This window comes from Procambarus clarkii, chromosome 58 (assembly GCF_040958095.1).
Source record: "Procambarus clarkii isolate CNS0578487 chromosome 58, FALCON_Pclarkii_2.0, whole genome shotgun sequence".
NCBI classification, from domain to species: domain Eukaryota; kingdom Metazoa; phylum Arthropoda; class Malacostraca; order Decapoda; family Cambaridae; genus Procambarus; species Procambarus clarkii.
This window is the reverse complement of record NC_091207.1, coordinates 23,860,834-23,912,143: the sequence shown is the minus strand read 5'-3', so window position 1 is coordinate 23,912,143 and position 51,310 is coordinate 23,860,834. Positions and strand designations below refer to the sequence as shown.

At 38.8% G+C, this 51,310-nt stretch overlaps 1 protein-coding gene and 1 pseudogene across 6 annotated transcripts; both read right to left on the bottom strand.

Annotated features, from left to right (window-relative positions):
* Positions 1–436: 436 nt before the first annotated feature.
* On the bottom strand, positions 437–33,081 carry LOC123767987 (pyruvate kinase). Of its 6 annotated transcripts, XR_011223203.1 has the most exons (12): positions 28,334–28,489; positions 24,444–24,570; positions 23,226–23,449; positions 22,706–22,892; positions 21,749–21,958; positions 20,570–20,751; positions 19,766–20,011; positions 18,385–18,607; positions 18,172–18,183; positions 8,612–8,768; positions 5,594–5,666; positions 437–571 (listed from the first exon to the last, which is right to left on the bottom strand). XR_011223203.1 is itself a non-coding variant. In XM_069306691.1 (11 exons), exons 2-11 carry the CDS (start codon positions 24,568–24,570, stop codon positions 559–561), a joined length of 1,581 nt encoding a protein of 526 aa, XP_069162792.1. In that variant the 5' UTR covers positions 32,847–33,062; the 3' UTR covers positions 437–558. The 6 variants fall into 6 exon arrangements, 4 of the variants coding, with proteins under 4 accessions (XP_069162792.1, XP_069162790.1, XP_069162793.1 ...); XR_011223204.1 differs by lacking the exons at positions 18,172–18,183; positions 28,334–28,489 and adding an exon at positions 32,847–33,067; XM_069306691.1 differs by lacking the exons at positions 5,594–5,666; positions 28,334–28,489 and adding an exon at positions 32,847–33,062.
* On the bottom strand, positions 6,043–6,161 carry LOC123768059 (5S ribosomal RNA; annotated as a pseudogene).
* Positions 33,082–51,310: the final 18,229 nt, after the last annotated feature.

Here is a 51,310-nt window from a genome sequence, read left to right as displayed (position 1 = left end):
CCTCAAAGTCAGTTTACCTGTATTCTTCTTGAATACAGGTGAAAGGATTCACCTGTACTCATAAGATCAATTCATGAATACAGGGAAATTCATCAGGTGCTTGTTGAATTTCATGTACAGTGCAAAATCGTGCTAGCTCGGTACTCGTGTAAGAGAACATGACGTAAGTGAAGCACGTGCCTTTACAGTGACAGGGTAACAGAAGCAACTTGTCATTTTCTATACATTAAGATTACAAATTAAATTAAAAGCAATTACAATTTTGCCTAAAGATGTTATTAATAATAATAACTGTTTAAGCATGCAATAATCACAAACTATCAGACACCCAAAAGTTACGAGGCAAACAGTTCTCCCTACTCACAAGCACACAGGGAAGAACATATACCTAGAAAACAAAAAAAAATTAAAGGCTTCTGGTGTAAATAAAGTTACATGTAATAGGAGCTTTATTATTATTTGAATATATACATGTTATTTATAATTTAACAGGAAAAAAATTCTATAGTCCAATTTGAGAGTGCAGTTCATTCTGTGTTCTGCCTGCCACAACAGCTCCTAGGGTACAATCCTAGAAAAAGAGAAACAAGTTACAACACCGAAAGTTCAATCATTTCGAAGCCTTTGATTTTATAGCACTAAGTTCCATTATGATTCTATTCAAGCATTACTAATCTAATCCATTTAATAATGGGTTTAGTACCCGTTTCTGCAAGACTATAACGGGATACACGTAACATTAGGAAAAAAGTCAGGCTGCCGATGGGATTCACCAGCCTGATTCATCAAGGTTAACAAACAAGCATTGTTTGGATAGTAAAGTGCTAATAAAGTGCCATTATGTATAAATTATAGAACAAAAATAGAAAAATAACAAAAAAACTGCAAAATACAGCCATCAGTTTTAAATGCTTATGCCACCATTTAGTCTAGGGAAAAAGATTTGTATATCACTGGCATGCATGACAGCTAGTAAGGAAATATCTCATGTATAATGCAATCTACACCAGACAAGAAATTTTCCTAACAATCTATATTAAATTTGTAAATAAAGTAGCTAAGAAACTAATTGGGTATGGTTTTAAACTTGAAAAAATTAATTAACCGTTAAATAAAGACAGCATATTAGATCATATTTTCATATTCAGTCAAGTTATTCTCTTGAATATTACCAATGTTAAGCAAAATAAACAAAATTATTACACAACAAAGTAGTAGTAGTAGTACAAACAAAACCTGGCAACAATCAAGCACCATTTCCGACATAAGCAAGTGTATAATCCATTCCATTGCCACCATAACATGCACAATCTATAACTTACCTATTTTTCACATGTTGGCATATTCAATTTCTTTTATATTTAAATTGTGTGTAATTCTGTTTAAGGGTGCGACTCCTGCTGGGTCAAACAAGCTGCCCGAGTTTGGAAAGTGTGTGTATTAAGCAAGCCATTTCAAATGCATTTGTATAGGTACACCGAAGGTTTAGTGCCATCTGCACAAAGGACAATTATCACGTACAACTGAATATCCTCAATGCCATGCTCGTCCAAGCTTTCATTGACCCAAAAGACACTCGAATTTTAACATACTGTACTGTTTAATTTCATATACTGTACTAGAATTGTGTAGAGTACAGGTATAATTACATCAATGTTAGATGTCTAGGTTATGTTGGTAATTACTTAAATTCCCGGAATGTGGGTAAAATATTAATTAATAAGAGGTGCAATTCAATCGTAGAAAATGAAGTTTGAATGTAATCCGTCACAAGTCATGGGAAATGTTCATGTATTAAAAAAAAATTTAGTTCCTATATTAAAGAGCACTTGGCTAATGTTCTAATAGCTATATAGATAGATATGCACAAGTTTACACATTTGCATGTGTGCATATGAATACTCATTGCATACAGTATATTAGTGCTCATGATGTAATCTTACACTTGTTGTTTGTCTAAAAGGCTGAAAACTTGTCTTCACCAGCCACCTGCCACTTTGAACACAATTCATGTACATTGTAATTTGATAAGCACACAAAAGAGATGAAATACAGTAAGGGAAAAGTAAAGGGATTGCTGCAAGTAGAAAAAAAAGCAAAGCCAGGACGAATCTGTGACACCATCTGCATCGCAGGATATTCAAAAAGCAATAAATACCCTCAGACACTTATGAGAACAAAATAATGAAGCACGAGACAGAGGTATCCGATTCACCAAGGATTCTACAGAGGAACAAACAACCTGAAGGAACATTAGGAAAGCAAGACATACGATCATACCAAAAATCAAAACCTACAAGGAGGAACTCGACAGTGGGTCAATTCAGTTCAGTCAATGAAGAGCAGGGCATTCTTATGCTAAGTGCCCAGGAGTTAAGCACTTGCGACTGGTTCTGACGAGGTTGCATGTCATTTTCCCCAGTCTATTACATTGGTATGAGAAAGGCCAAAGAAAAATAGATCACTTAACAGTGAATATATTGTCACTTGTAATGAATGAGCAATGACCTTGATGATCATTGCAGAATGAATGACTATTTACAAGGAATTGTTTTTCAAGAAACGGGACAAATACAAATGGCCTCATCACCAGTGTTGTCTTCAAGTCCATTCAAGGAAACTAACATCGATAAAAACCCAGAAAAATTTGACTAAAAATAAGATTAGAAAAATTTGCTAAAGAAAAACACAGTCTCAGTATTGCATCCTATGGTGGTACAGGGTTAAAACTCCAGAACCATGGGCACTGTGACTCAATCACAATAACAAAGGAACATTGAAGCCTAAAAAAGCAGCAAATAAGGAGCATGCAAAACTGCATAAAGCTTTGCTGTGAAGATGCTAGTCTCCAGTTTCGGGTTCACACAGAAGTTGAACCCGAGAAAGTGCAAAGTAACCAACACTGTTGGCAGACTTGTCAACAGAACAATGGAATGCAAGTAAAACAAAATGCTCAAGGGAGTCATTTCATAACAGGAGGGGTACAGGTCTGCATCATGCAGATCACAACCTTGCACAATATCACGAGCATGACAAGGAACACCACGATGGGTGATATTGCAAATGTGCACAAGAGAATGTTGTACATGCCATTCTTGCAGGTAAATGAAGGTGGCAAGAGGGAACAGGTCACTCCCGAGGAGCAGTATTCAAGACACAGCACAAGTGGGAGTGGGAATTTTGCAAGGACTATGAAAGATAATGAAGGCAGTAATGATCAAGATGATCCTGTAAAGACTGAGTTTCAACAAACAAGCTCTGAATAGAGGACAAATGAAAGATGCTAAACCAAGAAGCATAACCCAATATGATGCAAAGCAACAAGACAAAGGGTCTAGGGAGACACAGAGGAATAAGCAAGGCAGCCACAATTGAATTCTGACAGCATGAAAGAGGAGTGCAAATAGAGATAAGAGCATCTATCTGCTTCCTAGGAAGTACAGGAGCATTTAATTTGGAGGAGAAACCCATGGGGTAACCAAGACAAATGATCAACCTCCCAGGAATTCAGCATTATCCTTGTATAGAAGGGGATTTCCATAGACACAGTGAGGAATGACATGCCTTCAAGTGCATGCAAGTCATAGGTCAAGTCTTAATTGGAGAAAACTTGAACCCATGACTGGTGGCACAAAATGACACTATTGATGGCAAATTGGAGGTAGAGAAAAAAAGTGCAGGGGGTAAGGAAGATTTGGGGCAACCAGATGGTAGTACTCTGAACACTTCTTTGGGGTGTTCCATTCCTAAAAATTGTCTAGAAAATGGTACAAAGCTTCACTTTAAACAGAGGAATATTTGAAGGAAAAGTGGGAGTTCCCACAATGGCCAAAAGTATGCAGCTGGGCTGAAATATTTCCAGGTCAAAAACAATGGTTACAAAGGATGTATATTTGCAGCAAAAGCAGTGTCAATATAGACCAAGTCCAAAAAGATTAGTCATGGTGCAACACTTGCAAAGGCCACATTGAGAGGAAAGAGGTGGGATGATGATAAAATCCACTAGGGCTATGAAGAGGGCACTAACCTACGACTCTGACATTGCCAAGCCACATAGTCTACCATTACACCACTGCTTGCTTACAAAAGTCATACAACTGGATTTCTACTAGATATTACATATTCGAGTACGAATGCCAAACAACGTTTATTAAAACATACCATTAACTTAATGGTTAATTAACGAATTAGAACTACCTCTATTCATTGTCGAGAACTTCAACTTCAATTATTTCTGAAACTAGAGTTTTAATTTTGAGTGGTCCAGCGAATTCCAGTTTGACCAATTCTCACCATTTTGACTGTGCTTGGCTGTGTTCTACAATCCCTTCAGAATGGATTTTTCGTAAACCCTATACGTTTGGAGTTACAATTTATTTTTGGTCTAAATTTGCCGCATATTTCAAATGCTATATTAACCACTTTTACAGTAAATTATAATGAAAACCTATACTGTATTCTAATTGGATGAAAATGAAAATCATATGCTATTCTGAGCATAACAACACCAAATGAACAATTGTTGATAGTTTATATTTTTTAATCTGATTTGAATATCAGAAGTTTTCAATATTCAATTTTAAAATTATTTTTTATTTTCTTGTTTTTCAAGTTATGTTGTGATCATTTGGACAAAGTTGGAGCATTTGCCTAGTGATTATGCACAAAATCTGGAAAGTTTTTGTGCAAGTTTGAAAGACTTTAGTTATGTCGAATCGTATATGTATGTTTTATGTGGTTTAAGGGTTAAGGTGAGGGCTGGGGCCTTCTTTCCCTTCAGGGAAGGAGGGAATTATCAAGGTAATGCACCAAGCCATTATGACTACAGTATATAGCACTTTGAATGGATCAGAATAAGGATATGGATGGGATGGGGGGAAAAACAATGGTGCCCAACCATTTGGACAGTTGGGAATTGAACACCGACTTGCATGAAGCGAGACAGACGCTCTACCGTCCAGCCCAAGTGGAAGGAGAGGAACCAAGTTTACATTACTGACCGACAGGTGTGGTTTCAAGGTACTGCGAGAGTATCATTTCAGACAGCAAGAAAGAGCAGGCACGGCGTGTATGGTCGAGAGTAAGGTAGATATTGGCCCAGATGGTCAGTCTGAAGAGGGCCAAAAAACAGAGGGGATACCTAAGGAGGAAGACTGCTCTGAGTCCAAGGGGCTCATAGTGGGCTCAAATATAGATGAGTGAGGTGGAGAAGTGACAGAGGACAAGGGAAGACTGGGAAGGGTGGCCATAGGCTGCTGAAACTAGAGGAACACTGTTTCGGATCGCAGCAGAGCGAAAGAAGCTGGAGGTGGTGGGGTTAAGGTTTTGAAACTTTTGAAACGGAGGAAGGGAAGAGGGGTGTGGTAGAAGAGTGCAATGCAGTGTCTAGTCAGAAAAAGAGGCAAGACATTAGACTTGGCACCTAGTCTCAGGGAAATTTACAATCTGTTTCGGATTGAGACTGGCTTGTTCAAATTTATAATGCATACAAAATTGGGGAAAGGGAGCGTGGACATCACCTAGAGTGGTCAGCCACCACATAAGAAGCAAAGAGAGACTTCACTACTAAACTTTTATGGAAAAAGTTCCATACCTGCATTTCCAGCAACTATGGCAGAGGTTTGGAGTGGGATATTCCTAGATGGAGCATTTAGCATCAGCAGGAGCTGTTCAAAATAGAATGTACCAACTATCAAAAATGATCTTGACAATTAATAGATTGACAGACAACCACAAAGCGACAGTGAATGCATCAGCCTGAGGGATAGGATAACCTTAGGCTGCTTCTTCGAGATTATCTGGAGATGAATTCAGGGCTTGGCATCCCGGTCCTCGACCAGGCCTCCTTTTTGTTACACATTCCCAGGAAGCAGCCCGTAGCAGCTTTAACTCTCAGATACCTATTTACTGCTAGATAACAGGGGCACCAGAGTGAAAAACTTTTTGCCCGTTTGTCTCCGCCTCCACCGGGAATCGAACCCAGAACCTCAGACTACGAATCCAAAGCACTGTCCACTCAACTGTCAGGCGCCCAAAAATTATTGTCAACAGCATTTGGTGTTGCCAGGCGATCACCCATCCAAGTACTCAACAAACCCAACATTGCTTAACTTTGCTGATCGGACAAGAAGCAGTGTTCTTAGCATGGTATGGCTGTTTGCCATACCACAGGGGCAGGCTTCAAGGATGTATCTAATATCTTCATGCAGTCTATGGTTTTACTGGTATAACCTTAAAACCCATGTCCACAGTTGCAACATGGAGCAGGAGGATGACTATGTAGGCATTTAAATGTACCGTTTTAGAGAGCTAAACCTGGGTCTTACCAATGCGCAGCTAGGCAGTCTGCCACCTTGGAGGGGGGGGGGGGGCCTCAAGAACGAGTGTGGGGCAAGATAAAACTCTCGAGGGGTAAGGGAGGTAGGCGTTACAAATCTAGAACCGTTTACTATGGCACATACACTGGGTCAGTATTTTAATTTGAAAGATATGGCTCACTTCATAATCATGTCAAATTCAAGTCTGTTTTGCCAAATCTGCAATAAAAATACTTTATCAATGGTTTTATTTTAATTTTAGGACCCATTTTTGCTAGTTATATAGTACAATTTTTATTACGCATTTAAGAATCGGAAGGGAGATGGGGTTGGAGGTCCATTGTAGACAGTATAGGGGTGCTCTTCTCAAAGATCAGCTCTACTAAACAAGTTCACAGCCACAAGATCCTGCCCACACCATGGCAAAACAGCTCTCCCCCCTCCTCCAGGCCCTTCCACAGTGGATACAAAGACAACCCTATTAAAGTGCTCAGAGTAGTGTTTCATTACCACTTCCTATGAAAGGTTTGCTATGCTGCCTTACTGGGTGTACAAAGTCACCCATCAATAGAGCCAGGTTTAGTCAAATTGCCTATGCCCTACAACATCAAGGTGGCTGCCGCCACAGAGGAATATCTTTGAGATGAAAGTTAAAGTCTATATTTGCACTTTTAACAATTCTTGAGCATTATGTGAATTGTCTTAAGAAAAATGTACAAGTAGTGTAAGTAGTACTGGTAACGGCAAGACAAAAGCTTTTGGGGATAAAATACTATTCTGAATTATTCATCTCTTTTAATAATGATAGCATATAGACATGGATAATTAATTCATGTCAAGAAAGGCTACTTTCATATCCTTTAAATACATACATGTCTACATAATACTTCACCCATGATGAGTTATTGGTTCAGATGACTAGTGTAATTCCAAAACAACTAATTTGTTGTCATTTGGTATCAAGACATCTCTACAAGCTCAAATAACTAAGTGTTTCCCAGGTAGTGCGACACTGATGAACATTTTTACTATAGGCCTTTCTCTAAACTAAAATTTCTCAATACAAGGAAGTTTCTTTACATTATTTAGTATATAACATGGAGGCAAAATAATGTATAAAGCAAGAATATATATTATTTCTTGCAGCAGAAACTGAAATCAAAAGAACATCTATTTGGACAAATTTCAAAACTTCATGATCAATACTTTTTGTCTCTTCTGAAAAACTTCAGAAAACCTACACCATCCCTAGTCAGCAATCAGCCCCATTATAAACATTCACTATTAACAGCATTAGTCAAGCCAAGCACTCCCCAATGCAAAATTCAGCATGAACAAGTAATTATACATACAAACTTGTGTACATGTATAGAAATGTGTAATAAATATCAAGCAGATTCACACCTTCTGGCCCCATGAATTACGAGAGAAACCATTTTATGCGCTGTAGACAGATACAAGGACAACAATAATGACATTTTGGATTACAAGTAAAATGACTAGTTTTTCCCTTAGGCTATGAATAGTATATATATATGGGTACTGGTTGGTAAATGCATACATTTACCAAGGCAGTTATGGTAGATATTAGGCCCTTATAGAAGTAAATTATTGAATATTGTAACAATATATAATACTCCATGTAAATTTAAGCAAGATTTTAAACATTTTCTATACTTAACTGCTTACACAAAGGCTTTGACATCAATAGCAAAATTTACAAATACTTGACTGAAAAAATTTAAAATTTAAATTTGAAGCAAATACAGTACACCATTTGGCAATAAATTCTTACCCTGAAAAGAAAATTAAGGTACACACAGGAGAAACAGTGTTAGTACAAGTGCACACACCCAACAGTTAATTACCACAGCGAGTACAGTACAGTCATTCTAAAGCAGTGATGCAAAAGAATCGTCACACAATTACACACCTACACAAATGAGTATGTACATTCATACATCTTCAAGCTTTTTAAATCTCTGGCTTGGCATTTATTTGCCAGAACATGTTTACACCCACTGTCACCACCACACCATTACCAAAAAAAAATCTCGTCTCTCCCGCATACCCAATTTTAATTCATTTTATCACCATTCCATTAACCAAGCAATTAGCACACCAACATACTACTTGCAACACAACACTTGCAGTGACAATGTCAGGGTGCATAGCTCAAGATGAAGCATTTGACTTATATGGCCAATGTTTGCCACTACCTAGGAACCCACACTAGCATAAGAACAGTTTCCCCCCCACCCTCCATAATTGGCCAAATAAATTACTTTACGTACAAAACGCGCATGGTATTTGTAAAGCCAGCTCCCTTCTGCCATCCGGTGACTACCACAACAGGGTCGCCAGTCTTGATGAAGCCACGTTCCTTGCCATATCCAACAGCATAATCGACACGAGCATTAACATCGTCCATCCAGTCTTGCAGATGATCAGCTGAAAATTTAAATGAAATTCTCAAACTGGGTACAATGACTAAAAACATTAGTACAGTACAGTGTTTAGTTTTCATTAAAGTCTTAATATTAAATTTATTACACGTGATTGAAAAGTTCAATTATTGTTTCACTAATATTTGATTTCATAACCTTTTAACTAGTTTCCTAAAGATAACACTTCAATTTTTTTTTTTTAAACCTTAAACTAGGCATGCAGTATAAAATAAAAAAAAGGTCTGTATACACAGATAAAGAATGTTACAAGATTTAATATAAAATATTTAAAAAGATAATTTATAAACATGACAAACCCTACAGCATTTAATTTTTTACCCAATTCTACAAAGTCTGCAATTCTTAAATTCAACATTGCATACACATTTCCAGTAGCTCATCATTGAGATGGTGAAGTCTTGGACTTTTAGAATTTCAAGCTTCATATCAACATCACATCACCAGACTCCCCCCCCCCCTTCCCCAATTGTACCATTTCACTTTACAAAGCTCGTCTTTTACAAGGTTTGCCCCATATACACAGCAACTAAAAGCAGTAAAATTGAATATGTATTAGCCAATACAAATGTATGGACTAGACAACAAGTATACCAGTACTGCACATGATCAGACCAGAAACTGAGGGGAGACGAGTGCATGCCAAGGAACAAATTTAAATGACTAATAATTAATAAAAGACAAGGCTGGACAAGATGATATTTAGCACCGTTTGTCACAATATTAAAAATTTCCTAAATGTCACCCAGGCTGCCATAAATAGCATAGTTTTGCATTAATGAGAGTACCGATAATGACAACTTTACCCTTTAGTTGCTGGCAAGTTGGGGCATTATGCAGCTGACTTTGGGACACTTCCACTTAGCAGCCCAATTGTCTTTTTTTAAATGGGAACACTGACCCTGGGACGTACTAACTGCTCCCTTGGTCCAGTTTTATCTGTACCAATTTGTGCTGTTTACATAGCATTTTAGAAAATGTTTTGGACATTTCTTCACTAACACCTATGGGTAGCAGTCAGAGGATGTAAAGTAAATGACAGCCGACAAATGGGGAAATAATGATTTATGCCAAGAAAACTATGTAGTCTAGAGTGCCACAGCTTTTGAAAACTTCCACCAGGATTATGACTCGAGGCATTTACTTTGCAACGAAACTTTCTTTTACCGACTTTCAAACACCCATCAACCAGTTTCCCCCTCTATCCTTCAATTTTTAAGCTTATGAATGCATTAGTCTTCTTCCTCAATGTACATGTCCCAGAGGACATTTTTAAAGCTTCAACAATTTACAAAACACGAATCCTTTAAAAAAAAAAGTTCCTTGCCTTTCTCTACCTTTAATGTTTGTTTACTGCACAACTGTCAGTACAGTACAAAAAAGTTATTTTTAAGGCAATGTACACAAAAGTGGGGTCTATAGTTAGTTCACTGTACATAGATAGCACTTGGGTGTCTTTCTGAAGTCAATTTGGGACATGCTAAAGTTATTTTGCTAGTACAGGTACATAACAGTTTAGGAATCCATGTCTGCTCCCAACTCTACTCTCCCAATTATTGAAGCTAACTCAAATCTATCCAGCTTTGGTCCTTTACACATTGAAAAATGCAAATTTTAAGGCAGAGTTTAAAATTCAGTAGCCAGACTAAGAGTTTACAGGTCATTTTACACTGTTACATATCCCAATAGACTTAAATAATTGGAACTGTAAACGAAGGGCCTATTGTGAGCGAAAGGAGTCCTAGTATTCAATGTCTACCTCTATCGTCAAAAGTATCAAATTAAAACTAGTATCTCTTAACAAGAAGTCTTATCCTTTTTTACCAATATTAGCTAGCAAGCATGGGGTGGTAATCTGTCATCTCATAACACTACAGTAATGTTTGTACAACTTTTAGTACACCATAGGATATTTACAATAATGAGGGAAACTTTGCTTTACTCAGCAAAGTGCTAAGCATAGATAGCCCTTTAACACACTTTAAATACATAATGAAAGCTCTTTCAAACCAAGATGCTAAAATAATAAATAAAGATTGCTTTACACATACCATCCTCCTCTTCTGCATGCAGCAAAACAAAAAGACCAATTAAACATTTCACTGAACTTTGTGTGTGTATATATATAAACATATATATATAGCTAGAAATAGAGATACCTTCTGAAACTTTTAGAACATTTAAATTTATCTGTAGTCACCAACAAAATTGAAAATGCTATTTAATCTGAATTTCCAACGGGCCATCCCAGTACAGTAGTTCAAAGCTTAGCTCTAGTACCACCAAACCTTTGCCACACACACACACACTACCAGGCCACCAAGTGCAGTTTGTTGCCTACTGAAAGCCAGGAGCAGAATTGGGGCAATGGGCAAGAATAGAAAAGGGAGCGGGGAATCCAAATCACAAAACTGAATCCCTTGCCAGAAAGCATCAATTGAACAAGGGACCACTTTATTGAATTAGGCAGCCAGAGAAAGGCAGTGTTACTGCACATTAACCCTGGGACAATGTAGAGGGTTAACTTAACACTATCGTTCTCTTTGACATGACTTTCGTCCATTTTTTTTCTCCAGAGTCCTACCCGTGGACAGGACATGCGTCCACTACAAAAATATTTGTATAAAAATCATTTTTTATCCGATCGACCTCGGGATAGTTTCAAAATAAGCACATTTAGAATGCGCACAATTTGATACCAAAATGAAAGATGCAACACGAAACTTTATGTCAGAACACTTTAAAGATTATAAATACGTTTTTGGGTCTAAATTTTAAAATGTTAAAATTCTATTTATTGTGCTATTATTATGGGACTAGTTTTAAAATGCGCGCCTTTATATTGCGAACAATTTGATACCAAAACAAGCGATGTAACATGAAATTTTATGTCAGATCACTAGAAATATATAAATAATTTTGATGATGAGCATCCAAAATTAAAGTATTTGTTAAAATTCCAGTTATTGCTCTATTATTATGGGACTAGTTTTAAAATGCGCGCCTTTATTTTGTGAACAATTTGATACCAAAACAAGCAATGTAACATGAAAATTGATGTCATCAAATTGAACGAGTATACACATTAGGTTGTGGTGTGCAAATTGGTGCTCGTTCACGGGTAACTTTAGGCTTTGTTGCAGGGAGTCTCTCCAGGCTTTTGGACATTATATGCATATACATCTGCAGGGAATTTAATTGTGAACTCAATGATAACAAAACGAACGACGTAGCACGAGAATTAAGGTGAGAAAACTGAAAAGAGTATACACATTTAGGTGTCGCCGCACGCTTGCCCGCACCACTGGCCCCAAGACGTCAAAGTTTGCCGAGCGCGCATGGCGTCGGCGATAGTGTTAAGTGGCACAAGTGCACAGAAAATCAGTACCGACAAAAAAAAAAAAAAAAAAAAAAAAAAAAAAAAAAAAAAAAACATATGAACAATATGCCAAAAATCCTGTCACTTTCAAAACGGGAGACACTTACTAGAAGCCTAAAATACTGATTGGGAGGCGACAGGGTTGGGGAGTGTACCAACACAAGTTTCAAACATTGCAAAGTACTAAAAACATAAGTGAGCATGCACCACATAGTGAATTATACCATTTGCAAAGTGAAAGGGTTAAATACCCTATTCTTTAGGCACTGCTGTCAATCCTGACCCCAGGCCAGGCATGGCGAGCAGAAGAGCTCCAGGTACTGCCACCAGACGGTCAGGTAACCAAAGGTCCCATCCAAGACCTCTAAACTAAGCCCACACAACAGTCATGGCTTGTATTCACATGAAGCAACTACTAAGGGATAGGAGCAAATGGCTTCCACAGGGCAGTTCCAGTGATTACCTACAGCAAGCAACTGCAAGGTCTGACATCAGTGACTTACTTGCTGTGCCTGGAGCTCTCAGGAGGTGCCAACTGTTGGTGGTCATTCAGACCAGGTAGCTCAAGCTAGTTACCAGCTAATCATTTGGATCTGAGCAAACTGTTTGCAAGAGTCATTAAGACATTTCAGTACTTTATTTTCTGTGGACCTTTCAGTTCTCTCTATTCCTTCACTTACTCTGAAAGTTTTCTTGGCAAGGTAACAATCCCATTCCCTGCACCTCTGCAGGGAGCTAGGTTATGGTTCTGGTCTCCAGTAGGACAAAGGATTTATGGCTGATGTGTGACTAGTAGGAAGCTATATCGGTAAGCCACCAGAGACTCGTCCAGAAAAACCTAGTTTACTTTTAATGTGAAGCAGGAAACTGGAAAAGAAACCGATTCCCAAGCAGCAGAAAGGCTGAACAATTGGAGAGTTCCAAACAAACCAGTTAAGATAGCCCAGAATGTGGATCCCAAGAAGATTATAGACCATGAAAATCAGTCAAAGAAATTCTGGGCACCAGCATCAGACCATAAACCAAAAATCAAAACATGAAAGGGATACATTGGCTGGGATTCAGAAGGGACACCTTCAGATGGATAGGAATGTCAACAGACATCCCAAAGACCAAGGGAAGCTAACAAAGTTGTTCTATACCACCTTGAGAACTTGGGACTGTGTTGGACTCGTGGAACAAATCAAAATCGACAGGCCATAAAGATCGACTAAAATAATAAGCCATAAAGATTGACTGCATCCTGTGGGAGCAAACTTTCGAATAGCATCTGTGGACTCGGCAAAAGAAACCAAGAGGACAGAGGCAGCTCTATAAGGGAAAAGATTTAACCAAAACTGGCCGGAGAAAACTAATAATGCACAGGAACAATCTCCAAGCAGATGTCACCACCAATGCCAAGGGACACCTGGACAGTGAGCTGCCGCATCTCAACATTGTGGGAGTCTGCAGGAGCAAATAGGGAAACTATTGACAGCCACACAAACTGAAAAGGTATGGAGGGGAAAATGGGGAACCCTAGCTAGGCCTCTTAACAGAGCCCTGAAAATGTACACCCACAGGAAGAGAATGCATCACACAGACAGCCCAAGTGAGCATGCTTATAGGGAATAACAAACTTTCGAGGCCAGGAACACCAAAGACAGCAGCCAGTGACCCACCCCTGGCTACCCCAATGACCCTGCCATAACCAACTACAAACCATACAGGACAATCTCCACAAGTACAAGGTAATCTTGCTACCTGAACCATCATAGGCAGGTGGGCACATGCAGCAAAATCACTTTGAGGAAAACCAAACACTGAACCCAAACCTTGAATACTTCATGAGTGAGGTCACAAGCAGCCATGGATAAAGAAATTGCATACACAACAGAGTGCACCCTCCCCGCCAGAGTACGAGTCCTAGTGTACGCAAAGAATGTGAATCTCTAAGCAATCTTTTTAAGCCAGAAAAACTCTTCCACACCCCTCCTTTCCCTTCCCAAGCAACAGTGCTTGGGTGGGAGACTAATAAATATTGTGCAATGCCCAGAAGTGGTTATTTGAGCCAATCCTTAGAGCGTTCAGAACACCTCTAAGCAAGAATATCTGGTGGGATTTAAGGAATTTTGTCCACGGTGAGCAAAATAGAATACTAGGGCCACACAACATTGATGGCACAAATGCAGTTGAGCACAAACAAAAATGTAACATTGCCCAGAAAAATCTGTCTTGGAAAAAGAAATTCACTTAGCCAAAGTTAAAAGCCAATGATGGGCCCTGCAGATTACATGTGTATAGATAGGCTACACCAGGCCAACAAAAGGCAGTGAGCTAGTTTGAACCTATGGCAACATGTGCTACTAGCTAGCAATTCGAGTACAACAGGATTAATGTTTTAAACTGCAACAACGATCATTTGTAGTGTTCCCCATGGTGCCACACTTCCTTAACACTTTCGCCCGGGCATGACGCAGCATTGCGTCATCCGTTTACTGGCGGTAATTCCGGGGATGACGCAATGCTGCGTCATCCCCGGAATTACCGCCAGTAAACGGATGACGCAATGCTGCGTCATGCCCGGGCGAAAGTGTTAAGGAAGTGTGGCAGGATGGGGGATGACGCAGCATTGCGTCATCCACTTTAAATAATCGCCAAAAATATGGTTTTTATCCAATTTTTTGGGGACTGGTTTTAAAATGCGCGCCGATGTCTTCCCATTTTCCTTGTCGAGCCTCGTGGCCCTCAGGCGGCTTGGCACATGCCGTGGGCCCAATGCCTTCGCTCCACTGTTGTGACCAATGTCGCCTCCCCTCGCATCTCAAACGTGTGAACATTTCGCCTATTTTCCGTGGCTATATTTCTTACTGGGACTTTAGAAACTATCTACGCTTACTCCACGATGGATAGTGATCATGAACAAGGCCCTCCCAGGAAGAAAATTGCGAAAGAAAGGCTTGAAAAGGGCGTGAATTGGGAGTGTAGGTGGAAGGCGGCTGAGCACTCACTCGCGGCTAACGCGTGGCCCGTCTTCAACTCGTCGGCGGTTGGAGCGTGACCAGGTTTTTTATTTGATATGCTAATGTTCCTCTAGAGAATTCTATTGCAAACCCATTGAGACCAAAATGAAAGACCTAGGATAAAAATTGAGGTGAGCAGAGTGAAAATGGTGAAAACATTTTATCGCGTTTGCGCGCTCCTGGGTAACTCGTTCGCACTTTCTCTGTTTGCTGCGGGTAATTAGCCGGGCTTTTGGAGTTTATATGCATTTAGTGCTGTAGAGAATTCTATTGCGAACACAATGATACCAAACTTAATCTCGTAGGACGAGAATTAAGGTGACAAAGTTGAAGAGAGTATACACTTTTCAGATTTTACGCACACTCCCGTGACACCCTGGGTCCCATATCGCACAGTTGAGGGGTGGCGAACGGGGTGCACCAAAGTGTTAAATCAGTCATTTCATCGTAGGTATGCTTTACGTTTAGTATTCTCCAGTTATGGAAGGTTCTTATCCCCCGCTTCCATCATCTTTTAAACAGAGCCAGATTCTGGCTCCCAGTAGGCATCTGATGGATCTCCAAAACCTAATATGTTAAGCAAAGGCATGGCGGTGCCAGAACTAAGCTAATTTTCCTAGAATGGACTGTCACTGCATATGTGAAACTTCTAATTCAGTCAGAAATAGTTTGGACCCGTGATTGCCAGATTCATTAATTATATGGCTAAAATGGTACCAGATTGATGGCTTAACTTTGCTCAACTTTACCAGCATTCAGTTGGTATGTGCCAGGATTTATAGAAAATAACCAACACACACCTATGAAAAGTATTTAAAATGTAAAATGGGGTAGGAACATTGAAACTAGAATCAGCAGTTCTAAATTATCCAAACTACTGTTTTGGGGAAGGAGGGATAGGAAGTCAGGAAATAGAAGCCAGGAAATTGGAACATTTATATTAAAGTTACTTATTTATGAGCTGTGAGTCAATTCCTTTATTTCAATGGTTCGCCAGTCATGAACTCTTAATTTAACAATTTTAAACCATGTATTAAATGGAGAAAGCCCACCAAATGTGTTCCATCAAGTAATCTACGAAATTTTACCAAGTATACAATACAAAGATCCTAAAAACAACCTTGGCTTTTGAATACTTCTGTATTCAGTAGAATAAAAATACAATATCTACCTCTATTTTGGCCCAAGCAATGGTCAACATTCCTCTTTGCATTTGTCAGCATTTTGTTACAATGGTGGTCAAGACCACACCATTTATTTTTTCCATGTGAAATACCGAAAACTCAAAAGAAAGAATGCAAAAATAAACATCCAGTTCATGTCTGGCAATCTCAGTTTTCCAGTGCAGTTTTGCTTGACACCATCTTGCTCGACACCATCTCGTTCAGCTTGGGACACATCCCAACCATGAAGACTAACCCAAACCAAGTTCCCTGACAATTTCTATAGATGTGCCATCCATTACTCAATTCATGACCCATGACCAATGAACCTAGAGGGAATCAGGAAGCCACCAGGGACCCGACCAGAAAGAGGAACTCTTTCTAGTCGGAAAGATTTGATTACACCAAGTCGTTTTTGAGAACCCCTGGAGAACCCCTGAAGCTAACCAACCGTGAACACACTGAATTTACCAGGAAGAGGTAGAAGGTACCAAAATGAAGAGAAACCAGACTGGAAGACAGCCCAGAGAAACATGATCAACTGGAACCTGGAACATCAAATTATCAGGCCAGTAGAACCATGACTGCCAAAACTCACAGGCCAAAATATCAACCCAGTCATTTTGGTAGAAACCAGAGTAAAGAGAGAAGTTCTATCCCATTGTATTGCCCATTTCCTCTAGTCTAATTTGGGAATATTTTTTAACATTTATTTGAAATCTCTTCCTACTCTTTCCTAATTTGTCAAGCATCTCTCAAATTTGCTCATCACACAAAAGCATACCTCTCGGATACTTTTAATAGCAGAAGCAAAGAAACGTGTACTCTCAGCAAGGGCAAACTAAAGGTACGTAAAATTGGTCAGCGCGGAGAGGCACAGCAGTGCAAGACTAGCCGAAGAAAAACCAATTGAAAAAAAAAAAGTATTCTGATACCAAGGCTAGTAATTACTAACAAATGGATTTTCAAAATATAATCCCAAATAACTTTTTAGCATTCATTCCCAAGAGGTTTAGTCTTGCCAGAGGAAATACAAGAAGACAGTTGGCATCTCGGCATATATTAGAAATACATCACCTACCAAACTACTAAACTATTAATATTACAATTATTTCCAAAATAAATCACTACACTGGGCAAGCATTTATTTCATAAACCCTCACACCACTATTATTAAAAATTGTCAAATCACATTTGGTCTGGGATCATGCACCAACATTACCTGTAAATACTTTATAATGACCTTAAGAAAAATTGCTGCAGTAACAGCCATGTAACATTGTATTAGTAAGCCATTTAAGACATTAGAATGCACAAGCTATCAAAAGACAAAAATACATGAACTTCATTCCTATTTAAAGCAGGACAAATCCTTGCCTCTCAAAGTGCTCAGGGACAAGATTACACGAGTTGTCTGGCAATGCTGCACCATCAATCTTGCCATAACCACCATCAATTAAGTGGTATTTTCACAAGCCTTTAATATATTAAACTTTTGTATTCCCTTTGCAACATAGCCATATTTGTCTCTTACTATATATATATATATATAAATATATCTCTCGAAACACTTAAAGCACACCATTTCCTATCTGCTGGATTAAAACTTAATTTAATCTGGCAGATCAGAGTGAATTAATGTACAGGGATTAAGACAAAAGAAAGCCACACTTGTCTCAGTGCCAGGTACGTGGGGGGTAGTGCTCAATGTGACAACATTAAAGTTGAGGTTACTAAAAGCACAAAAATAGAACCAAGTGGCAAGCAAATTAATATAAACTAGGGTAAATTATATGAGCACACTTTAAAAACCAAAATGTATGTATGTCACTCAAACCTACATACCCTTTTGAGGCACTGGATTACAGGCGAAGAAGAAGGAAAGATTAAATAAATCGTAGGATACAATATTGACAATAGGATTTAAATATAAAAAAGTAAAAAAAACATTAATTCCACTTTGATGCTACCATCTTCATGAAACCTATTTTGTAATAAATTCAAATTAAAAAATGTATGTTTAGGTTCTGATGGAACAAATGCACGAACAAAGCTTACCTGTGTAGTGAACGGGAATAATACCACGGTAAAGGTGGCACTGTCTAGCAACTTGGGGGAAGCGTGTAACAGCCATGATTGGGCAGCGTGGCCGGTACTTAGAAACTAAATGAGAAGAGCGGCCAGTAGTGGTGATGACAATAATGGCAGATGCCATTGCTTTGAATGAAGCCTCTACAGCTGCAATAGCTGTTGTATGCGTCGAGTCTGTTGGTAAGGAAACCTGCAATAAAAAATACACGATAGAATGCAAAAATATATTTCCATGGAAGAGAATCACATCAATGCACAAGTTTAAAATACAGGAAAGCTGCAGACTTTCAGAATGTACTTTCTAAAATACAGAATGTAATTTGTGAAAAATTGGCCAAAAATCATAGGAAAGTGATACTGTGCCAGACTGCAATTTTACCTTTATGTGAAAGGGGTAAACTTGCGAATCAAAATTATCGAGGCATTATTCTACGGAGTTCAGGAGTCTAATCGTTGGCAGAAGTGATTGAAAAGGTACCAAACAGCAAATACCAGATTTTTGGTCATTTACATTTTAGATTTCTAAATTTTAGAGCTTGCATGGATCAGATAGTGGAATAGGAAATGCATGTCATGGTAAGGGTACAATGTCAGTAAATTAAGATTTAACATTTGGGAAATTATTTGGTTATATTTAAGTTATGACAGGATTGGCATCGGTAGCTACCCATTTACCCACCCAGTACAGGTTTTTATTTTAGTATTAAATATATATTAAAAACAAATTGAATTTTAAAAATTTATATTTATAAACCTAGACATGTTAAAAAAAAAAAAATGCACTTTACTATTGGCCAACATGCTTATTTCTATTTATATCTAATGTACTGGTTTGGTAAAAAACTAAGAATTTGTACCATTGTTACAGTGTAATAAATTATACAAGATAACCATACTGTAATGCATTAAATTTACAGCTTACTGTACCAGTACTTGAAAACAAGTATACTATACTGCAGTCCCTCATTGTGTAGTACAGTACACGTTATTTTATAAAACACCGAATTATGTAAAAATAAATAAAAATATATTCAGTAATACATAAAAATTAAAGAGACGTTAATAATCCGAGTTTTACTCAGTTCTTTACATGAAACCTGGGCAGGTAGGGTTTTAAATAAAACATTTTTAACAACCCTGGATTAAGAGTATGAAATAATGTAAAATAAGAAACCAAGGCTCAATATATGGCAACTATAAGGAAGCAGTACAAGGCAGCTACACGGATTTCCCAAATGTTTTCCCGTGAATGTCCTGGTAAAGTTTGCTTGTGATTATATGCTGCAACAATAGAAGAATGTTGAAGATTTGAAGTATACCTAATTTTGTATACAAACATGTTCTCTACCTGTTGTGAGAGTTCAATGAAGAGTTGCTTATGCCACAAAGCAGCCTCGGCTTCTCTTGCAATATTAGCCATTGTTCGCACGCACACCAGTGGGTAGTCTCCCTTGGCGGTCTCTCCTGACAACATGACACAGTCCGCTCCATCCATGATGGCATTACCTACATCAGATACTTCAGCACGGGTTGGTCTTGGCTTCTTTACCATGGACTCCAGCATCTGAGTGGCACAAATCACTGGCTTCCCAACCTAGAAAAACAAACAAAATTGTCAAAATTCACATTGAAAATATTACCCAAATATCAATCTTGCCTTGAATCAGGTTAACTAAACACCTATATTTTTTACCCATCTTAATTTGGGATCGTGCTAGTGTCCTTTCCCAGGTCTCGGTTTTAATTCTCTTCTTGGTTATCTCTAGAATGCACAATGGCATAATTGAGTGGCTCAAGATCTTTTCAGTTAAGCTCATACACATATACATTTCTATTGACGTTATTTTCATCACAAGGCTAGACGACCTTTTAAGTTTCATGTATTCCTGAAGTACAGCTGTATATAGTCATTACTAATTGCAGTAGAACCATTCTTTAACATTATTTGGCTTCAGTCTATTCTACAGATGTCTTGTACAGTTTATTTACAGTCTAACAAGAAACAGAGGGTTACATGGCTTTATAATTAAACCTTCCTTGCACCACTATACAGAAAGTCTATATACTTAAAGCTAGTACACAGGTATTCTCCAGATATGAACATTACTGAAAAATACAAGATAAAATATCCCTAATAGGAATATATTCTTACCTTGTTACACTTTGCAAGCATTTGCTTTTGTGCAATGAAAACCTTCTCGGCAGGAATTTCAATACCCAAGTCACCACGGGCAATCATGATGCCATCACCTTCTTCGATAATGGAATCAATGTTCTTGCAACCTTGGTGATTCTCAATCTTGCTAATAATCTTTATATTCTTTCCTTCGTCTCCTGAAACCAAGAAGCAGCTTATTAGTCAACCTCAATGACAAAAGTGCAAAGACCATTACATTTTTTTTTACTGATAAAGTAAATGTACAAAACGTAAATGGCATCTGTGACCTTAGTAAAAGCCATTAAGAATTTTGGAGAACATATCAAGATTGTAACCTAATTTATTTATTTATTTATTTATTTATTTATATATATACATACATACAAGAAGGTACATTGGGATTGAGTATACATAATAATCTTGTAAAGCCACTAGTACGCGCAGCGTTTCGGGCAAATTGCGTATATCTGTTTGCAAAATATCTTCTTAAGAGACATCCCCTATTTTAGTAGGGACATTTGTTTCCAAACATCAGGTTTTACAAAACTATGAAATTTTGTAAATATTCATGAAAATAAATTTTCCTACATTTCCCATATTTTAAGCTTTTTAAATAAGAACTAAATTTAAACAATTGCACCTATAGCTGGCAGCTACAGTATCAATTGCAGGGTTAATAAAGAAGTTTCATTGTCAGACAAGTTTAATTTATATTTTCGGTTTAGAAATGTAGAGCCAAAATGTATAATTATGAGAGAATACCAAATTAAATTAAATTATGCATAAAGTATGTAAACTCTTGTCAACTTTATTTTAAATTACTTTTAAGGGGGTGGGACAGTAATAGAGGTACTATTTAATGACATTATTGGCAGATACATTACAACATTCATTCATTTTTAAAGACGATTAATGACCTAAACTAATTAGGGTTCTACCAAACTCTTCTACTCTGCTCTGCTGTCTAAAATCCCATGACAAATTTACGTCTGATTTTAGCAGTGCAGAGTAGAACAGTTTGCGCCCTGGTGAGGCCACTCCAGACAGACAACCAGCGAGCAACTCCATAGTCTCCTGAGACTGATGGATGCCTACTACTAATACAGTACACTAAGGAAGGTTTTAGCCTCTCCTAAATATTTAAACTAAAAATTGTGTTGAGATGCAACATACCCAGGACATTCCTTATCTCCCGCACGCCAGCAGCATCACGGATGAAGGAAGCAAAGACCATGTCGACACCCATCTTGACACCAAGTAACAGGTCACCGCGGTCTTTTTCCGACACGGCAGGAAGATCGACTGGAACGCCTGGCAAGTTCACACCCTTCTTGCTCCCAAGCATACCGCCATTTTCAATTTCACACACTATGTAGTCACTTCCTATTAATATAAGGAGGTCAATTTAATACGTGTCACCTGTTAAATGCATAAAAAAATAGTTATTGACAATGAAGGCCATTTCAGGTATACTGTCCTCAATCTTCCAAAATTATATTAATCAGATAAGAAATTAATGAGATAAGAGTTGCAAGAAGGCTCAAAATGAGGAATGCCACTTTGAATTTTCTGTATAGTACAGCCTATAGGAATGTCTCATGTTATCTTGTAAAATTTAAATTGGGAAAAAGAATGGAGACTAGATTGAGAAATGCATTAACCCTTCAAATTCAAATGAAAATTAATAATGGTCCTGCCAGTTATGATCACACTGCAACAGTGTGGGAGAAGTTTTAAGAGTACCATGCAAGATTTAACCCTTAAAATGTGCTTGCCTTAATAGGCAAGCACCTTTTTAGGCAAGCACCTGGCTGAACACCGCCAGGTGCAAGTAAAAATAAAAAATTTTGTCTCGAGTGTTCATTTGTTTTTCCCTGAATGGTGACATCACAAGACTCCCCTCACTCCTCCATGGCCAAATTAACAAAATATATTTTTTCCGTGATCAGGAACCCAATTTTAACAATGTATTTGAAGAAGCAAAATTGGAGGAATTTTTTCTTGCCAATCAAGGATGCGTTTCATATAAACAGTGGTGAAGTTCAAGGGTTAAAGACTATACAAAAAATTAACTTCCCACACTACAATATCTTCAACCATTTAACTACAGGAAAGATATTCACTACAAACCTATTTCTTTAGCAACGAGAGAAATGAGACCATCGTCAACAAAGATGCGGTTCTTTGGCTTGACAACTTTGGTGATGTTAACGTAGTCAAGGTAGACGACATCAACCGAACACTTCTCGTACCATTCCTTGTCTGTTGTCAGCTTCACTTCACCACCAGTTTTCAGCTCTATTTCAGCACTAGCTCCCTGTAAATAAACAATAGATTTTATTAAATGCAACAAAGGTGATAGGAAATTAACATTTTTAGAAGACTAAACAAAATTTTAGAATTTTTTTCTTCTTGCGCACAGGGGTGTAAATCTCCTCGGGACCTCTTAGCAGCTTAAGGGTTAAAGCCTTGTTCAGTGCTAAGAGTTTAAAAGTTTTAAATCTGAAACAGAAGCAGCTTTAAAGAAACTTAATTTAGATGGAAAAATCAAAGCAGCTTGTATTACACATCACCAATTACTGCACCAAAACCATTTAGCAATAAATTTACCACCCAAGTGCATATTAAAAATTTTGAAATGGCTACTTACTCCTTCCAACAGACCAGTGCGGATTTCTGGTCCCTTCGTGTCAAGAGCAATAGCAACTGGATAGGAATGGCCGATCTTCTTTGAATAATTCTCGGCAGCTGTGCGGACATTATTCATGGTCTCCGAGTGGTACTCGTGAGTGCCATGTGAAAAGTTCATGCGTGCAATGTTCATGCCGGCTTCCATCATCTGTTCCAGCATTTCCACTGACCGGGATACAGGGCCTGAAATTTGAACACGTTTTGAGTCTCTTTGATATAGGGTAAATCAAGGTCTACATTTCCATGTTGCTCACTAATTAGCATGATTAGATATTTTACTCTAGTGCAGAAAAAGTGCCAAGGTACAAATACTGAATGTAGAATCTTTTATTAAGGATTTTATAAGTTTTAGACATACTGTACCTGGAAGCATACTGCACCTGGTCATTTTACACAATCTTTCTCTTACCTCTTTCATTAATACCACACCTACTGTCTCATCCATATACCCATTCCACGACTACTTAAAACAAAAATCTACTGCTTTAACTCTTAAAACACACTGTCCCTCTCCATACATGTTCCCCTTTCCAGTCTGGGAATAGTAACAACTCGTGTCATTAATTTTTCATACAAATACATTCCTTCCTTTTATTATACTATTCACACCTTTCAAAAAAACTTCTCCCACTCTGTACTCTTTCATCCTCCCACTCGGTACTCTTTCATCTTCCCTATTCTTATTTATAAAAAACTGGGCAATTATTTAAAATTTATTACCTCTTCCCCTAACTTTCCCCCGGGTTTATTGCAGTTAACATTTAGTCTTCTCACCAAGGATCTACAGAAATCTATATTCTTTTCAAGTCTCATTTTTTCTACATTAACCAAACTTTTCTTTCACAGTTATCAATCCTTTTCACATCATTTTGCTGCTGTTCTTGATCAGGAACTGCACACAAGTATAACAATGTCATCCATCACATTCCAATTTCACTTCAGAAATTCACCTTTACTTCACTAACTCATTATGTACACAGCATCCAGCATGTACAAATACAGGCCCGACAGATTACAGAGGTGTGCAGGGACAAGAAGCCTTAGCTCATCCTCCAGGAGTACAACTAGACAAGGTACATACCCAAAATTTAATACAAAAAAATTATTTTTTAGTATTTGAATGAAGAGAATACCACACGTTATATAACGAGAAATAAGCAATCAATATAATATTTACCAATGGTGCAAATAATTCCAGACAACCGCTGTGAGAAGGGGCGGGAGTCTATGTCCAGGGCACACATATGGTCTACCTGGGAGTAGGCATTGGCAGCTTCAAGCTGCATTGGTCGTACCTTACTCATCTGGAAAATATAAGAAAGTGTCGAGTTAATCCCCTGTACATCTAAAAATTACATTTATGTAATACATAGCTAGGTTATCTTTATGGGAAGTAATAAATCAGGAACAAAGGAAATACTGCAGCAGAAACACTATACAACAACCGATATATTATACAGCATTTTCAAAAACACTGCTCAATAAAAAAAAAAAAAAGGATTAGTTGGTTCAGGAAAAAAGAAAACCCAATTTTAAAAAACCAGGTACAATACCGATCTCAGATTTAAAATTTAGGTTTCTTATAACAATTTGCAACAATTACCATTGCTAATTTTGACAGTAAAGCCCAAGATTCTGGAGAATGCCAGGACATGCCTGAACGTTACGATGGTGAAAGAACTTTTGGAAACTTCAACATAGTCACTACCAACCTTTTAATTGAATAGTACAGTACTTACAAATTTTATAAAAAATCTTTTTAATATTTGGAGTTCATGTAAATATACTGCATAAAAACATTATACCAAGTTAGAAAAATTCCTACCCTTGTCAGGTTTAAACATTTTTATGCATCAGGCAACACTTGTAATGTACGACCTTCGTAAAGTGGCCATCCTCACTTATCACAGTAAAAGGTCAAGAGGAAAAACAATGCTCTCGAGAACCTAGGAATGCCAAACTGCACTTTTTGTATAGTAAACCAGTTTGTTCACATGTCCACAAAATTTGCCAATGCAAATTGAAAAGATTACACTGTGGGAATTGTTATAATTCATCAAGATCTTCTACCAGAGCATCAAGAAATTTTGCACTGGTGAATAGGTGATGCTGGACACTTAGAAGATTTCCTGCTTACCTATTGCCAATTTCATAGCTCACCTGGCAACAACGCGAGAGCTCGGTCTCTAACAATCCTATACTACCACCAGCCATGGCAGAACTTGAGGCGAATTGTTCTTGTTGTGATTGTCCCGAGTTGCCCCGTTTGCTGGACAAAGATTCATTTCGTCGTGACCGCACTACACTTCTTACAGCCCGAGGATTTTTAGGCTTCCAGGAACAAACCCCTCCCATTACAAATGTTTCATCTACTGGGGGTTTTAAGGGCACCAAGTACAGAGATAGGTTTTGAGCTATTAATCCACCATTACATTTTAACCCATAACATGTATCTGAATGCCACGTATCCACAACTATCCAGGCAAAACAGTATGCTCTGGCCAGCTTTTCTTTTAAATGACTTTATGAACGTTTAGGTTACAAAATGTAACATTCCACTAGATTCCAAGTCACAAGTTTATCAAAAACACAAAACCATTGCTTCCACAGATGTCACTTTCACCAAGTTGTGTTTTGTTATGGTCGCTGAGGCAAGGATCAATATCACATTTCTCAAGACCTTCAAGGCCAATTCCTTTACTATCTACCAACAATAGAGTTTAAGAGTGCTAGGTGCTAGATATAAATTATATAATTATTATAATATAGTTATGGATATATACATACATTTTTTTTTCTTTTTATAAAGGGCAGCCAGGAAACCCTTCACATTCATTGTGGTTACACAATTCAATCAAACCTTACACAATTCATAAGCAAGATTCAATAGAGTACAGTTGAAAATTTTAACAAGTTACTAAATATAGCTAAATAAATAAATACTGTAAAAGCAAATCCTAACAACATTTCAAAGCTGTATACGCCCACATCCCACTACAAAATCAATACTGCACTCTCCCTACCACAGAGGGAATTTACACTACTGATACCAAAAACCATTGGTCATTTCCATCAACGTTTGGTTACTAAAACAGATTTGTCCGAAGATGGATAGCCATTTTGCACATGCGTGCATTAGACTTCTTTATCCCATAGCAAGTTTCTTTTGCTACAAAAATCTGCCATAGCATTTTTAACAAAGAAAACTAACATTTCTCTGTAGAAAAGATAACTTTCTACTTGACACACACCATTATTCCTGCCCATATATATAATCAACTTTACTGAGAGTTCAGACAATTGCATATTTTTGCTTTTCATCAAATCTAATATTTAAACCCGTTACAAAATTTATTCCATTACAATATTAATGCTTGCAGCAGTGAAACCAAAAACATTTCCTGAAACCTGGCCAAAGATATACAGTATAGCATACGAGTATACTGTATAGTACTATGATAATCTGCTAAAGTTATTAACTCAAGATTCCTCGACAAGTTTTTATTATGCACCACATTCTGTAATTATCCAGCAAACAGTAGCACACTAAGGGCATTAAGGTTTAAATCAGATCCCATTGGGTATTATTTAAACAGTTTCCAAACACCTCATTTAAAAGGTGTTTGGAAGGCAAAGTATTATCAGCCATTTTGCACATTGAATGTTAAATTACCATATAGCAATTAGTTTACAATAGAATCTCCTGCTTGCATTCTCCTATAATACCACAACAAGAATATAAAATACAGCACATTTGAAGAATACAATATAGCCACTTCATTTGTGTTGCGGGTGCACGAGTGACCTTCACTAGATGGTGTGACCATCTGAATCAAGTACCTGTACAGGTACCAAATTGAGCCGTGGTACTTCAAGTAGTGTGACCTCAATTTAAGAAACTTTAGGAGGAATAGCCAATTCAATGCCTGTCAATTTTGTTCAATTCATTAGGTCCCTTCGATAGGTAATTGTTTTTGTTCAAAAGGCATAGAATTTGTGGCTTTGACACTTCCACATACATTTTGATAATTATGTACTTACATTGAGTATTTGATATTATTGGCATTATAAAAAGTCATATGGCAATTAAATACTTTATACACTGTACACTATAATGCACTGTAAATTATATTTAGATTGGGTTGTACATTAACATGACTGCATTTGGATGGGCTCTTGGTAACTGCTTAGGTTCGTCTTTCAACCTGGGTTCCAAAAGCAAGAAGAAAATACACAGGAATTTGTAATCTTAAATTCATTATAGGGTGAGGCTTGTTCAAAATATTTTGAAGAGGTCTGCCAACATAAGAAGGTTGAATCTCTTCCCCAATCTTCAAAATCCAACATTTGGTCAATCCACTAATAATTTAAACACTAATATGTTCAGCAATTTCAGAAATTTAGGAGAGCTGGTTTTAAACTAAGACCTACTAATTTTAGCATGGGCAAAACTACCAGCAATTCAATTCTCCACCAGCAATTCACTATATAATTAACACCTATTAAGAGAGCTGCAAGCCACGCTCCTTAGGCTAGAAACAAGTCAACCTTCCAAAGAGTGGTGGCATTAAGAGTTGATTACACAACATCTCCAGAAGTCAAATCTTGCTACCTATGTTAGCAGATACTGTGTCACTATGATTTAGTACGAGAGGCTGAACCACAACATACACTGTGAACATACATTTATTCCAGGATCAATGGACATCTTCAGGATTCCACATTTCTCTCTTCAATTACTGTAGGGGGTCACAAGACTGGCATTTTGTTGGGTACCTATCAAGCCCCTGCCAAGTTGACTGCCATCCAATTATAGAATCAATTTAAATTTATCCCTTGAACCTCTATGTTCCTCTGTGGAACTAACAACCCATGAATTCTTCAGCATCACAAAAGCACCACATCTCTAACCTTGAATTGCTAAGGGGTAAAACAAAAACAATCATGCATTGCAGAATGAATAGCAAAGATGTTTTTAAAAATTTCACAAATTTAACTTTTGGGATTAAAACTTTTAAGCAGGAGAAGAGTCACTAACACAAAACATGTACAGTATTAACAACTAACCTCATCCATTTTGTATGAAGAATGGCCAGTTTCTATTTCAAGAAATGAGGGAGTCTTGGTACAAGTACCCACCGAGCAGAGACCACTCGACACACAACCCTCACACCACCTGTACTGCCCTCTACTGAAGACAGTAATATCACCCAGATGCAGCAGAGGGCACCAAGTGACCTTGTGAATGTCAGCCTTACAGTCTTGCCAACATACACCAAAGACATTATGTGGAATGGATAGCTCCAAATGCCTTAAATTACTGTAGAATTCTTTCAAAGCTTTGTATATCAAGCAATTCATCACCTGGCAATACACATTTATTCCTAGGGAAAACGAACGTTTTGCCCACCTCGAGCAGAAACTATTTTCAGCAGCAGCAACAGCAGCTTTGTTACGTCAGGCTATAGAACATGTAGGTCTTCCCTCATGGCAACATGCCACAAGTAGGTTGCTCCCACACCCTACTATGCACCCTAATGTTATGTTGCCAAATCCCTACAGAACTAGGAGAGGGCTAAAGAGTTATACAGGCTTAATACTTTCTGCCCATAATTTCTTTACAGAATTAGAACCATTTTAAAATTAGGTTCCTCGCCAAGCTGAATAGAAAAACACTATAAACATCTTGGCAACACTTTTGGCATCAAGACCAACTGTAACCAGGGACATCAAGAGTTTTCTTCAAGGAGTGCCAGACCAACCGGGATATGGTGGATGTGTGGGTCTGTGGGCCGCTCCAAGCAACAGCCTGTTGGACCAAGCTCTCAAGTCAAGCCTGGCCTCAGGCCAGGCTTGGGGAGAACAACTAGAACCCCATCCAGCAGGTACCAAGCAGGTAACATATGTGCAGACTATGATTAACAATAATAACGACTAAACTTTTTGCTTTGTACCATCATTCAACACCCCAATGAGCATTATTTGCAACAAAGAAAATTATCTAAACAGAAATTGTCTACAACAATAAAATTGTTTCCTTTCCAGTAAAGTTCCCAATAAGTGCCATCTAGAATGAATTACCTTACTGAATGATCTAAACTATCAGACTTGGCAACTATCCACATAACCAATGTGTGTAAGGCTTGTTATAGCCCAACACTTCCTCCTGGCAACACTACTACAACCAGACCGTGAAGTTTCATACGTGCAGGTGTCCAATTTTGCCCATATAGTTATAATTTTATTTTTTTGTTATTTAACAATACAGTACTATATGGCATATTCCAATTTCAGAACTTTCAGCATTGGGGAGGTATCAATGTATCTGTACATAGTATCTCTTGTACTAGTGGCTGTACAAGAATGTAACAACTTTTGTATATATCTAAAAAAAAAAAAAAGTATCTGCAGAGCCTGTTAATTGGTCATGGATACAAAATAGCTCAGACAATTACAAACAATTTAACAGGCAATCTTCTAAATACAGCCAACTGCCTGAATCCAGGTTTTGGCACTTTGAAGATAACCTAATGCATCTGCACCTTTAAATAGAACTATACCACAAAAATACCATCAACCTTTAATGCACTGTACGCTAATGAAAAGTTAAGTATTAAGCTAATGTTAAACAAAAATTAGAAACTTTCCTTTCTTGTGCATGTTTAACCAAAATAATAATCTAGGCAAATTTAAGGTAAAAATTTATTCACTATCAATTTTGGCCAAATGTTCTGTCCTTAATCGTTAAGAGTACAGTCGTGTCGATCTCCTGGGTAGTGCAGTTAGGATTTATTTATAACCCAATTTGTATACAAATTCAAACATGGCTATACTAGTACCTCTACCATATCTATATGGATGTAAGAGTTAAGATACTCAAAATTCTGCTATTGTCTTTCATGACTTGCTATAGGAGGCTCTTTTTTTTTTTCCACCAGCATGGGGACAAGTCACAATATAGAACTTCCCGCTGGCATTTTGAATATTCCTGGATAACTTTACCAGACAAAATAGCAGATTGGGTTGCAAGACATTAACTGTGCCTGGAACAGACTTGCATGCAATACTGGTGTGCATAGAGCTGTACACAATTTTCAATTACTCAATGTGTGCAATGACTTATTCCACACTGTAAACTGAAGTGAAACATAGAAAAATAAATATCAGAAAGTGTGTAGACTAGTCCACCTACCTCAACCCATAGCCTACCCTTCCAATTCTGCACAAGGCATCTTTTAGAAGAAAAAAATTTTGTTGCATTTCCATACTTTTTTGCATACACATTCTAAGAATTTTTTTATTTTTTCCCCACCTGTTCAAAACACCACTGCTGTTTGGTTCTCTTGATCAGATGTTGCCATCTATTATCACATTGTCTATGCTGCAATTAACCCCCCCCCCCTTTTTTTTTAAGCAAGATGTCTTACTGGAGCAATCATAATGTTGAAGATTGTATTCAATAGTTGTATTACACTTCCATTCAAGTGAAATTTGAAGATGTGCTGTCCCTGCCTCCCAGCACAATGAAGCAGCTACCAGCTGATTGGCATCACATGGCAAACCAAGACTGTTGGGAGGGAGGGAGGGGAGAAGCTGAGGATGCCTCCCTCCCTCCCTCCCCAGTTTGAAATATGTCCATCTTACTGCTTCTTTCGTTTCAATAATGCTCAATCATTTTTATATCAAATTGTTTACAAATAATCATCATAGGCCTGTTAAAATTAATAAATCAAGTGTGAATATTTATACAAGACCCAGAGTTTAAATGTAACATTCGCACCCATCTATAATTATAGTTACAACATATGGAATTGGTCGGCAATGATTGCCCATTATATTTGTTTTCCTTGGGGGAGGTTGCCTGGGGACTGATGGATCAAACAATATCTTTTATGGAACAAATCTGCCTCGCCTCAGTTCATTCACGAGAACTGTTCTGGTACAGCATTTCATTTTTTTTATTGCCTTTAGCAAGATTATACTAGCAACATTGAGTTCTGAAGTAAATTATTTAAATCTGTGCTAGTAGTCGAGTGCACAAATCTCTGGTGTACCCCCATTTAAACTACTGAATCCAAGCAGACCCCTTAACCTCAGAAAGACATACATGCACTTGCTTTGGAGAAAGTACAATGCAGAGCAATAAAATTCATCCAAGAACCAATTTGAGTCTCAAACTATGAATGGTTGAGGGTCACAGGACCATCACTGCAAACCAGACATGATGGAGGTTGATCTCACTGAAACAAAATACTGAACAATTTGGGAGGATATTGATCCAGACCACTTCTTTAAAATAATAATTGTGTCAGGGGACAAAGTGAGTATGTATTCACATATTAGGCTTATATTGAGCCCCCACCCATATATATATATATATATATATATATATATATATATATATATATATATATATATATATATATATATATATATATATATTGACCCCTAGGTCAAATTACCGACCCCACCCAGGATGTAACCCCACAAGCTAACTCCAGAGTACCTACTTACTGCTAGGTGAACAGGTGCATTAGACGAAAAGAAATGTGCCCAACCATTTCTGTCCTACCTAGGACCTTATATGTAACCTATACAAAGAACGGTTTTCCAACTCGACCCACAATGTATAACTGAAAACAGGAGATGCTTTTTCCACCCACAGGGTTATAAACTCCTGGAATCACCTACTACCTGCAAAAGCTCTAAATGCCAAAAAAATTTAACTTTAAATTCTAGCTTTAAAAAATCAGAAACAATGGGGTGGGGAATGGGGGGAGGGGGGGGTTACTTTTGACAAGCCACCAGCTTCTAGTCTTCGTCGAGGCCACCAGTGTGTTAGCGGCTCTCGGGTAAATTCAGGTGAACCCACGGAACTGCCTGCCTGCCTACCCAAGCCATAAATGCCAAGACTTCACTGCAGTTCAAAATCCAGCTGGATAAATCCAGGAAAAATAAGGGAGGCGATGGGGGCCCCCTTTGACAAGCCGCCGGCTTCCTGTTCAAGACCCCTCGAGATGGTGGCCCTCAAAGTCAGGGATTGCAGTTTACCCCCAGAAGCAATTATCAACGAGTGTTCAATGTACACTATATAGAGACAAAATTAGTCAAAAGTTTACACGATTTGGATAAATATTTTAATTCTTAACACGGTATACAGTTTACCCCCAGGAAAGTGGGGGGGGGGTCCGGGACTTTGAAGCCTGACCATATTTCTGGTATGTGTGGGAGGAGCTCTAGCTCTTGGTCCCTAGTCTTGTTCAGGGTGCATCAACTCCCGCCTCCAAAATTATAACATTGTCACCGGCCAACTGGATGTCGACAAGACGTGCCGACATCACCGGAAGTTACAGCATCAATTCAGGGAATTTCCCCGTCCCTCCCGTTGATGACATGAGGTCAGCCATGAGTCCCTCCTCATAACCGCCTCACATATATGCCTCAAAACGCTCAATAACACAAATCTGAAAACATAATCGAAGTCACAAATTCCTTGCCCTAATTGGTGACATCTAACCAGGCGTTGACATCACTTACTTCTAAGTTAAAAACCTACGGGAAATATTATCACTATATTAACCTTGAGTGAGATAATGTCTGTCTCAACTTCCGTAAGACAGTGATCAGAGCCGTAAGTGACAGCTCGGCAGGGAGTATAGAGGTGGGTGCAGCTGGTACGACGGGTGTTGGAGCAGTGACAAGCACAACTGGAAGGTACTGGAGTCAACTGGAGGCTCAAGCACCCACCACTGTCAGCCTGGATGTGTCCTTGGCGTTAGGAGCCCACTACCGGTGAATCCTCGCCAGCGCCTCCCAACCCCTCCACTATTGGCTTCCATTCCCATCAAATATTGCATTTTAATACATAATACGATCAGCTAATGAGAAAACTTTATACTTAATTCTTAAATTATTATTATTATTTATATTTAAGAGATTTAGTCATATGAAAGCGTGAATAAATTCGATATTATTAAAAGATAAAAAAGTCTGAGTAATGGAATCGGAGAGGGTGATCTTGAAAGGTTGGGGACGACGCCGCCAGGGGGCCGGGGACGCCCTCCCTGGGGGAGTGGGAGAGGAAGGGATGGGATGGGACGGGAGACCATCCCTGACTTGCGCCATCATCCTACTTCACCGACCTCGCACAACGATGCATTTCACACCTCTCACCTCTATAACACGTCTTGCCGCCATGATACTAAAATATTAATATGGATTTGTAGAAATAATGAGGTACCAATAGTTGAATCGTCTTACAATGTTTTACATCAGATTATCAGTGGTTATATTGGATACTATGTAATATTTGTATTTATTTATTTATATATATATATATGCAAGAATTGTTACATTCTTGTAAAGCCACTTCCTAATTTTCCCCGGGATACAACCCGCCAAATCGTTTAAGGTGAACAAGGTTACAGTTAAGGATTGGCGCCCAGTCAATCCTCCCCGGCCAGGATACGTAGAAAGAATTAGGCCAAGGCCCTCGCGCAGCACCGGCCGAGTGTGTTAACACTGCACCACGGGACTGCAAATATTTTATAAAAAAAATACAGAGGACCCAAAAGTTATTTGTCACGATTTAATATGGTACAAGTTGCACACGTGTGTGCATCATAGAGAAGTACTTAATGTTTCTGCTTTGAATGTAAACAGCTTTCGAGGACATGTGGGTTAAGGATTAATTGGCTAACATGAGAAAGCTCATCTTTATTATTATTATTATTATTATTTGCTACCAGAAGTTACGTATACTGGATCAGTGATCGTAAACTATTATATAATGAGAATAATGTGTGAGAGAGTGAGGAGGGGTTAAGGACCTATATAGCAGTTAAGATTGGGGAAATTGTAAGTAGATGGGCAAGTTAAAAGTGCAGATGACATAAAAAGAAGGCTAAAATGGGGGTACGATCCGACGAGAGCCTCCTCCACCCTGAGCTGGCGGGGAAACCCCATAAACAAAGAGGGACGTGCCGGAGGAAGGGATGAAAGAGGGCTCCCACGTGGACGTCTGGGAGAGGTACAGCGGTTCCCTGAGCGAAAGTAGGTGTTAAAATCCATCACTCTTCGACGTCCTTGTATCTTGATAACTCCCGTAGGGCTGCGGAAGGTACCCAAGAAGCTGTGAAGGAGGTCGGGAGGCGATGTCCAGGGCCCGAGGAGGAAATGATTTTGCGGACCCTTATCATCATCTTCCTGGAGAGGAAGGGTCCTGTGATGTTCTCGCGAGGTTGTTGATGCGAACGGAGGCCATCCTACTACGGAATGAACTAAACTAACTAAACCTACTACGGACGAGCAGAGGCCGGGTGCGTAGTTGAGAATCCTGCTACGGAAAATACTGCAGGGATTTGGCACAAGTTTTGAGGTTGCTGAGTTGGGTTGATCTTACATGGCGTGTCACGTAGTGAACTGCTTCCATCTAGCCTCCACGTGATGGTTGCAAGGCAGCCAAGAACGTAATTGGAAGCGTAGGCTGTGGGTCTCGAGTATGTCGACTGGGGCCGCAGACATTCCAGTGGTGAGGTGGGGGCTTCCGGGGTAACACGTGGTAACGGTAAAAGGGAGGAGGAGGAGGCAGAGACCCCCTCCCCACCTCCGGACTGCGGCCCAAAATCCAAGTCTCGGTTGGCGTAGTATTCAGGTTGACATCTCCAAAAGCCCTAACTCGCTGGACCGCGGCGGCTTCTGGCATGTGAGGATCTTGGATCTGTAAGAGCGGATTTCTGCCGCGAACGCTGGCAGAAATGACCGGCTGTTTGAGAAGAGAAAGGTAGGCCGGCCGCCGGGGGAAGGAGGAGGGGGTTAGTACAGTATGGAGAACAGGCCATTTAAATCATGTGAGGAATTAAAAAAAATAATGAAGGTGTACAACGCTCTTAAGACGAGCGTTGCTTCAATTCAAGAGATCAATTGCTACCCCTCGACCCCCCCCCCCCAAATTATAACAGTGGTTAAAGCGACTGAAAAGAAAGATATACACTGCTCTCATTTAGATTCTAGTGTATCCTTTTGACATCTCTGACCCCCCTTCCCTATATAATCTCTAAGTCTGGCCTTAATGCGTCTGGCACATGAGGACCTGTAAGAGTGAGCATCAGAGCACGAGCATAACGTGGCCGTTGGCCGAAAACTACATGTATAATAACATACTTTTATAATAACATACTAAAGTTGAATTAATTATTTGTCCTTTTTGCTAGCTGGCACCCCCATGGAAAGAAAGCATGGTAGGCTAGGCCTCCGCCGGGGAGGGAGGGGGAGGGGATTTAACCAGCCCGTCCGTCTAAGGTTCCCCAACGTCAAGAAACTGTCGTAATAAAGGGCTCTCTCCGAACCTACCAGAGGACCCAAAACAGAAAACGGAACAGTATGAAAATTTCGCGAGCCGCTTCCATTTTCTAGTATGACGATTTTTTGCCATGGGTAAAATATACGTCCTAATGCGACGTTCTATTAGGAGGATGGAAACAACAGTTCTGAGAAATGACCAAGAATTTGCCAGGTGAAGGAATAAAAGTGTAAAGTTAATAGGTAAAATTACAACACAAAACAGTTATATAAAATAGGCGGGCTGTGTGTGCCGACTTAAGGTGGGGATAATTCCCTAGCTTAAGGGTAGAATGTACGTGCCCGCACGTGGTGAGTGATTGATGAAGATTAAGCCACCCAGAGATTGCACGGATATGAGTAGCCCTTATCGGATGTGTGGGGTACGAGGTTACCGAATTCTTGCTTGACTGTGGCCCATGTATGGACCGTAAAGACGGTTAACTGAGGCTAAAATGCTAACTGTCTGCGCTAATATGGACAGAATTTTGGAAGAAGTGACGCGAAGTAAAGTTGTTTCACCTTAATCTTTGACAATAATTCTCCCTTGACTCCAAAAATAGCTAGTTGTTCCAGGATGAGTTCCCCATTAGCTGTGTCAAAAACAGCTTGAAGATCTAGTAAGCTACTTACGTGAGTCTTTTGTTACTGCCTGATGACGTTCATGGGGTATTATTCATTTATTGTTCTCAGAAAGCATTTTTTTTTTTATACAAGAGTTGTTGCATTCTTGTACAGCCACTAGTACGCGTAGCATTTCGGGCAGGTCCTTAATCCTATGTTCCCCGGAATACAAGCCCCCGCGAGGAATCGTTTAACAACCATTTTACTGTTGAGTTAAACAGAGGCTACAGTTAAGGATTTGCGCCCAGTAAATCCTCCCCAGCCAGGATACGAACCCAGGACAAAGCGTAGTTAGTTTAGTTCATTTATTATGCACCCCATACCCATCTTGTGGGCGGTAGTGGAAAGAGTTACAGAGGCACATAATGGACTCAGGGACTGAACCCCACAATTCATTTAGCTAAGCAAGTTACAATCTCTGATGAGCTAGTTACAATTCAATATACGTCGTCACATCATCAATGGGTTCGAGATCGACCTCAGGCAATCCAAAGTTACTGCCCGAAACGCTATGCGTACTAGTGGCTTTAGGTATTGTATGTACTATCTCTATCTTTAAATCCAACATTATGTATTGGCATTGGCATTGCCATATATTACTGGCATTGGTGATATTATAATACAACATGAATGATATTATGGCTGGTAATGGGAACAATCCCATTATTTGCATTAGCGTGGGAGGAAATGATGTTGGTCGAGTCAGGAGTGAGGAACTGATTCAGAGGTATAAAACAGCCATAGAGTTAGTTAGGAGCAAGGGAGGAATCCCGATCATATGTGGCATTCTTCCAAGAAAGGGAGTGGGAAATGAATGGATATCGAGGGCACTTGGTGTCAATTGCCGGCTGGAAAGATATTGCAAATCAAATGCAATATCTTTCATAGACAACTGGGAACACTTCTATGGAAGAAATGAAATGTATGCTCGTGATGGGGTGCATCTATCGAGAGCTGGGGTTGTTGCTGTTGCGAACTCGCTAGAAGAAGTGGTTAGAGGTGTTTGTTTGGGTTTAAACTGTTAGTAGATAGAGGTATGGGAATTGATTTGGAGGAAGGAGGTAATAAAAGTATGTGTTTGTGGGAGAAAGGAATTGGCAAAACGATCAGGGAAAGAGAAGGTCCGCAAAATAACAATTCACTTAGGGTATATTACACTAACAGTAGAAGTCTAAGAAATAAAATTAACGAATTAAATGCTCTTGTCTGCACAGAAAAAATAGATATTATTGCACTTACCGAAACGTGGATGAATGTAGAAAATAGAGAACTATTAGCTGAATATCAAATATATGGATTTAAACTATTTCACACAGATAGATATATTAGACGAGGAGGTGGAGTAGCCATATATGTTAGGGACAATTTGAAATGTAGTCTCAAAGAGGGAATCAAAACAGAGCCACACACAGAAACTATTTGGATTGAATTAAACGAAAAAGCTAATAATATTATAATAGGAGTAATATATAGGCCACCAAATTTAGACAGAATGGAAGCAAAGCATCTATGGGATGAAATATCTAGAGCATCTAGATCTAACAGTATTTATGTCATGGGTGACTTTAATTTTAGCGGAATAAACTGGTTGAACAAAACAGGGAATAGTGAAGCAGAAGATTTTCTAGAATTAATTGACGATTGCTTTCTTACGCAACACATTAAGGAACCAACACGGGAAAATAATATTTTAGATTTAGTGTTAACTAACAGGGAAACGCAAATTAATGACATCGAAATAGGGAGTGAGCTAGGGAGCAGTGATCACAAAGAAATCAGATTTAGCATAGAATGGAATAGACCAGTAGGAGAAAATTCTGTTAAAGTGCCAGATTTTCGAAAAGCTGATTTTAATAGCCTAAGAAATTTTTTGGGTCAAATTGATTGGAAAGGCTTGGGTATGGGGTGTGGGCCGGTCTTGGAGCGAGACATGAACCCAGCGATAGGTGACTTAAATGGGGATTTCGATGTGGATTCAATATATAACTTATTTAAGAATATTCTAAACAAAGCACAGGAACGTAGTATACCATACAAATTGAATAGATCGTATACTAATGACCCAAAGTGGATAACAAAGAATTTGAAGAACCTTATAGGTAAAAAGAGAGCTTGGTACAAAAGGATTAAAAATGGGGAGGTCACTTTAGAACAGGAATTCGTACAACTGGTTAGAAATGTTAAAAAAGAGATAAGGAAAGCAAAAAGAAACTATGAAGTTCGCATAGCAGGGCAAGCAAAGACAAATCCTAAAGGGTTTTTTCAGTTATATCGTACTAAGACTAGGGAAAGGATAGGTCCATTAAAAACTGAGACAGGTCAAAAAACAGATAGTGATGAAGAGATGAGTAGTATTTTTAATAAATATTTTGTATCTGTATTTACTAAAGAGGAACTTAACAATATGCCTTCAGCCGAACAAGTCTATGTGGGTGGGGACGAGGACAGGTTGACGAGTTTAGCAGTTACCAGGGAGGATGTTCTTAAACAAATAGTAAAACTCAAACCAAACAAATCCCCAGGGCCGGATGAAGTGTTTGCTAGGGTGCTTAAAGAATGCAAAGAGGAGCTTTGTGACCCACTGTCAACCATATTTAATAAATCAATAGAGTCAGGCAGAGTGCCAGAGTTTTGGAAAGTTGCTAATGTGATACCAGTTTTTAAGAAAGGAGATAGATCACTTGCGTCTAACTATCGACCAATTAGCCTAACGTCTATTGTGGGAAAGTTACTCGAATCTATAATAGCAAATAAAATTCGTCTTCATCTTGAAAAACATAAATTAATAATTGAGTCGCAACATGGTTTTATAAATGGCCGTTCATGTTTAACAAATTTGTTATCTTTTTATTCTAGCATTGTTGAGGCAGTTGATAGTGGTAAGGATTGCGATGTTGTATACCTTGACTTTAGCAAAGCTTTTGATACAGTGCCACATGAAAGACTGATTAAAAAAATAGAGTCTCATGGTATTGGGGGTGCTATATTAAGCTGGATTAGGGCATGGCTATACCAAAGGAAACAGAGAGTTAGTATAAATGGAATCAAGTCAGAGTGGGAAAATGTTGTAAGTGGAGTGCCTCAAGGCTCTGTCCTGGGACCTCTGTTGTTTATAATATATATAAATGATTTAGATTCAGGTTTGAGTAGCAACATTTGCAAATTTGCCGATGATACGAAAATCGGTAGGGTAATTAATTCGGAGGAGGACTCACTATCACTTCAAGTTGATCTAGATAGGGTTTTGAAATGGTCAAAGGATTGGCAGATGCAGTTTAATGCTGATAAATGTAAAGTTCTGAGGTTAGGTAATGATGATAGAGTTACAAGATACGAGCTAGATGGTGTTGTGATTGCGAAGTCGGATTGCGAAAGGGATCTGGGAGTTATGATTAGTAAGAATTTAAAACAAAAGGATCAATGCATAAATGTTCGTAATAAGGCAAATCGGACACTTGGATTTATTAATCGCAGCGTTAGTAACAAGACACCTGGTGTGGTTCTCAAGCTATATCTTGCTCTAGTTAGGCCCCATTTAGATTATGCAGTTCAGTTTTGGTCGCCATATTATAGAATGGATATAAATTCACTTGAACGTGTCCAGCGTAGGATGACTAAGTTAATTCCCCAAATTAGAAATCTTTCATATGAAGAAAGATTAACAAAGCTTAAGTTGCATTCACTGGAAAGGCGAAGAGTTAGGGGTGACATGATAGAGGTTTACAAGTGGATGAATGGACATAACCGAGGGGATATTAATAGGGTATTAAAAGTATCAACACAGGACAGAACACGAAACAATGGATATAAATTGGATAAGTTTAGATTTAGGAAAGACTTGGGTAAATACTGGTTCAGTAACAGGGTTGTTGATTTGTGGAACCAATTGCCGCGTAACATTGTGGAGGTGGGGTCCCTCGATTGTTTCAAGCACGGGTTGGACAAGTATATGAGTGGGATTGGGTGGTTATAGAATAGGAGCTGCCTCGTATGGGCCAATAGGCCTTCTGCAGTTACCTTTGTTCTTATGTTCTTATGTTCTTATGTATGTAACCCAATGTATGTACGTTTACCTGAATAAAAAATCTAAACTAATCTATAATCACCCAGGGTTTCTTTGAAGGGAGATTCTTAAGCTAAATCACGCACCGCTAACCTACCGAGAACAGTCCTCCTGCCTAGGACTTTGCACATGCACGAAGCTAGAGATACAGGCCGTAAATGGTTCGAGTTTGGCTAAGTATAGGGATCATGCATGAGGCCCTGCGTCCAGCGATCTGGTAGGACACCTCGCCGTAGACTTTGTACAGTTCTAACTGTGGGTTATTGAGTATGCAGGCAAGAAGCGGGGGGTAACTCTTACAAATTATGTCTGAATTTGGCCGTTTGTCTGTATGGCCAAAATGGACGTAATGTGAAAATAAAAAAAATGGGATTTTTTTCAAAACAGTAAGTTAAGGGTCCTCTGGTAGGTTAGGAGGGCAGGAAATTCTCCTAAAGTGTTAAAACGTTACTTGAAAATTTCATTTCCTAACCTTTCCGAGTAAGGACTCCAATAGAAAACGGGACAGTACATCAGTTTCGTGAGTCGATTTAATTTAAAATTACGTCCATTTTTGGCCATAAAGCGCACACGAGCGAAAAGCGGCGTTATTTTTAAGAGGACGAGTTGTGCCACCGACTCTAGCAGTTGCTCTGGCCTTCTTGAGCGCAGTTTCAAGCTCAAACAGAGAGATGTCATTCACATCATTTGGGCCCATTTCACTACAGGCATTGTAATATTAAAACCCCTACTACCATTGATACTAGCAAGTGTATATTTTGAGGCAGATTTGATATGCTAGCAGTGCTTGCATACTATTTTGGCAGCATATCAGCATACGCTGCTGGGGAATGGTGAGCAAGATAAGGAGTATGACAAGTTAAGCCAGCTCGTTTCGAACAGTTTCAAGTGTGGAAAAATTATGAAGCACTTTGTTTTCATTTGGAAAAAGCAGTGAAAGATGAAACAAGATTTGGAAGTGATAGAAAAACCTATTAAAAAGTCTGTTGAAAATGCTAGCTTTTAAACAGTTATTATTGGATTTAGCTCTAATGTATGACACGTTGCATGAACTTGGTTTACTGTCTGAGTGTCTACAGAAATCCACTACTTCGATTGTGTATGCAGACAAACTGATTCAACGGAGCATGTCATCCATTGCATGGGCTAGAAGAGAAACCTGGCACTAGAACATTAGAAGCTCAAAAGGCAGTTGAAAAGGAGAAGTTTTAAGGAATTACTATAACAAGCCACAAGAAAATTGTCTCCAATAGTTATCAACAGTTTCTTACTAGTCTTGTGAACAAGTTGCAGCACCGCATGTTCACGACAATATCCATGAAAGGCTCTCAAACTTCTGAACCTCAAAGTATGTATAAATCACTGTTAAGTAAAATGTGTCATTAAAAAAGACTACTGGCCTGATGAAATACCACCTAATTACGGAGAAGCTGAAATATTATCTCTCCGTATGAGATATAAGCTTTCTTCTTACTCTGCACTAAATGCCTTTTAGAGACTATTTGGAGGATCCCCCAAGATTTACACCAATTACTGAGCTGTTAAAAGTTATTCATAATAGTACTGCTGAGTGTGAGAGGGGATTCAGGCACATGAACCTGATAATGACATCAACACGCTCAAGAATTCTCATAAATCATGTATCAGCACTTATGTCTGTTAAACTACATGGACCTTCTCTTGTCTCCTCTCCTCCTCTAGAGTGGAATTCTGAGCCATATACTCAGGATTCCAGTGCAGATCCAACTTACTAGCAACTGCAGATGCAACCTACTGACAATCCTGAACCATATACTCAGGATTCCAGTGCAGATGCAACCTACTGACAATCCTGAACCATATACTCAGGATTCCAGTGCAGATGCAACTTACTGACAATCCTGAGCCATATACTAAGGATTCCAGTGCAGATGCAACTTACTGACAATCCTGAGCCATATACTTCATGGCTACGGTACCACAGATCGGCAGATGACACAAGAGTTGTTTCAGACTCCAGAAAACATCTCACACCTGACCCTTTGTGGAAACTATTGTGAAACTTCTCACTGGTTGTATTTTGTGAGCACTAAGCGTTTTAACTTCTTAAATTGATAAATACATGATTGATGCTTTTTTCTTTATTTGTTTGATAGTTATACTTTATGAGAATTAGTGAGTACAAACACGAAATACTTAATAGTGCGACATAATATAGAAACAGGATAGGGCCGGGTTGGGGGAGTTTGGAGGGGGGTTAGGGGGGCTACGTCGCCCCCCCCCTCCCTTGCCTGCATCCGGCACAACTTTATTATGTTTCAGTTCATATATGCTTGCCAGGACTTCTTTAAATCTCGATCGTTGTATGCATGTATACATATTCATCATGCATACTCTTTCAAGGTTTATGTATGCATGTGGGTAATTACTGGTAACTAGTAATGTTAATTATTTAGGGTAATTGTGCCTAGACGATATGCCTCCTTATAATAATAATAATAATAATATTTTATTTGCAAGAAGGTACAATGGGTTGGTGAGATTACATTAGTGATATTTTTACATTCTTACAAAGCCACTAACACGAATAGGGTTTTATTTCCTTTGTTATTATTAAGTGCACCACTTATAATTCTGGATTATTTCTCTAACCTTGTATACTTTATTTACGTACTACTATGTTCGGGTGCATGTGCCCCTACTTACGTAGAATAGGTATACAAGTATAGGTATTAAGGTCACTTAACATGTATCCCTGTGCATGCACACCATAGGCTGCAACTCCCAGTTGCAAACTTCTAGCAACTACAGATGCAACTTTCTAGCAACCGCGAAGCTACATAAAAATTTCCAGCAGCTTCAGTTGCAAATTACTAGCAACTGCAGTTGCAACTTTCCCATCCAACTTGCAGTTGCAAATATTTTATAATTAATATTAAATTTAATCAAAAGTTTCGTCTTCTGGAGCGTTGACAACGTCACTAAACTGACACACTAAAATGCCCGCGCTAGTTTATTGTGCACCCCATACCCATCCTGTGAGCGGTAGCGCAAAAAGCATTACAGAGGGCACAAAAGGTAGTAGAATGCAGCCATCCAGTGGGCGGGGGTGGAGGGCTTATACAATGTGGTGATAGCCGGCGGCGCGGGCGGCAGCAGTGAATCATGCACGCACTATCACTGCTACCTACGTCAGTAGGCAACCTTGGAATGTGGCCAAGATTTCTGATAGTCGTACCGTGTACGTCATTTTGAATGAAATACTGTACATTTCTTGACCACTTGTGACAGTTGCGGTAATACGTTATCATGAGGTGTAATCAATTGTGTGTTTGTGTATATGCAATATATGTATGTAAAGTTAAAACAGTTTTGCAAATGATACACAGTTTTCTATTGATGATAATGGAAATAATCACTACATTATAATATAGACTACTAAAAAAATATAATAGAATATTTGGGAATCTATATTTAAACTACAAAAATTTTTTTTTTAACAAGCTTAGGTACACAGCAGTCAGGCTGCTACCCAATTCTTTATTTACCCGAGCGCTTACAAATAATTTAATATTTATTAATTTAATTCATATGCCCATATATGGAATAAGGGTCCTGGTAGTACAGTAGGGTTCATTCTCCAACCCATCTTCTACTCAAGTCCATTACATCCAGCGGTCGACCCCACAGACGCAGTTATCAATTTTTACATGCTGTTCATTCAAAACAATTTTTTTCAAATATAAATTAATATAAAATATTAGCATATTGTACATATATAGGCATAGGTTAGGTTAGGTGTTTTGGTTCTGTTTGCAATTATTTATATTTGTAGTAAGTGGGGTGAAACATTTACAGCAATGTGGTTCGAACAAAATTTGTCAGTGAAGCACTTGTTCCGGAAGTGTTTGAACGAAATCAGTTATGAGTCGTGTGTGAACCGTTTTTCATTCTTACACAGGGTAAATTCTTACACAGGTAAATTCAGAAAAAAAAACTCATCCTGTGCACAGTAGTTTATTGACCACTCAGAGTGCCTTTTCTCCAAAATAATGTATGTATCCAGATGGATTCCTATACAACTATATTTGTAAGAGACTGCCTGTCTGCCTCTGTTTGTCCAAGATTGGAAGCCAAACGCCTGGGGCTAGCCTCAACTAACTTTGCATGGTGACTAATGTAGTGTAGGTGATCAACATGGGCAGATCTGGGGTGGCCCATTTGCTCCCATTAAAAGGCAGTCAGCTCCCATGGTGACCCCTCATGAAATTGGTGGAATTTGGTTGGTAGAGTACTTAAATTTCTCAGCATTATATAGGTATGACCTCTAGATGCCCTGGTCAATCTGGGCACCCAAGCACCGGATAGACCCAGGCATCCAAACACCAGGTAGACCCGGGCATCCAAACACCAGATAGCCCAAGGCACCCATGAATTGGGTGGACCTGAGGATCAGGTAGGTTGGACACTCACGTACCGGGTCGACCTGGTACTAGTACCCTATAAACCAACGTACTGTATGCCACCTAGACTATCTCCGGAAATTCTGCTGTGGTGAGAATTAAGATTAGATTAGATTCTTTATCGGTAAAAGATATGAAATGTAACAGTTTGTAGTATGTTTCACAAGGCCACTATATAAGTACAAACAGCGAACTAATAATAATGTCATTAGGTATTATTATTGCAGTATCATTAATATAAAAATATATGTGCTGAGAATTTAAAGGTTTATATGCTATAGTTTACAATTTCAGATACGTAATAAAAATAATAATGTTTGGTTCACATAATAAATTTTTGGGAAGACTTAATACTAGATGGAAATAATGATTAAAACAAACATTAAGCCGACATTTCACAGATAAATATACCAGGCTTCCTGTCCCTGACAATAGAAAGCCTCAAGCATAATCAAATAATACAACGGTTGACTACAGATGATCGATTACAGGTTTGTACTGTTTTCCACTCTTAAAGTAGTTGACGAAAGTAACCTCGATGAGGACAGGAAGCCGGCAGTTTGTCAAAGATCCCCTAAGTACATCTAAAGATTTTTCAGTTAGATTGTGAATTGGAATAGTATCTTGGCATTTATATGATTTCAGTGGATAGGCAATTCCAAGGCATTATTTAAGCTGCTGTTCCTTTTATGAGATACACTGGGCCTTTTAAAGGCGTGTTCCAGATTACTGTCTTCCAATTTGCTCAGTACAGTACTTTGGTCTCAGTAAGATCAGCCTTGTCATATCTGGTTTTTCATGTTAATCCAGAGGCCCTCATGAAGCAGTTGGAGGCTACCCCATTGGTCACTCTACATCAGAGGACGATCGCTGATGGGTATCTTACAATCAAGTAACCCATTATACAGTACATATAAAATTAAGTAGAATTTGAGCTTGTATGAAATATAAGTTTATTGCAACAACAAAAACATAAGAGTCTACGGTAAAGACTAAGCCTTTGCAGTATAAAAAGCAGGATAAAGGAACAAAGTGCTAAGAATTGAATTGCTATCGAGATTGTCAGACCCTTCCCGCTATAATGACATTGCCAAGAAAATTAATACAGTGCTTCACTAATTATAGGCAAAAAAGAAACCGCTCAAAGTGTTAAGATCAATCAGTATGCTTTCTTGAAGAACTCTGTGCACCTGCTTAAGCAAGCTTGTGATTTGATACCTGTACGGATGACAGCTCCCTGGCAGGAAGAACCAAGTAAGGTAAATAGTTAAAAAAATATAGGCCAGATAAAAATCACATTGTATAACCAAGATTTTATAATTCTGATATGGGGTTTGCCTCGTACGATCCAAATTAGTGAGTTATCTCTTCCAATCTGAGGGTGATCAAGGCAGCTGTCAACTCTACTAAGGCCAGTTAAATTTTATAAATTTAAATTACATTATTTATTTCTATGAAGATGCTACCATAAAAATGTAAATATTTGTACCGATTGAGAATATGAATTCAATTGGTTCTTAAAAATAATAACCAATTGAATTAGTTTCAACTAGCTAGTTTCAACTAGACATGTTATACAAACTACTGGTAAGTTAAAATGGGGTCCACCCTACATGATCAGAATTGGTGAGGAAATACTGTACAGTATTTCTTCATTATGACTAGAAATGCAGTGGAGAACTGTTAGTGTGGTGCTGGAAGCATCAGTAGCCATATTCCACCATTACTCTTGCAATGCACTCTCCTTATAGTCTTACACTCAATCTTGAAGATTTCTACAATGATGCAGTTGCTCTAAGAATGGTAGAGATACGGTATGCTGTTGTGAAAAACCATAATATTCTGTTACATTAGCCATGTGGGCAGTACAGTACATATTTAAAGTTCAAATGAAGTTCCTTTTGTTGATTGTCTTCATAAGGGGCTGCTACGATGCTTCATATTCCTTGAGACAGCACAAATTTCTTGTGATCTTGTTTTCTTGTATGCAATCACTCCCCTAACCGCTAATCAGCACACTTGTCGGTGGGCAAAATGAAGTCAGCATAAATGGTGAATAACTACTTGTCTGTTGTCGATGGTGAGCTCTTTCTGATCTGCATCCTGTGAACGCACACACTCCGAATAATGTCAACTGCCACTGAAACTTAATTTCTTAATTGAATGAAGAATGGGCTTACAGGGTGGCTTTAGTACCTCTCAAACAGCACACAAGCATTACTGATGCTATTCTAATTCTTGTCACTTTCATCCCATCACTTGTTAACAAACTCAGGCTTTCAATCTCAGCATTTGAGTGTAGTTCCTGCATAGCAGTTGGACAGCGACTGAATTTCTTACAAGCTGATGAGGCAGACAGTATCTATCATCATAAAACATTCCTATTCACTCATATGTCCGGGAATGACTATCTTCCAGTTTCATTGACCAACAGTAGAGGTCTTACAGAATATTTATCTTGTAAGGAACACCTGGTAGTTTACCTGTATATATCTCAACTCAGAATGCTGGCCAGGACATTGACCTGTAGTGTATAGTTTTCAGGAAGTGTGATTTTCCTTTTTCCTGGTCTCTGCTATTACTAATTAGAAAACACCGCTGTCCAAGAGTAAATATACTTGAAGTATATGCTCCGGCATTCTACACAGCATCAGACAGTACATCTGACCATACACTCGAGATCAAAGACCTTCCCTGTTTCTGCTACTCAATGTACGCAGTTACTGGGAAACATGTTCACTAGACTAATTCTCTCTGCTAATATTTTCATTTAACTACTTGTAGTTTGTTACAAAGGTGAATTAGAAAAGTGGTATTACATACCTGTAATGAATTCTACTTAGCTCCACACCCCACTCTCTGATAAGTTGAAAAACTAGTGCTAACAAAAATTAATTACCTCTAGCTCATAATAATGATGCAAAGAATTCTGTTGAGCACTGTCTATTTTGTCCATAAAAAAATTCAACCAAAGAAATAATTTTGGCCTCTTATCATAACAAATCACATCTTAAACTAAAATAACTTTCCCCAACTCATAGTGAAAATCGTTCAGATATGAATGAGAAGGTCACTGTAACGTCTCAAAGACACATTGCATTGAAACACTTGTTACACTACATATACCAGGAGTTGGTTCCGAGAAGAGTTGTACTCCCCAAGCCCAACCTGGGACCAGGCTTGACTTGTGATAACTTCGTTTAAAGGATGACCAAACTACAACTCAGAAGATGGAGAAGCAACGACGTTTCGATCTGTCCTTGGACCCTTATCATGTCATCATGTGATCTAAAGGACTGTTGCTTGAAATGTACATTCATTCATAATTATACAGTGGCTGAAAAGGGTTAATATGGGAATTTCATCTATTTCAACATATACATTTTCAGAAATGCAACTTGCAGATTATTCCTAGGAGCAGCCTGATGGCTTTACTTAGAATGCAGAGATGCCTTAGAGCAGCATTTTTTAACCACTATGCCACAGCACACCAAGGTAACTAGGGGTTCCACAAGAGATATGGATAAATAGGCTAATTCTAATCATATGTAAATATATTTTCGAATCATTCTTGTGTTTAATTTGGCTCGTTTACCCAGTATCACGAGCAAAGACAGAAATCGTCTCCCTTCAGTTGACAAGGAAATCCATGCACTGCATGTTTATCTAAATTACAAGGCAGAATTATTTCAGAGGTACAAAACCAAAAAACACTGCCTTAGAGAATAATGACCACAGCTGCACAACAAAATATTGTACAGAAATAAAATAAGGAGCGAAATTCTGAATATTTTATAAAATGAGTATAATAATTTTGTACAGTATATTGTATCTGCTGTATTTATGAATTCAACACTTGGGTTGCAATTGAATATGTTGATCAAATATATAGTTTACATGCCAGAAGTGAATTATTTGTTATCACCAAAGAAACTCTTCCACTAGAAGTTAGTAGTTCTTAAATCTCAGAGTGCAGCTATCATAAAAATTGTTGATAATCGTGTGCCAAAAAATAAAACTTGAGTTGAATGTAATTTCTGGTAGGGCCTTGGTGGCTCCCTGAAGCTGAGATAGCTCCACAGAGATGAGTCACACCAACATTATAAGTTCTGAATAGCCTATTGGGAACCAGTCAGAACCTGGCCTTCTCATAGAGGCACAAGGAGCAGGAAATGGCTAAAATCACCCTCGCTGACAAGACATCCAAAAAGTAAGTTAAGCAATATAGACAACTGCAAGGTTCACAGAGAGAAAAGAACTAGGCAGCAAATGACTGTAAAAAGTTCATTCAATGGCTAGACAAACCCCCACTAACCCCCTAGTGGGGGTTTGACCACTAACAGTTGGCAGAATTACAGGGAGCTCCCAGCTTCCACATCATCAGAACCTTAGTCTAGAGCTGAAACACGATGAACCGATACATCTGGAAAGATAAAGGGAAGGGTTCAGGAAGCTAACAAGGCCTTACCAGAAATAGGAGTTTCATTACAATCAATGCTAGTTTCCTGGAGGGGCTAAATGCTGGCTCACTGAAGCTAATTAATAACAGTGTAGAAGGAAAACACAGGGCTCACCAGGGAGGAGAGAGCAAGCAACTCTCACAAAGATGAAGAGCTCAGGATGGCAAACTTGACCCAGGGCAACCCAAGCCTGACAAGGACCAGGGACATTGACCCTGGTCCTGGTAACAAGCTGCCAGGACCCTTTTAGTCCTCCAAAACTCCCCTGAGCCCTAATATAAGCCCATTACATGTTTGAAAATGCTGTGGATAAAGCCACAAACTAGCATACATCATGGGCCCAAGGGTAGACTTTAGGCTAGTTATACTTAATTAATAACCCTGCAGACGACCTGGGACAAATGAGCCTTGGAACAGGGAACCATGAAAACAGGTCAACAATGTGTCCACCAAAGCAGAGTGGGTGGAGTACAAATAGGGATGAACTGCCCCAACTGGACAATTAATGATGCACCTCTGGCTAGACAAACCAAGCATCAATAAAAAAAGGAGCCCTTGAAAGGCTAAAAGCCAACTATTTCATTCTTAGGAAGAAAAGATGGAGGAGGTTACAAAAGAAGAAACCACCCACTAGGGCTGAAAGAACAGAAACCATGCCCGCATGAGGACAGCATGATGCTCCCCAACTCAACAACCGAAGGTGAAAGTCAAGAAAAACAGAGCCTTTAGCAAGTATTCAGGACCTAAGGGGCAACTGTGGACCAAGAGTAGGAAAGAAAAACAACCCCCCTATCGAGAGACTAAGGTGACTTGGGAGGAACATGAGCCAGCTCTAGGTGAAAGAAATCACGAGGCAACATGTAGAATGGCGCTGAAGAGACATTGATGCCAAATTCCAACAAGAATGCCTCCACTAAAGCTGAGCGATAAGAAGACTTTATTAGGCACAAGATGCCAAACAACAAAAACAAAAAAGGCTAAACCACTGAAACATACACAGAAGAAACACATTGAAGAGAGACAAAGAGGTGAAAGGAGCACCAGGAAATTTCATACTGCTGTCGCAATGAATGATGCAAGTGGGACACCAATAATTCAGCCACTTGCTTACCACAAAAATGGTAGTAGACCTGTATCAAAAACTCCAAATGCATAGATCAGTGGAAGTCAAACCAACAAGATACATTCAGCAGGGCAATTAGCTGAAAGAGGCAGAGCCCCACACACACACAAAAAATAAACCCAGGTTAGGATGCTGGGACAGAAGAGCCAAACACCAAGTCTGAGCTGATCACCAAGGAGCCAATAGAATCGACCTCCTTGGTGGTCAAGGAGTATGAGTATGTCTCCAACCTGGAGAACACCCATAGTAATACTTGAACTGGGAGGGAAGAGCTAAGAAGAACCCCCACCCCAACCAGTCCAGATGAAAAATATCCACAGCAGGAGCCACATGATCGAGGAAAGAAGCCATATGGTAGGAAAGTGGCTAGTTCCGTGGTGATGGAAAGAGGTTCACCTTGGGGCAACCGAACATCTCACAGTGCCAACACAACACATTACTGACGCACCCACTTCATGGAAATGAGACAGAAGCGAGATAAACTGTCCGCAAGAATGTTGGACACACCTCACATGTGAACTGTGCATAAAACCAAACCTTGAGAAGCTAGAAGCCAAATCACATGCATACATACTATATATACAGTATACACAGGCATGTCAAACATGCAGCCCACACAAAGGATACTATAATTTAGTCATTTAACTGCCAAAATTGAAGTTTTTATAATTTAAACTATCACCTTTTAATAGATTTCAAAAGCACAAAAGAAACACGAATGCAGCTGTGAGGCAAGAGAGTTAAGACTTCTAAAAATAGACATGATGTTAACTGAGACCTGCTTGATGGGTTTCTGGGAGTTGTTCTACTCCACAAGCCCGGCCTGAAGCCAGGCTTAACTAATTGTTAAGCTGGCCTAAATTTTATTTCATTTTTTTAACAGATTTTATTTTTAATTTTCATTTTTTATTTTTCAGATTCCACATCTCTTTAATTACTATGGACACAATTAACAAATCTTAATTTAAAATTACAAGGTAAAAACAAACTCAT

Excerpts from the sequence above, each read along its gene's own strand:
- LOC123767987 (XM_069306689.1), bottom strand. Across the intron at positions 20,752-21,748 it reads GGAGATAAGGAATGTCCTGG|GAGACGAAGGAAAGAATATA; the intron begins GTATGTTGCATC and ends TCTTGGTTTCAG. Across the intron at positions 20,012-20,569 it reads TGCTTGCAAAGTGTAACAAG|GTTGGGAAGCCAGTGATTTG; the intron begins GTAAGAATATAT and ends TTGTTTTTCTAG.